The following is a 72,089-nucleotide window of genomic DNA, read 5'->3' on the forward strand; positions in this document are numbered from 1 at the left end:
GGGCAGGCGAAGCAGGGAGCAGAGCCGGGGCTATGCAGAGGGCAGACTCAATGGCCAAAAAATCCGCACGACCACCAAAAAAGCAAGCAACTGACAGTGGCCCGGTCGAAGAAGTGGCGAGCATGTGACGCCTGCGTCCTCTTCATACCGGACCGGAAGCGGTGTGTATGAAGTGTGTATGAAGTATGAAGATTGTGTATGAAGATTGTGAGTGTGTATGAAGATTTAAGCATTTTAAAATCGTCATTGAAATGATTTGGGTTGACAGAGTGAGAGGACAGGAGGAAGAAAAGGGGAGATGAGGAAATAAATCGTTTTTTGACTGAATGATTTAAGGAATAAACTTCGAATGAATCACTTAGTTGTGGTCATTTTGAGAAAAAAGAAGAAACAAAATAAGGGTTCAGAGATGGTGCATCAGTATGAATTTAAGGGAGGATACATTTTAGCAAGCAGTGGATAAGGAAGTAGGCCTCTCAAACAGCTGGGCAACAACGAATGAGCCTGATCATCAAAACATTCGGCGAGGATTTTTTGTTGCGTTTTATTTTTGATAAAACCTATAAAGGAAGGAGTTAGAACAACAGTGGATTTGGGGTGGTGAGAGACGATCGGAGGAAAGCACGACAAACGGGTGTGCGAGTCGGGATATGGGTAGGCCCAACGAGCTGAGGCAGACACACGACGCACAACATAAGCAAATGGGCATGCGAAATACATGGTAATGAGGGCACAATCTACACAAACAAAAGTGCACAACAATCAACAACAATAATAATATTGGAGCACCTTATAAAAACAGCACATTCCATGGGCGATTCGTAACGAGCATGTTACAGGCCTTGTACAACCGGCCCGTGCATGCAAGAACCAACCCAAACACGCCTTCTCAAAATTGCGATTCCGCGAACGGATGACATCTGCTGAGCGAGTCCGGAATTTGCGCAGGAGAACGATTGCACCGGTTGCTTTTAAATCGTCGGCCGCAGCACGCACACGCACACACACGCACACACACGCACAAATTGCGATTCCGCGAACGGATGACATCTGTTGAGCGATTCCGGAATTTGCGCAGGAGAACGATTGCACCGGTTGCTTTTAAATCTTCGTCCGCAGCACGCACACACACACACGTACACACACACGTACACACACACACAAATTGCGATTCCGCGAACGGATGACATCTGCTGAGCGATTCCGGAATTTGCGCAGAACGATTGCACCGGTTGCTTTTAAATCGTCGTCCGCAGCACGCACACACACACACACGCACACACACACACACACAAATTGCGATTCCGCGAATGGATGACATCTGTTGAGCGATTCCGGAATTTGCGCAGAACGATTGCACCGGTTGCTTTTAAATCGTCGTCCGCAGCACGCACACACACACACACACACAAATTGCGATTCCGCGAACGGATGACATCTGTTGAGCGATTCCGGAATTTTCGCAGAACGATTGCACCGGTTGCTTTTAAATCGTCGTCCGCAGCACGCACATGCACGCACACACACACGTACACACACACACAAATTGCGATTCCGCGAATGGATGACATCTGCTGAGCGATTCCGGAATTTGCGCAGAACGATTGCACCGGTTGCTTTTAAATCGTCGTCCGCAGCACGCACACGCACACACACACAAATTGCGATTCCGCGAACGGATGACATCTGTTGAGCGATTCCGGAATTTTCGCAGGAGAACGATTGCACCGGTTGCTTTTAAATCGTCGTCCGCAGCACGCACATGCACGCACACACACACGTACACACACACACAAATTGCGATTCCGCGAATGGATGACATCTGCCGAGCGATTCCGGAATTTGCGCAGAACGATTGCACCGGTTGCTTTTAAATCGTCGTCCACAGCACGCACACGCACACACACACACAAATTGCGATTCCGCGAATGGATGACATCTGCTGAGCGAGTCTGGAATTTGCGCAGAACGATTGCACCAGTTGCTTTTAAATCGTCGTCCGCAGCACGCACACACACAATGTTTTTTATCCAAGTGCAGCACTGTGGGGGCTTGGCTTATCCAATCCCTTCGCTCCTATGACAGTTATCCAATCCCCTCGCTGTGTCGCAGTATGACGTGCATGAACCTTAGCCAATCGATATCCATCACGTGAGCAAATCAGCAGCCATTTCTGACTTAATCCTATGCTTGCGATTGTCCTGAGGAGTGCAAGGCAAAAGGCTTAGCCAATGACTCCTTTTAAAACGATGTTTAAACAATATTATTGTCAAAGTTAAATAAATGGATGCTCGCAATAAAGGAGAAGCAGTTTAATCGAGGTAAACGGAATCCCATGGTGAGCACTACATACAAAACTGTCTTTACTTTAGTTTGGGGAAAACAATCCTATGGATTAATATAAACAGGAAAGACTCGATCGCATGTTACATTTTAACGAACGTTCCACGTATGACATCGTTCACACGTGTACCACACTATGTTAAACTTCAATGCATCCTTATTAAGTCGCTTGCATTCCTTTTACTGGGTGAGGTTACACAGGAACGACTGAATGTTTGAAACGTTTTATCGGTGGTGAGGGTTTGTCAGTTCAACATAACGGAAACACCTGATCTTGCCTTATGTCATTTGGTGTTCAATTTTAGGCGAGAAAAGCCAAACCCTTATAGAGGTGTGGTTTTGTAATGCAGGAAATCAAAATTGCAAGTCTCAAATTGCCAATTTTAGGACAGCAAGAGATGTCCATTTTTGCAAAAGAAACAAAAAGGGCTTTTAAAACGATGTGTTCTTGCATTCCGACTCAAATATGTTACGATGAAGTGTGGTATTCAGTTACTCGGTGACGCATCCGCTTCCCTCTCCTGAACCCTTTTACAATACAAAGCGAGCAAACCATCGGCATTCTGCTCTGCCTCCTTGACACCCTCGCAGTACTGTATCCACTGCGTTGGGCTGGACTCGACGCCATAGTAGGCCCCCGCGATCGCGCCCGCCATGCTCGCTATGGTGTCCGTGTCCCCTCCGAGCCATACGCTGTACACAATTGTCCGAGCCAATCCAGAAAATTCCGCGAGAATCTCGCTCTCTGGCTCGAGGCAATGGAGAAATGAGAAGATTGCAGTTGGCACAGAATCCAGAGCTCGAACACCGTGGCCTGGTTAAAAGAGCACACGATACCATTATTATGATATACTTGCAAGTGCACGGGATTGTAAACGGGGTACGAAGCTGGGAGCAACAATTCACATTTATTGCCACATCTGATGCAATTGAAATGCCCTAATGGCGGCGAGGTGCTCCATTTAAAACCGTTTGTTCCAGAAATGTAGCTTTTTGATGCCTCGGATCCATAATAAAAATTTGTATTGACGTCAAGGCCAGTGACCAACTGCAAATTAATAGGACGAGCAACAGTACCCGCCCCATGGGCGGGGCTTCAATTGTGAGGCCCAGATAAAAAGGTAAAATATCAGAAATTGAAGGCTTTTTTTATTTTAAACGATTCATATAAACATCCGTTAAATCATATCACACGCAAATCATCAAAATCTAAACAGTATCTTACTATAATTCACCAAATGTCCCACATTCCACACATCCACACAATCACGTGTATGGATGTTCCGTGTGTGTGCTGTGCACGTGCCGTGTGTGTGGATGCCAAGCACGGGTGGGAGGCCAGAAGCAAACAGGCAATGCAGATAACGGAGAATGCTAAAGCATGAAACCAATAAATTCCACATTCCTGTAGCACCTTCAGTCGCACGTCAGACATGGACAGCAAGTTCGTGAAGGACTTCCATGAAAAACGTACCCGTTCGCAAACAAACGGATACGTTCACGTATAGAAACATCGATCGTGGGACCGTGGCGAATCTGCATATGGCGATCCGCAAAGTTCACGTTCAGAAAGTAGAAACCATCACGGCATGTCGGCATTCACTTAAACTCGATATCTCTTTTTTAATTCCAAACAACATAACTCCAATTAATCACAAAATAAACTTTTAACAACATTGTTAATGTTTCCTTCATTGTAAAAACTACCAAATGAACAGTTAAAAGGATTTTGAGCCGATAGGTGTTACGGCTTTGGCAAGATCGATGGAGACAGCGATCTGTTAGCGTATACACCGCCCAAATAGCTATGTGGAATTCTCTCATGTAGAGATGAAATGTCTTTGAACTTTTCCCGAGGTCATTATTTACTTTTAATGATGTTTATATACGAATGATGTTTAATGATGTTTATATTGGTTTTGGGTCGTCCTTTCCGCATATCTCGTGGGATTATAAGTTGGATGGACGGCCGTGATGGCGAGGAGGGGGATGGAATTCTCTCAAGCAGAGATTCTACGCCCACAACGGTACCCGCCGCCGTGCGGGCGGGGCTTCAATTGGGAGGCCCAAATGAAAAGGTAAAATATCAGAAATTGAAGGCTTTTTTTATTTTAAACGATTTATATAAACATCCGTTAAATCATATCACACGCAAATCATCAAAATCTAAACAGTATCTTACTATAATTCACCAAATGTCCCACAGTGATCGATACACTATGATCGTGATGATCGTGAATCGTGATCGATAATCGTGTTCACAATCGCTATGTCGTATGTACTCCCAATACGTGTTTCCTTCAGTTGAAATGGGTTAGAATTCTCTCAAGCAGGGATTGAACCCGTGTCCTTATAAAAGGTCTTTGTCCGAGATCACCGAGTCCGATCGAGTCCGTGCAGCAATCGGTGCGCAGCCGTTTGTGCGCGCACCCGGGAAAACAACATCGTCACAATGAGAACAATGAACGTTATGCGAACGCGAATGTTATGCGGGAGTCCAAACCTGAGAATGCTGGAGACCAAAGCTGAAATTGGGAAAACTAAATAGCCTATTTTACTCCTGGAGATCCCAGGATTATCCACCCAAAATATCTTTGCGATCGGTTCAGCAGTTTTTACGGTACCTTCGAACAGACGGACCGACATTTGGTGAATTATAGCAAGATTATTTTGTATGCAGCCGTGGCTGCTGATTGCATCATTGGTGGGAGTGTGGCTGTGCCGCTGATGCAGTGCCCCAGTTTCCAGGAAGCTGGTACTCATTTTGCCGACCTCAAAAGGATAACAGGCTGAGTCAACCCACGTGGTGTTATTTACCGGCATGACAGGGGCTCAAATTCAAGACCCTAAGATCTTAGGACAACCACCTTAACCATTAAGCTAACACCACACTTGCACACCACCATGAACAAGAGCTAAAACAAAGTAGAACTGCGAGCAAAACTGCAAGCAGTGATAACGGCTTTCATGTCTGACATTGTCAGAATATCACAATTTTAGTCTGCAGTATGTATGAAATAATGAACTCGATCGTTAGATATGTCATTCAGAAAAACATTCTCATGGTGAGTTGATCATGTATATGAAATTTTGCATTGATCCTTTCAGCAGTTCTGGAGAAACAGGTGATTAAAGATTTTCCTTAAATCCAACATGCCTACCATAGCATGTGACTAATGACGTCATAGTTTGCAGGAAAAAAATCCTCATGCATAGTCAATCATACGTATGAAGTTTTGGATTGATCCGTTGAGCGGTTGTGAGTGCATACATTTTCAAATATGTTTTCCTTAAATCCAAGATGGCCCCACACCATGTGACCGATGACATTTTTTTTGCAAACTTATATCCTCATGGGTCATAGATCTTATGTGTAAAATTTCACATCGATCCGTTCAGCGGTTTTGGAGAAGAGGATTTTTGTATTTTTTCACAAAATCCAAGATGGTGCCAAAAATGGTCGATCAATCAAAAAGCTCAAACCTCAATGCACATCTTCTACACATGTCTGACAGGTGTGCAAAGTTTCAGCATCACCGGTCTTACCGTCTGAAACCTTAGTTACAAAATGTGGTGGGAAAAAAATAAAAATAAAAATAATTTTAAAAGCATATGTTATGATAAAGGAACAATCGCAATTAAGAGAGAAGACCAGAAATGGACAATCGTGGGTATATAACCATACAGTACAGAAAAGGAACTCGTTTTTTTGCATCCAATGTCGGGCTCGTGGATGTGTTCTAACGGAACAGAAGAAAACAAAGCACAGAGGAAAGCCTGGAAACACCAACAGCAGGCTAACAGCAAGATTTCATAAGAATTTACAGAAAATGGTAAATGATGCCATGGCTGCAAGCTTCCTTCTGGAATTGCAAACATTACCCAGCAGGCTTGCACACTTAAACAAGAAAGGTGGGTTCGCCTGGATAACCACAAGGATTATACTGTATTCACAAAGACAAAACACGTTTGTCACTGTGGAACGAGGACTCGTGCCCGGTGCCTACTCCAGCACAGGCAGCAGAATGGCCTGGGCTTCGTTTCCATAGAGATGGATATTCATAAACAACAATATCAAATGGATTAATTGTAAAGGGCGTAGAACATGTATGTGTGCGCTCAGCTCACCAAACTGCTTTACCACGTCTTCCTTTGAAAGATTCTTCTTATCGAGGTACTCCTTCATCTTCTCCAGTTTTTTGCAGTAAGGTTTATCTTCTGGATTTAAACTGAAAGACAAAAAAAGGTGAACGATTCACATGATGATGAGGAGGCATTGGGAATCCGTGCGTCAGGGAGCCGTTTGTCGGAGGGTGCCGCGACAACAGAGCTTGGGGGCGTCAGGGAGCCGCCCCCGAGATAACCCGGTTCTACCTGGTTGTTGTGAGGGGAAATTTTTTGATATACCGTATATATACATAGTTGAGGCTCGTGGAAGAATGTGGAATATAGAGTGTGAAATAGTTCCCAATAGGGTGTGGAATTTGCTCGGAATGTCCTCCGACAGCATAATAGCAGGGACCCACATCATGTAAAAATGTACACGTCATGTAAGATGCGACTTCAAGTCTTCAACCCCTTTCTTCAAGTCCACATCCCCAACCTCCCTCCCAGCACCAAGTCTTCAACCCCCATCCCTTCCCTGCCCCAAGTAAAATTTATGTTCACGAGTTCTCATAAAATCAGTGGCATGATTTATAGAACAAGAAAACCCTGAAATTGTGTTCCATTGTTGTAATTGTTTATTGTTACCCAGTTTTCATTCTTCTCTTTTACATGTGTTAGCCGGATCGGAATTACGAGATGCTTGTTTTTTTTCATTGTTTTTGTAGCATGACTAATCACTTCATGATTCTTCTCATGGTATCATGGTTTTAGGTCGTCATGGAGAAATGTCGGTGTCAACATTTACAATGTTTTAGGAGACGCTGAATAAATGTTCCTCAGGGATGCTGGAGGCAGGTGTACACAAGTACTTTTTAGCCATCGTCGCGAGTGTCGGACATTTTTCTTTCCCAGGAGGTCCTCCATGGCCATCCATACTTCCTAGTTTTGTTGCACAGAGAAAAAGCTAATGCCGTCATCTGTCTCTGACCCACCCGGAAACACGGAAATGCTACTGGGAAAGAAAATAAGAAGTAAAACCTACAGGAAAATTGTAAAAAAAATTCAATTAGATTTAAAAAATTGAACATGCTTTGGTTGGGCAGTGTATAAGGCAACAGACCACTCCTCGATTGCTCTGGACTGTTTTTTTTCATTTGCTGTTAAGAAATATGCCATGATATCTTTCCTGCTAAGAAATATGGCGATTTTGGAATTTCACAATACTCTATACAGATATAAAAGGCTAATGCTGTTTGGCGGATCCCGGAAGGAGAAGTCCGACGCACATGCACACACTTCCTGAGTATGTGTGTACTCAATTTTCTTCACGTGTTGAACAAACCAGATGCAGAAAAACGGACTTGTCTTTGTCTGTTTTGTAAAGAATGTCAGGAGAAGCTTTTAATACAATTTTCTGAACCAACAAATGGATTCTCGATGGACAAAGTGAGACAAGGCATCGTAGGAATCGACTCCGGAGACTTGGAACCGTTACAGGCAGATAATTATCGGTTCTGTCGAATTTAGTGTTCGAATTCCGGTTCCGATGGAGGGAAACCGATTTTAACCGGATAATCGATCATTTTGCCCAGGCCTAATACATGCACAAATATGAAAAATATAATATCTTCTCATCATGTCTTGCTTGATTATTCATCCCTTCTCTCCCATTATTATTTTCCTCTCACAAAAGCAGTTCCTCACGGAATTAAGATCCTGAAGAGATGTATTATAAAAGACTAACTAAATCCTTATGTAAATAAAATATGGTAAATTGGTTTCACTTTACCTTGCATTTGCAGTCGCCTCTAGAGGGTCCATCTCAGCAATGAGTTTGTTCACGAAGCTCATTTTATCAACGTTGTCGTCATGAAGAGCAAAATGTACGGCAAGAGCTTGGAGTATGGCACCATTGTAACCCAGAACGTGAGCGTGAGTCAATCTGGCAATCTGCCGTGCTACCTGTAAAATCAAAAATGACGCTTAAATGTGCGAGTGGCAGCACAATTCACCACATAGCACTTTGCTTACAGATTACAGTTTAAAATCAAATTTAAAAAATGCTGTTCTGGTGTAAGCATCTTAAACTTCCATACATCTGCTCTCCAAACTCTCCTCTTATGGTATCCATGGAAATCTCCATGCATGGCTTGCGGACTTACTCTCCTGTCACAGTCAACGTGTGGCCCTGAATGGAATTCTCTCATCTCCCCTTCCTGTTCAGACTGGAGTTCCCCAAGGCAGTGTTCTGGGCCCTGTGCTTTTTCTGGTCTTTATCAATGATCTTTCGGACTCTCTGGAAAATCCTCTCTATCTCTTTGCTAATGATTCCACTCTCTGCCGCTCCATTCCTCATCCCTCAGATCGGCAGTCTGCAGCCTCCTCACTCTCTGCAGACCTGGACAAAATCACAGACTGGTCAAACAAGTGCAACATGTCTTTCAATCCTGACTAATCTCACACTCTTACAGTCTCTCCGAAAAGACCGTCTGGACAACCCTCCCATCTACTTTCTCAACAATCCTCTCCAAGAAGTTCTGTCGCTCAAGCTTTTAGGTCTCAGTATCTGCCATGATCTTTCCTGGGAAAACCACATTTCCAAGCTGGTCTACAAAGCCAGTCGCTGACTTGGCATCATACGTCGTGCGAAGTCCTTCCTTGGCACACCTGAGCTCCTCACCACATACAAAGCTTTCATCCACAGCTCAATGGAATACTGCTCTCCCCTCTGGGTTGCTGCACCTGCCTCACACCTAGCTCGGCTTCACGCTGTAGAAACCAAACCTTTCAGAATCATTGGAATCTCCCGCGATGAAGCCGATTCTGAGGGCCTTTCTCGCTCTCACCGCAGGGAGGTTGGTGGTCTTTCTGTCTTCGACCGACTCCTCTCCAGCCTAGCTCCCCGTGCTCTGTCTGTGCGAGGACGCATAAGATCTGCCAGTAACCCTCTTCTGGTGAAACCACCAAAATCAAGACTCTCTGCTCACCTTCACTCTTTCATTCCTCTTTTCTCCCGTCCCTGGAACAAATTCCCACACTCTTCAATCCCACCCCTCCCTCCAGGTCTTGAAAACAGCTGTTCACCACCATCTCTTATGCATGACTTGTCTTTGCTTCACGCTGTTGCTCGGCTTCTCGCTGTTGAATCCAAAGCTTTTAGAATCATTGGAATCTCCCGCGATGAAGCCGATTCTTCAATTGTCCGAGCAATTTACAATACATTTTCAAAATCTAATCACAACCTTGATATTTTAAACCCCCGTTAATACACCCCAAATCTACCTCCTTCAAATTCCCTTTTTTCTTTCCTGAAATCCCCTGTGGTGTCCATCTTGTTTATCCTGTGCACTGGCGTCACCAGGGGGATGCGGGGGGTGCGGACCGCACCGGGTGACACTATCAGAGGGGGAGACACCAAATTTTTGCAGTGTCAAGGCTTTCCGATCTTGCGATATTATCGATTGAAAGCGAGTTGGCGAAAGGCATTGATTTCGATGAAGTGATTCACAAGTTCGCAGCTTTGAAGGCCACGAAAGGAAAGTTCTGAATTAGTCGAGATGTTCACTAAGTGCTGAAATGCTTGTGTATTTGTTCCTGTTTATTTTTATGGTATTATTTCATTTATGAGTATATTTCCATATGCATTTGTCTACAAGTTCGACATTATTTGGGCCGTTATTGATTATGCAAACCTAATCCATTAATGTATCTCATGTAACAATAAAGTTTAACGTTAAAATCAACATAATTTTGATGTAGCTCTTAAACGTTTTTACTTCGAATTCTGTTGTCTTCTGACCGAATTTTCACTTTAACCACATGAAACGATGTAAATGTAAATACATTTAGGCTGTGCGTATGATATTGTAATTTAAAGGTGTAATTTCAATTTTGCTAGTTGTTTATGTCACTACTATTGCCATTACATTCAGTGATATACGGGAATTACGATTTACGAGTAACATTAGTAAAAAAAACATTACTAAGGATTCTGAACGGTCTGGTACGGGAGGAGGTCCATGTAGTCAGGTTCACTGTTTTTTCATTCAAAATTTTTGGAGATTAGCAAAACTATACATTTTTTGGAATATTCAGAGCATGGAGAATCCAAAAATTAATGTTTACATTTGCGTAGACACCTTTGCGAAAATGACACTCAGGACAGTGATGAAGATCTGTAAAAGCATATTCCTGAACGGTATAGACCTCGTAGATCCTGTGTATAGGACTTATAGTTCAATCTGATACCAACAAGGCTGCTTTCTTGCTTTATAAACCCATACCTATAACTTCAAAGGACTTGCAATATCATGTATTATGTAATACAGTTATATCACAAATATAAAGACAATGGTTTTCAATTACCTTTGTTTGTTGCTTTTCTATAATCCTGAGCACTATTTTGAGGCCTTTATTGGATTCCTTGACCCAGAAAACATAGGATTAGCATATTTAATTAAGTTTCTAGGTTGACTAGAAGCCAAGATAGCGCAAAATATGTATTTTATGGCGGCCATTTTGAAAATCCAAAATGGCGGCCATGCAGGTGTCTGTGCAAATGCCAACATTGATTTTCGGATTCTCCATGCTCCGATGATTCCAAAAATGTACAGGTTTGCTAATCCCAAAATTTTGAACGAAATTATATTTGTTAACATAGTGAATGGGGGGGGGGGGGTGACACCATGAGTTACCGCACTGGGTGACACCAACCCTAGTGACGCCACTTCCTGTGTACTCCACCTCAGCCCTCTCCCTTCCACAGATCTCCCAATGTCCCTGTTCTCTTCTGTTGTGCTTCCCTCTCTCTCCCCGTCTCGTCTCCTGCTCCCTTTATTATATGCTCTCCCTTTATTTATATGTGTTCGTGGGTGTGGAAAGGTTTAGGAAAAGGTGGGTTAGGGGTCGAGAGGGAGGGGAGTCTAGAGGGTGGTGGGGTGGCAAGAGGCAGAGGAAATGGGTGAGTGAGGGAGTGGAGGAGGTGGGAGAGGAAGGGGTGGAAAGAGGGAGAGGTAGGGGTGGAGGGAGGGGAAGGTGTGATGTGGGAGTCCGGAGGGAGTGGGAGGAGGGGTGGTGTGAGAGGAGGAAGGGATGGGGTGGAAGAAAGGAGGGAAGGGGTGGGATAGGAGAAGGTGGGGAGGAGGTGTGAGGAGGAAGGGGTGGTGTGGGAGGAGGAAGGGATGTGGTGGGAGGGGGTGGGGTCGGAGGAGAAGGTGGGAGGGGAAAGGGTGGGTTGGGAATCCAGAGGGTGAGTAAAGGGTGGGAGTCCGGAGTGGAGGCGGGGGGGGGTTGAGAGGAGGCAACGGAGTGGGTGGGTTGAGAGAGAGAGAGGGGTGGAAGAAGGGAGGGGAAGGGGTGGTGTGGGAGTCCAGAGGGAGTGGGGTGGAGTGAGAGGAGCTGGGAGGAGGCGGGGGAATTGGTGGGATAGGGAAGGGAAGGGGTGGAATGAGGGAAGGGTAGCGGTGGGGCAGGAGGAGGGGCACGGCGCTACCACCTTTGATAGTGATAAATAATTATTCCAGTAATTCCAGTTAATTCCAAGAAATCACCAGGGAGACAACTTCGCCCTTCGCCCTCCCCTCCAACCCCCCCCTCCCCTCCCCCAATCACAATCAGCAATGCAGAGTAGCAAAAATAAAATAGAGTCTGATGGTGTATCTTGGACAGGGTCCTTGGATGACACATCAAACTAGAACGGCACTCGATAGAGCACATACCTTCCTCCACCAGGCTGAACAATTTACATTTTGTATCCTACTGATAGGCCAGTTCTGCATCCGGATCTCAACCAAAATCGAATCAATTTGTCCTTGTCACACACCCAACTCATCCACCAAGTTTTACCCGAATCCACAACGTTTTGAGAGACCGTGCTGTATATCGTTTTTGGCCCTATGTTTATTGATGGAGAATCACTTTAAGAATTTAAAAATTCTCGGATCGGGATCTTCACCAAAATCAAATCCATTAATCCTTGTCACACACCCAACATGTCCACCAAAATTGAATCCAAATCCATCCACAACCTTGAGATATCCTGCTCACAAACAGACAGACACACAGGGGTGAATACATAACCTCTGTCCACCTTTGGTGGCGGAAGTAAAATTGTTTAAAATACTGAGATCTGGATCTCACAGCATTGACAATTTTTCCAACCCACCTCTTTAATGTCATCAATGTCTGGATAGGCCAGGGCTACAGGAGCTATCCTCATGGCTGCTCCGTTCCCGTACGAGCCTTTTCCCTGGAACTGCTCCTCTGCAGGACGAAACACTTCACCACCTGCTAGGTTGCGTTGAAGCAATTTTTCAAACAAGTTGGAAATTCCTGGGCTGTAACCTCGGCCGGGATCCTTTTGAAACTCTTTAGCAAATCTAGAATAGAAAAAAAACAATGGCACAATAATGGGGAAACCAACAAAACGCTCAAGTTGTGCTTTCAAATCAAACTATGTGCACTACTCCGTCCCATGGCCAAGTACATGAAGTCAAGCCATCTCCTAAACAGTTGCGCAGAAATTCACCAACCCTGAGAGTTATGACCACCACATGGGCAAGAAGGTGTGAGAGCAGTATCATGTTTGGCCCTGCTCCCTGGGAGGGGCCAAAAGGCCAAACACCAAGAAATGCAATTACGGGCACATTATATAACATCAATTAATGAAACTTTGTAGATGCAATCAACATTAGGGGACACATGAAATATGTAATGATTTTTTTTTTTTTTTAGCCCCAGTTCATGCCCCAGGTGGTGGGGACTTGGGGTCACAGGGGTCAAAACAGAAGATTTTAAATAAACTCATTATTTGACATTGGGTCATCGCTGGTGGAACATTTTTCCATATTTCAACTCAGGTTGGGAAGCGTGGGGATGTGCGTCATCGACTTCGCTCTAGTTAATGCTTGCCAAAACTGAAATCTCACCTTAAAGCCATGTCTTCTGCAGCAAACTTTTCATGCACAATAAGTGATCCTGCAACTGATCTCGTCATGGCAGTGTCGTCCGTGTACCGCAGATCTGGCAGGAAACGTCAAGCAGAGCATGAAGCAATGCAAATAGAAACACATCGTTCACATCGTCAGCACCCATATGGCTGGCTTATCGCAGGCTCAGAGTGCGGTGAAAGGAAACCGTTTGTTTGAATTGTATTTGTACTTTAGGTTATTAAAATATAATTACAGTACATTATGAAGATGATGGGATCGTCAAAAAATGGTATTACAGAGCAAGCAGAGATCATACAGTGAGACAGGTCTATAGGTGCTATATAAGAGAAACGGGAACGGAGGTGAGAAGCAAACCGACATTTTGGAAGGTTAATTGGGTTGCTTAGGGTTTACTGGAGGATGGATAGGAGTGTGATCCCACAAAGGGGCTGATAAAGCAGGAGCGATAAGCCCAGAGGGGGCAATAGAAAAAAAGGTCCACCAAGTTAAGTGTCCCTGTTGGACCTCTGCTGCATTGTAGATGTTAATGAAATTGACAGCTTTTAATTCTATAGGATCCGGAAGAGGTGTGAAGCATTGTAACAAACCGATTAGGGAGATTAGTAGTCAGACCCCGCTATTAGCGGGTTCTGTGTATTCGTGGGTGATAAAATGCAAACTGTTTCTCTATTCGCGGAAAAGTGTCTCACAAATTTGCGGGTTTTTTTCTATCCGTGTTCCGCGAATTTGCGTTTTTTTTTTTTTTTCCTATTCGCGGCTGTGTTCTGAGAATTCACGGTTTTTCAGGGGCGCAAAAATAATTTTCACGACCCGTTTGCTTTACATACGGTATTTATAAAACCTTCGCAGATTATCGTCGACATTCATGGGATTTGCCTCACCATTCGTGGATTTTGCCTCGCCATTCACGGATTTTTCCTCTCCATTTGCGGTTTGGTCCTCTCTATTCGCGGATTTTCATGACTCGGGAACCTATCCCCCCCTTTTTCCATTGAAACAATGCCCCGCTATTCGCGGGTTTCGCTATTCGCGGATTTTCCAGGAAACTATCACCCGCGAATAGCGGGGTCCGAGGGTACTTCATCGAGCTATAGGGAAAGATCTTATAGGCCATGACAAGTTCACGAACATAGAAGGCTGGCTTGAGGCCAGATTTTTGATGTATGGTCTATCCAGGAAAGGTTGTCGCTGATGGTGAGGTCCAGACATTAAATGAACTGCTTCCAGTTGCTGATCAAAGAAATAAAAAGGTTGGTTCTCGAGATTATTTTTCCGGCAAGAAAAAGTGACAATGTGATACTCCATTGGATTGAATGATATGTTCCATGTGTTAGACAAGCATCTCCTCCTTTCACAAGTGTACTTCCTTACAATGCTACCATGCCTGATGGCATATGGAGCCTCTTGGGGAACTCGCACCACTCTGTTCGGTCTCGGGCCCACTGACTGATTGTCGTCCAGGTGTTTTCTAGCTCCCTCAACTCATTTTCCACCATATGCCACAAGGTCTCTGTAGGTTGACAATCCTCTTTTGACCTTCAGCCTTCCAACGTATCACTTTTTTGTGTGATTCCATTTTCCATATGCAGTACATTCCCAATCTATTTCCACATCCTAATTTGTATTTCCTCCATGATGTTTTTAGCCGCGTCGCAGACGCTGCTCATAGTGCCCTCTGCTGTTGTTGTTCTTGTTCTTCTTCTTCTTGTTCTTGCAGAGAAGACAAAACCTCAAAGCTCCACCCATTCTGGGAACCATAGCTCCACCCATTCTGGGAGAGCCTTCATATAAACAAATATCCACCATTTTATTAACTCGCATAGCTTTGAGGCCTGTTTTGTAGGCCCGTGGTGTCTTCCTCTCTCACACAGTTTTATTTCAAATCAAATTCGATATATCATTTCATTTTTCACAGTCGCTAACATAGTTTTAGACTCAGTTGAAAAAAAACGGGAAGAAAATCCGATGAAAGTTGCCCTTTATAGAACGAAATGAATTCTCAAAGGCCTGTAACTTCAAGTCCATTGAGATATATATTTTTTAAATCGCGGCATGGTCAGTCATACACCGCCCGAAATAAGAGACGGGAAAATGCCGAGATATATATATTTTGTTTAAATCGCGGCATGGTCAGTCATACACCGCCCGAAATAACAGACGGGAAAATGCCGAGATATATTAAAAATTCGTCCATTTGATGACAATCGTCACGATGAAATATTTAATTTATACGTCGTCACAATAATGTGGAGAGAGGAGCATAGCTTCGTTCACGTGTCGCCACACACAGGAAATTGCCGAGATATATATATTTTAAATCGCGGCATGGTCAGTCATACACCGCCTGAAATAACAGACGAGAAAATGCCGAGATATATTAAAAATTCGTCGCCACACACGGGAAATTGCCGAGATATATTTTCACTTTGCACAAAAATAACATCAAGTAATCGAATCAATAGGAATGTCCTGTGCCTATAACATCGACGTTATAGGCACAGCTGCATCTAGGCATTGTGTAACATCGACGCGGCTTTTGTTTTAATTAAAACTTTTTGTACTTGTTCTTTCTAGTTCTTCTTTCTTCCTCCTTCTTGTGCACCCTACTTAGCCAGGAGATGCACAAAATATTTTTGTGACAACTACAGTACCCCCCCATAAGTATTGGTATTTGTCAAATTTGTTATTATTCCTATATAATCAAGACATTTGCATTAGAGATCAAAAGATGAATGTGAGGTAAGAGTACAGAAGGTCAGCTTTTATATCTTGGTATTTACATGCATATATGTTTTACCATTGCAGAACAACATCCCTTTTTATGTTCGGTCCCCCCATTTTAGGTAAGCAACATTATTGGAACAAATTAACAAAGTAAATTGAAGTAGTATAATAAATAGTTAGTATTTGGTTGCATATCTCTTGCATGCAATAACTGCATCGAGCATGTGACCCATCAACATCACCAAACTCCTGGTATCTTCCATTGAGATGCTTTTCCAAGCATTTACTGCAGCCATTTTCAGTTGTTGTTTGTTTTGGGGGGTTTCTGACTTTAGTCTCCTCTTCAGGAAGTGAAATGCATGCTCCATTGGATTTAAATCAGGAGATTGACTTGGCCAGTCGAAAACCTTTCACTTTTTCTTCCTGATGAACTCCTTCATTCCATTGGTAGTGTTATGGGTCATTTCCTTGCTGTATGATGAAGTGACGACCAATGAGTTTGGAGGCATTTTATTTCACATAGGCAGACAAAATGTTTCTGTACACTTCCGAATTCATTCTGCTGCTGCCATCATTAGTTACATCATTAGTAATGATGAGTGAGCCAGTTCCAGAGGCAGCTATGCAAAAGCCCATGCCATGACACTACATGTTTCACAGATGAGGTAGTATGCTTATTCCAGTTCCTTCTTTTATTCACACATTCATCTTTCCATCGCTTTGGTAAAGGTTTATCTTGGTCTCATCTGTCCATAAAACTTTGTTCCAGAACCCACTGGCTCACCTCTGTACTTCTTGGCAAATTCTAATCTGGCCTTTCTATTTTTGATGCTGATGCGAGGTTTGGAGCTTGCAGTGTAGCCTTTGTAATTCTGCTGCCGAAGTCTTCTGTGAACGGTAGATTGTGATACTTTCACCCCTGCACTCTGGAGGTTGTTGATGATGTCACTGACCCTTGTTTTAGGGTTTTTCTTCACAGCTCTGATTATTTTTTTTGTCATCAACTGCAGTTGTTTTACTTGGCCGACATGGCCGTTGTCGATTGCCAAGTACATTAATGGTTTCTTTCTTTTTCAAGATATTCCAAATTATTGTATTTACTATGCCCAATTTTTGTGCTTTAGTTCTAATTTCATTCTTATGTTTTTCAGCTTCCAAATTGTTTGCTTTTCTTTCATAGACAGTTCTCTGGTCTTTATGTTGATTTATGCCAACTGACTCCAAAGGTAGACTCCCAAGGCAAAAGCAAAGGCCAAAACCAAAACTACACATTCACAGCTCTTTTATGTATGAACAATCAATGCAACAACAAACACCTGAGCAACAAGAACGACAAGGTAAGTCATTTGTTCCAATAATTATGCTTACCTAAAATGGGGGTGGGGAGGACTGACTATAAAAAGTGCTATTGTTCTACAATGGTAAAACATATGCAGTGGTGGATTATAACTGGGGCAAATGAGGCATTTGCCCCCAGCCCCGGATCTTGACCAGCCCCAAAAAATTGAGTGAATAAAATGTTTTTATGCAGTTTTTCTTTTTACAAAAGAAAATATCTGTCTCGACATGGTCCAAACTTGGTAATCTGTTCTGTTCTTACACAGAGAGAGAGAGACAGAGAGAGACAGAGAGACAGAGAGAGAGAGAGATATATATATATATATGAGCAGCGAGATGTTCCATGTGAGTGAACGGTGCAAGGAGGTCCGTGAGTTGTTCCGAGTGAGTGAACGGCATAAGGTGGTCCGTGAGTTGTTCCGAGTGAGTGAATGGTGCAAGGAGGGCCGTGAGTTGTTCCGAGTGAGTGAACGGTGCAAGGAGGGCCGTGAGTTGTTCCGAGCGAGTGAACGGTGCAAGGAGGGGTGTGAGTTCCGGGTTTATACGTGCGGATAATCAATTAAATGAGGAAAATATAAAAAAAATTATTTTATTAATATAACTCCTTCAACTCTAAATCTAACTTAGCCAGAGAGGCGAGAGATTCTTTAGGGAACTTAGCCAGAGAGGTGAGAGAACTCAGCCTCAGACAACCTGTGCTTCGGGGATGGCACTCGTGTGAGACCTGCGCAAAAATATTTTTTGCCCCCGACCCTGGCAAGACTTAATCCAACACTGCATATATACATAGAAATACCATGAAATAAAAGCTGACCTTCTGTACTCTTGACTCATATTTAGCTTTTGATCTCAAATCCAAATTTCTTGAGTGTATAGCAATAATAACAATTTTGACTTCACTGTACCAATACTTATGGAGGGCACTGTATAACTTGAACGGTACTCGGTAGAGTGCATACCCCCGCCAGGCTGAATAGTTTATGTTTTGGATCCCACCTATAGGCCGTTTTTTTTTTCTATAGGCCGGATCTGCATCCGGACCTGAACCAAAATCTAATCGGTTCGTCCTTGTCACCTCACCAACTCATCCACCAAGTTTTGTCCAAATCTGTAAAGGTGGGCGCGATTCGGAAAATTTTAAGTCCGCTTACCGCTTATCCGCTCCGCCAGCCCGTGTAGTCCGATTCGCTTATCCGCTTCAGCGGCAGAAAATCTTAGTCCGCTTACCGCTTATCCGCTTCGATTCGATTTTTTAAAAGCGCTTCGACGTTTTTAAAGCGATTTTTGACGTTTCTAAAGGGAATTTAATGCTTTTTAAGCCTAAATAGCCATTTCTAACTACTACAAAGACAAACAAAGCTTTTAAGATCAAAAATATACATTTGTAGCGGTTACCGCTGGATGCACACAATCGCCTTGCACCGGCCAGAACACGGCCAGACGCGCCTCTCCCGGGCATGCCCGGACTCACTGTTCCCGGGCACGCCCGAACCTCCCGGGCACGCCCAGTCTCGTCTTTCCCGGGCATGCCCGCTCTCGCCTTCCCAGGGCTCGCCCAGAGCGTCCGGGCATGCCCGCTATCGCCTTTTCAGGGCTCGCCCAGAGCGTCCGGGCATGCCCGCTATCGCCTTTCCAGGGCTCGCCCAGAGCGTCCGGGCATGCCCGCTATCGCCTTTCCAGTGCTTGTTCAGAGCGCCCGGGCACGCCCAGCCTCGACTTGCCAGGCCGCAGCCAAACACGCCCGGGCAGGTCCAGACTCGCCTTTCCAAGGCTCGCCCTTGACACCCGGGCATGCCCGGTATAGCTTTTGCCGGGCAAACTTCCCGACATAAATGTGTATATATATTGCTGCCCGATAAACGGGCTTTGGTCAGAATACCTGAGCTGTTTTGTTTCAATAAAGCAACTCGGACGAATTCCGTCTTTGGTCGCGTCACTTCTTTCGACTCGCGTTGGAGCACAGCTCCTTCACTGGTGACCTACCGACATGGACACGGCAGTGACTCTTAAACTGCCTACGTTCTGGGAGGCTCACGCGGCTGTTTGGTTCGCCCAGGCGGACTCCCAGTTCGCCCTGCGAGGCATCACCGCGGACGACACCCGCTTCCACCACGTCGTGGCAGCGCTCGGTTCCGCCACTGCGGCCCGCGCCCTGAGCCTCCTCGAGCACCCGCCGGCTGCCGACAAGTATGACGCGCTGAAGACGCTCCTCCTCGACGCTTTCGCCCTCTCACCGGCGGCACGCGCACGGCGCCTGCTCGACCTGCCCGAGCTCGGCGACACACGCCCGTCCGAGCGCATGGACTATATGCTCTCGTTGCTCGGTGAGCACTCTCCGGATTTTCTGTTCCGCGAGTTGTTCCTTCGCCAGCTGCCTCACCCGGTACGCCTCGCCCTGGCTGGCACGTCGATCACCGATCCCCGCGCCCTCGCCAGGGAAGCCGATAAGATCTCCTCGGCGGGCCAACACATCGGCGCGGCTACCTGGAGCCTGCCGCCGTCCGAGGCGACGCCCGAGCGCCCTGCGCGGTTGGAGGCCGAACTGCCGGTGAAACTGGCGGCCGCCACGCCGCACCGACCGCTTCCGACACGACGGCCGGGCCCTCCACCTGACCAGGCGTGGTGTTATTACCACGCCAGGTTCGGACACAAGGCTCGGACGTGCCGACCCCCGTTCACTTTCGGCAAGTCGGGAAACGGCCGGGCCAGCGTTCATTCCCAGCCATGAGCGCCGGCCACTCGGGCAACTTGCTTTTTATTCGGGACAAAGCGTCCGGGCGGCGTTTCCTTTGTGAAACCGGCGCCCAACTGAGCGTCATACCCGCCTCCGAGCAGGACAGGCGGGACGCCGTTTGCGGCCCCTCTTTGGTCGCTGCTAATGGCTCGGCCATACGCACTTTCGGCCCACGCAACGTCACCCGCTGCTTCGGCAGCCAGCGCTTTCAGTGGACCTTTGTGACCGCCTGCGTCCCCATGGCTTTGCTGGGTGCCGACGTCCTCTGCGCGCACGGGTTGCTGGTCGACGTCAAACGTCGTCGCCTTGTCAACGCCGAGACCTTCAGCTCCCTGGCGTGCACGATGAGCAGCTCCGCGCCGACCGAACTGGCGTGCGCCCTCCCGACGGCGAACGAGTTCGCTCGCCTGCTCGCGGAATTCCCGGCCCTCACACGGCCGACGTTTTCGGCCGTCGCAGTGCGGCATGGGATCGAGCACCACATACCCACTACGGGCCCGCCGGTCTACGCCAGGGCCCGCCGCATCGACCCGGCCAAGCTCGCCGTGGCAAAGGCCGAGTTCGACGCGTTGGAGCACCTCGGCATCGTGCGGCGCTCCAATAGCGCGTGGGCCTCACCACTGCACATCGTGCCAAAGCCGGGGGGCGGATGGCGCCCGTGTGGCGACTACCGCCGCCTCAACGACGCTACCACCCCCGACAGGTACCCGATCCCGCACATCCAGGACTTTTCCGCCCGTTTGGCGGGACGGGTCATATTTTCCAAAATTGACCTGATACGGGGATACCACCAGGTACCTGTCCGGGCGGCCGACGTCCCGAAGACGGCCGTCATCACGCCGTTCGGCCTGTTCGAATTTTTGAGGATGCCGTTTGGCCTCAAGAACGCGGCCCAGGCGTTCCAGCGCTTAATGGACGGCGTGCTGCGCGACCTGCCATTTCTTTTCGTCTATCTGGACGACATCCTCGTCGCCAGCACGTCCCGCACCGAGCACCTCCTCCACCTCCGAACACTGTTCGGTCGCCTCAGCGAGCACGGCTTAATTGTCAACCCGGCCAAATGCCACTTCGGCACGACGACCGTTGACTTTTTGGGCCACCGCATCACCAAGACCGGGGCCGTGCCGCTGCCGACCAAGGTCGAGGCCATCACCACGTTCCCGCGTCCCCGTTCCATCAAGGCCCTACAAGTTTTTTTTTTGTTTTTTTTGCATACAAGATCGAGGCTCGTGAAAGAGCGAACATTAATCACACAGAAAGACAAACAGACACATACAACAAATAACATCGGGAGCGGTAGACAAGATGGGGAGAGAGGGGGAAGGACACAAACAAAACATTTGAGAGCAGGGACCGAGAGACATGGAGACATCGAGAGATCTGTGGGAGGGAGAGGGTTTGGGGGGGAGGCATGTGAAGGGGGGGGGGGGAGGGGTGGGAGAGGTATAAACATATGTACACTGCCAGGACTTCCAGGAAGGAAGTTGGAATTTCAAACAAGGTGGATCTGAGGTGAATTAGTGGGGGTAGAAAAGATCAAGGTTTTGGATGGGGGAAGATAAGAGATGGTGGTGAACAGCTGTTTTAAAGACCTGGAGGGAGGAGTGGGATTGAAGGTAGTGTGGGAGTTTGTTCCAGAGGCGGGAGAAAAGAGGAATGAAAGAGTGAAGGTGAGCAGAGAGCCGAGATTTCGGCAGTTTAACCATCAGAGGGTTGCTGGCAGATCTTGTGCGACCTGTAGGAATATTTGGGGGACAGAGCACAGAGAGAGCTGGGGGAGCAAGGCCGGAGAGGAGTCGGTAGAAGACAGAAAGACCACCTACCTGCCTGCGGTGAGTGAGTGAAAGGCCCTCAGAGATAGCTTCATCGCGGGAGATTCCAATGATTTTGAAAGCTTTGGATTCAACAGCGTGAAGCCGAGCCAGGTGTGAGGCAGGAGCACCAGCCCATAGGGGAGAACAGTATTCCATTGAGCTGCGGATGAAAGCCTTGTATGTGGTGAGGAGCTCAGGTGTGCCGAGGAAGGACTTCGCACGACGGAGGATGCCCAGTCGGCGACTGGCTTTGGAGGCCAGCTTGGAAATGTGGTTTTCCCAAGAAAGATCATGGCAGATAGTGAGACCCAAAAGCTTGAGCGACAGAACTTCTTGGAGAGGATTGTTGAGAAAGTAGATGGGAGGGTTGTCCAGTCAATCTTTTCGGAGAGACATAGTAAGAGAGTGAGATTTGTCAGGATTGAAAGACATGTTCCACTTGTTTGACCAGTCTGTGATTTTGTCCAGGTCTTCAGAGAGAGAGGAGGCTGCAGACTGCCGATCTAAGGGAAGAGGAATGCAGCGGCAGAGAGTGGAGTCATCAGCAAAGAGATAGAGAGGATTTTCCAGAGAGTCGGAGAGATCATTGATAAAGACCAGAAAAAGCACAGGGCCCAGCACACTGCCTTGGGGAACTCCAGCCTGAACAGGAAGGGGAGATGAGAGAAATCCATTCAGGGCCACACGTTGACTACGACCAGAGAGGAAGTCCACAAGCCATGCATGGAGATTTCCATGGATACCATAGGAGGAGAGTTTGGTGAGCAGAGCTGGGTGCCAGACCGTATCGAAGGCACGTGATATGTCAAGGGAGACAGCTCTGATTTCCTGTTTGGCATTGAGGACCTCCATCCATTGTTGAGACAGCAGAAGCAGCATGTCCAGAGTAGAGTGACCTGGTCTGAAACCAAATTGATGATCAGAGATCAAGCCATTGGAGAAGAGGAAAGATTTCATATCCGAAGCAATGATGGATTCCATGACTTTGCTGATAATTGGGAGCAGGCTGATTGGTCTGTAGTTGCAAGGATCTGTTTTTGCACCTTTTTGTGTAAAGCGGTAATGTTAGCTGATTTCCAGGATGCTGGCAGATGACCTTGAGCAAAAGATAGGGTGAAAAGAACAGAGAGAGGGTGAGACAGAGCGGCAGAGCAGGATTTTAGGACCCGTGGGCTGATGCCGTCTGGTCCAGTTGCAGAATCAGAGTCGAGGTTTGACAAAAACTCCTCCACCTTGTCAGGAGAGAAGGACACAGATTCAAGGAGCAGTTGGGTTCGACTGGGAAAGGTGGGAACAGAGAGAGATGGGTTTGGGACGAAGGATTTTGAGGCAAACACAGAGTTGAGGCATTCGGCTTTGTCACGTGCGATGTCAACTGTGTGGCCATTTGAGGTAAGGGAGGGGATGGAGGGGGAACAAACACCAGAAACGGATTTGACCAGACGCCACCAGGATTTGGAGGAATGAGACAGGTTTGAGAGTTCATTCTTGAGTGAGGAGAGATAGTGCTTCCTGGCACTCCTGAGGGTAGACACACACTTGTTCCGAGCTTGGTGGAAGGAACTGAGATTGCCTTCAGTTGGATTAGCCTTCCAAGAGGCAAAGGCAAGTTGTTTCAGGGCAACTGCCTCACCACAAGATTCAGTGTACCGTGGACGGGAGGAAGGGTAAGACAACTGAAGGCGAGATGGGATAAATCTGTGCATGAGAGAGATCAGTTTGCTTTGGAAGAATTCCCAGGAAAAATTGATGTCAGAGGCAGTGGAGATGGGAGACCAATCCAGACGATTGATGGCTGCTTGAAGACCGTCCCAGTTGGCCTGAGTGAAATGCCAGACTCGTCGACGCTGAGGAGGCTCTCTGAGAATGGCCAGAGAAATGTCCACTTTGACAAGCACATGATCAGAAGAACCGATTGGAGCAGAAGAAGAGCAGCAGACATTAGCAGGGAAGTTTGTCATAACCAAGTCTAGAAGAGAAGATACTCCATTGGCTGAGATCCGGGTCGGGAAATTGACAGATTGTGTCAATCCCAGTGAGTCACAGAAGTCCTTTGCTGAGGTGCCATGACTGGTGAGAGAGGAACCCACACCCAACCAGGTGGCATGATGACAGTTGAAGTCACCACATATGAGGAAGAGAGAGTTGGGATGAGTGGATAGAAGTTGGTCCATGTTGTCAGACAGTGAAATGTAGATGGAGTCATCACTGTTTGGGGGACGGTACAGAACACATATGAACAAAAGGTGGGAGCGGAGAGGAAGCCGTAGCCAGAGGTACTCCTGGGGGTGAGGAGGAAAGAGGGCAGTGCAAGGAGAGTGAGGAAGAGAGTTTTTGATAAAGATAGCCACCCCACCACCAGGCCGAGGCTGAGGTCTATCATACCGGAGGAGGGAGTAACCAGGAAGAGATATTAAGGAATCAGAGACATCTTGAAGGAGGAAAGTCTCTGTTAAGCAGATCAAGTCTGGATTGTCAGAAGCAACCTGTGTGGAGAGATCAGTCAGGTTTGAGCGAAGGCCCCGGATGTTTGAGGTCCATACCGTTAATGACGGTCCATACCGTTAATTCCTCGGCATGGTGAATTTTTATCACCGATTCGTGCCCCGCGCTGCTCAGCTCATGTGGCCCCTTTACGAGGCCCTCCGGGGCAAGCCGGCCAAGCATGACATTGTTTGGTCCGCGGCCATGGACGCGGCCTTCGCGAGCGCAAAACGGGCCCTCGCCGACGCAACGCTGCTGGCTCACCCGGTGCTCAACGCGCCCATCGCCCTCACTACGGACGCCTCCAACTACGCGGTGGGCGCCGTCCATGAACAATGGGTGGACGGGGTTTGGCAGCCACTCGCTTTTTTCAGCCGGCAGCTCCGGCCGAACGAGTTAAAATACAGCACGTTCGACCGCGAGCTGCTCGGTCTATTCCTGGCCGTTCGCCATTTCCGACACCTCCTGGAGGGCCGCCCGTTCACGGCTTTCGTCGACCACAAGCCGTTGGTCTACGCAATGGCCAAAGTCACGGAGCCGTGGTCGGCCCGCCAGCAGCGCCACCTCTCCGCCGTGTCGGAATTCACCACGGACATCCGGCACGTCGCCGGCAAAGACAACGCTGTGGCCGACTGTCTTTCTCGGGCCAGCGCGAACGCGGTCCACCTCGGCGTGGACTTCGCGCTCATGGCGGCCGACCAGACCACCGACACCTCGGTGCAGGCCCTCCGGGCGGCGGACACGGGCCTCCGCCTGGCCGACATCCCCTTCGCGGGCACCGTCCTGCTCTGCGACGTCTCCCAGGGCCAGCCTCGCCCCATCGTGCCCGTTTCCTGGCAGCGCCGCATCTTCGCCTCCATCCACGGCCTTTCTCACCCGGGCCGGAAAGCTTCTCAGAAGCTGGTGTCGGCGCGTTTCGTCTGGCACGGCCTTCGACGGAACGTCCACGACTGGACCAACGCCTGCACGGCCTGCCAGCGGGCCAAGGTCCACCGCCACACCCAGGCCCCGCTGGCACCTTTCACCGTGCCTGCACGGCGTTTCGACCACGTCCACGTGGACCTGGTGGGTCCCCTGCCCCCATCGCGGGGGTTCACCCACCTGCTCACCATGGTGGACAGGACCACCAGGTGGCCGGAGGCCGTGCCCCTCACCTCCACCACCACCGCCGACGTGGCGCAGGCGTTCATCGCCACCTGGGTCGCGCGCTTCGGCGCACATCTCGTCCGACCGCGGCCCACAGTTCACGTCCGAACTTTGGGGCTCAGTCGCCCGCTCGTTGGGGGTCACGCTGCACCGCACCACGGCCTACCACCCCAAAGCCAACGGGTTGTGCGAGCGGTTTCACCGCTCCATGAAGGCCGCACTCATGGCCGGCCTTCAGGACGACGGTTGGACCGACCGGCTGCCGTGGGTCCTTTTGGGCCTCCGCACGGCCCCCAAGGAGGACCTCCGGGCGTCCGCCGCCGAGCTCGTCTACGGCCAGCCGCTCCGCGTCCCGGGCGAGTTCGTGCCCGACGCTACCAGTCCCTGGTCCGCCGCACACCAGCGCTCGGACCTCCAGGAGGCCGCCCGCCGATTTGCCCCCGTGCCGACGTCCCGCCACGGTGGCCCCCAGTCCTACGTCCCCCCGGCGCTTCGCAAAGCGGAGTACGTCTTTGTGCGTCATGACGCGCACCGGGGGCCACTCCGGCCGCCGTACGACGGGCCCTTCCGGGTCCTGCGACGGGGCGACAAGTCCTTTGTCGTCGACGTTGGCGGCCGGTCGGACCAGATCTCTGTGGACCGCCTCAAACCGGCGCACATGGACGTCGACCGACCACCACGGTTGGCCCTTCCTCCGCGGCGAGGCCGCCCCCCGTCCACAGTTCCCCCCGCTCGACCACCCACCACCACGTCGGACCCCTCCCCACGACCCTCCAGGGGTCGCTTCGGCCGGGTCATCCGGACCCCCCTTAAATTGACCCTGCCGGTGCAGGTCGATTCTGGAGGGGCGTGTGTAGCGGTTACCGCTGGATGCACACAATCGCCTTGCACCGGCCAGAACACGGCCAGACGCGCCTCTCCCGGGCATGCCCGGACTCACTGTTCCCGGGCACGCCCGAACCTCCCGGGCACGCCCGGTCTCGTCTTTCCCGGGCATGCCCGCTCTCGCCTTCCCAGGGCTCGCCCAGAGCGTCCGGGCATGCCCGCTATCGCCTTTTCAGGGCTCGCCCAGAGCGTCCGGGCATGCCCGCTATCGCCTTTCCAGGGCTCGCCCAGAGCGTCCGGGCATGCCCGCTATCGCCTTTCCAGTGCTCGTTCAGAGCGCCCGGGCACGCCCAGCCTCGACTTGCCAGGCCGCAGCCAAACACGCCCGGGCAGGTCCAGACTCGCCTTTCCAAGGCTCGCCCTTGACACCCGGGCATGCCCGGTATAGCTTTTGCCGGGCAAACTTCCCGACATAAATGTGTATATATATTGCTGCCCGATAAACGGGCTTTGGTCAGAATACCTGAGCTGTTTTGTTTCAATAAAGCAACTCAGACGAATTCCGTCTTTGGTCGCGTCACTTCTTTCGACTCGCGTTGGAGCACAGCTCCTTCACATTTTTATTTAAATAAAATTTATTCAAAATTTATTGAAATAAAGTTTTCCACTCGACTCTACTCTACAGTTAATTTAAATATAATTTTAATATATGCAAGTTACATTAAAGAAAAATCAATTTGCCCGTCCTTTCTTTGACAAGAGAGTCTACTAGTCAACAGACTAGCAGTCTGTTGACTAGTCCTCGTCTTCCTCCTCCACCTCGTGGGCCTTCTTGAGGATTTCGAGGTTGCCCTTCATGAAGACGAGGGCCTCGAAGTTCGGTGCAGCCAGGGCCGACCTCTTAGGCCTGAGGATGTCGACCGCCGGGTTGTGGATGTCGCTGTGCTGGGACTGCTGGTTTGCGTCGCTCGTGTGCCTGTCCCTGGCACTGCCGCTGGGCTGGAGAGTCAGAAATCTCTCCATCTTGACGTTATTGCCGCTCTAGCGTCCAATAAAATATTCAGTTTTCACTTATTATTCACTTAAATAAATATTCACAATTCTAGAGTAACGGCTCAGGCTAACAGCTGATTTGGCGAATCGCGATGCGCTTTAATTTTTCGGTAGTCCGCTTACGCTTATCCGCTTCGGTTTCCGAGGGTTGTTCCGATTCGCTTATCCGCTTCGAAAACGTTAGTCCGCTGCAGCGGATAAGCGGATAAGCGGACTTTCGAAGCGGACCGCCCACCTTTGCAAATCTGTCCACAACCTTTTGAGATATCGTGCTCACATACAAACAGACACACAGACAAACACGGGTGAAAACATAACCTCCATCCACCTTTGGTAGTGGAGGTAAATATACGACTCTAGTTTCTGTGTAAGGACTTTGCTAACAGGCCTGTAGTCAGAGATCCATTTTTGCACCATGTTTGTGTATTGCAGTGATGTTGGCTAACTTCCAAGCAGGCCGTGCCATTTGCAAATATGATGAAACGTGCGAACGACCCGATCAACTTGTTTTTGCTGCAGAACCTGCTGCCCGGAGAACAACCACACCCTGAGCTAGCAAGCGGTGTAACCCGGTGTCGAGGAACTCCCAAGAAGACCAGACCACGGGAATGGAGGGGATAATGGCTGCGTGCTTGCATCGATGGCAGACTGGGTTACATATACATATGCCGAGTTCTGCGACAGTTCTAGTGATGGTTTGTCACATGACGCTTTAACTGTTAAACACTGGAGGTGGGAGAGCACAACGGCGGGGCGCGGAAAGGTATCCTACCGATTGGTCATACTCCTGTAGGGAAATGGGAAGCAGGGATGGATGAGCAAATAGAATGTAACAAAAAGGGGAAATTGTGTAATACAGATGATGGCTGTGGTTAAATGGGGACATAAAATATCATGGCAGAGGAAGAAAGACATGAGATGGTGATGAGCTGCCACATTGATTGGACTGGGGAGAATGGAAGATTGCAGGAAGTTGATTTCACAACTTAGGGAAGATAAATGAGAGGAGGTAAGAGTGAAACATTTTTGAATGAAAAGGTTAACGGGGTTAACTTTGAGAGGTTAACGAGGATGGAGTGACGGAGCAGCGCGCGTATCCCGGTCGGGCCGATGGCCGAAAAGGGCAGGTGGTGCAACACCTGATAAGAGCTCATAGTAAAGGAAGAAATATTTTCAAGATAATAGATCCATGGAAAATTGACCATTCCAGCCTTGATTGATCCCTCGATGGTTTGAGCACTTGCCAAGCCTTATCAACGAGCCGTTCCTCATCAACGAGCCGTTCCTCGTCAACGAGCCGTTCCTCGTCAACGAGCCGTTCCTCGTCAACGAGCCGTTCCTCGTCAACGAGCCGTTCCTCAACAACGAGCCGTTCCTCGTCAACGAGCCGTTCCTCGTCAACGAGCCGTTCCTCGTCAACGAGCCCTTCCTCAACAACGAGCCCTTCCTCAACAACGAGCCCTTCCTCATCAACGAGCCCTTCCTCAACAACGAGCCCTTCCTTATCAACGAGCCCTTCCTCATCAACGAGCGCTTCCTCATCAACGAGCGCTTCATCAACGAGCCTTCCTTATCAACGAGCCGTTCCTTGTCAACGAGCACTTCCTTATCAACGAGCACTTCCTTATCAACGAGCCTTCCTTATCAACGAGCCCTTCGTTATAAACGAGCCCTTCCTTATCAACGAGCCGTTCCTTGTCAATGAGCCTTCCTTATAAACGAGCACTTCCTTATAAACGAGCTGTTCCTTGTCAATGAGCACTTCCTTATCAACGAGCCCTTCCTTGTCAACGAGCCCTTCCTTATCAACGAGCCGTTCCTTTTCAACGAGCCGTTCCTTATCAACGAGCCTTCCTTATAAACGAGCACTTCCTTATCAACGAGCTGTTCCTTGTCAATGAGCACTTCCTTATCAACCAGCCGTTCCTTGTCAACGAGCCCTTCCTTATCAACGAGCCTTCCTTATCAACGAGCCGTTCCTTTTCAACGAGCCGTTCCTTATCAACGAGCCTTCCTTATAAACGAGCACTTCCTTATCAACCAGCCGTTCCTCGTCAACAAGCCCTTCCTTGTCAACGAGCCTTCCTTATAAATGAGCACTTCCTTATCAACGAGCTGTTCCTTGTCAATGAGCACTTCCTTATCAACCAGCCGTTCCTTGTCAACGAGCCCTTCCTTATCAACGAGCCTTCCTTATCAACGAGCCGTTCCTTTTCAACGAGCCGTTCCTTATCAACGAGCCGTTCCTTATCAACGAGCCGTTCCTTATCAACGAGCCCTTCGTTATAAACGAGCCTTCCTTATCAACGAGCCGTTCCTTCTCAATGAGCACTTCCTTATCAACCAGCCGTTCCTTGTCAACGAGCCCTTCCTTATCAACGAGCCTTCCTTATCAACGAGCCGTTCCTTATCAATGAGCCGTTCCTTATCAACGAGCCCTTCGTTATAAACGAGCCTTCCTTATCAACGAGCTGTTCCTTGTCAATGAGCACTTCCTTATCAACCAGCCATTCCTTGTCAACGAGCCCTTCCTTATCAACGAGCCTTCCTTATCAACGAGCCGTTCCTTTTCAACGAGCCGTTCCGTATCAACGAGCCGTTCCTTATCAACGAGCCGTTCCTTGTCAACGAGCCGTTCCTTTTCAACGAGCCGCTCCTTATCAACGAGCCCTTCATTATCAACGAGCCGTTCCTTGTCAACGAGCCTTCCTTATAAACGAGCCGTTCCTTATCAACGAGCCCTTCATTATAAATGAGCCCTTCCTTATCAACGAGCTGTTCCTTGTCAATGAGCACTTCCTTATCAACCAGCCATTCCTTGTCAACGAGCCCTTCCTTATCAACCAGCCGTTCCTTGTCAATGAGCCCTTCCTTATCAACGAGCCTTCCTTATCAACGAACCATTCCTTTTCAACGAGCCGTTCCTTATCAACGAGCCGTTCCTTATCAACGAGCCGTTCCTTATCAACGAGCCTTCCTTATAAACGAGCACTTCGTTATAAATGAGCCCTTCCTTATCAACGAGCCGTTCCTTATCAACGAGCCCTTCATTATAAATGAGCCCTTCCTTATCAACGAGCCGTTCCTTGTCAACGAGCCTTCCTTATAAACGAGCACTTCCTTATCAACGAGCTGTTCCTTGTCAATGAGCACTTCCTTGTCAACGAGCCGTTCCTTGTCAACGAGCCTTCCTTATAAATGAGCACTTCGTTATAAATGAGCCCTTCCTTATCAACGAGCCGTTCCTTATCAAGAGGCGTTCCTTATCAATGAGCCCTTCGTTATAAATGAGCCCTTCCTTATCAACGAGCCGTTCCTGATCAACGAGTCCTTCGTTATAAATGAGCCCTTCCTTATCAACGAGCCGTTCCTTGTCAACGAGCCTTCCTTATAAACGAGCACTTCCTTATCAACGAGCTGTTCCTTGTCAATGAGCACTTCCTTGTCAACGAGCCGTTCCTTGTCAGCGAGCCTTCCTTATAAACGAGCACTTCCTTATCAACGAGCTGTTCCTTGTCAATGAGCACTTCCTTATCAACGAGCCGTTCCTTATCAACGAGCCCTTCCTTATAAACGAGCCCTTCCTTATCAACGAGCCTTCCTTGTCAACGAGCCGTTCCTTGTCAACGAGCCGTTCCTTGTCAACGAGCCGTTCCTTGTCAACGAGCCGTTCCTCGTCAACGACCCGTTCCTCGTCAACGAGCCGTTCCTTGTCAACGAGCCGTTCCTTGTCAACGAGCCCTTCCTTATAAACGAGCCCTTCCTTATAAACGAGCCCTTCCTTATAAACGAGCCCTTCCTTATAAACGAGCCCTTCCTTATAAACGAGCACTTCCTTATCAACGAGCCGTTCCTTATCAACGAGCCGTTCCTTATCAACGAGCCCTTCCTTATAAACGAGCCCTTCCTTATAAACGAGCCCTTCCTTATAAACGAGCCCTTCCTTATAAACGAGCCTTTCCTTATAAACGAGCCCTTCCTTATAAACGAGCACTTCCTTATCAACGAGCTGTTCCTTATCAACGAGCCCTTCCTTATAAACGAGCCCTTCCTTATAAACGAGCCCTTCCTTATAAACGAGCCCTTCCTTATAAACGAGCCCTTCCTTATCAACGAGCCTTCCTTATCAACGAGCCCTTCCTTATAAACGAGCCCTTCCTTATCAACGAGCCCTTCCTTATCAACGAGCCCTTCCTTATAAACGAGCCCTTCCTTATCAACGAGCCCTTCCTTATCAACGAGCCCTTCCTTATCAACGAGCCCTTCCTTATAAACGAGCCCTTCCTTATCAACGAGCCTTCCTTATCAACGAGCCCTTCCTTATCAACGAGCCCTTCCTTATAAACAAGCCCTTCCTTATAAACGAGCCCTTCCTTATCAACAAGCCTTCCTTATCAACGAGCCCTTCCTTATAAACGAGCCCTTCCTTATCAACGAGCCCTTCCTTATCAACGAGCCCTTCCTTATCAACGAGCCCTTCCTTATAAACGAGCCCTTATCAACGAGCCCTTCGTTATAAACGAGCCCTTCCTTATCAACGAGCCCTTCCTTATAAACGAGCCCTTCCTTATAAACGAGCCCTTCCTTATAAACGAGCCCTTCCTTAAAAACGAGCCCTTCCTTATCAGCGAGCCCTTCCGTATAAACGAGCCCTTCCATATAAACGAGCCCTTCCGTATAAACGAGCCCTTCCTTATAAACGAGCCCTTCCTTATAAACGAGCCCTTATCAACGAGCCCTTCCTTATCAACGAGCCCTTCCTTATAAACGAGCCCTTCCTTATAAACGAGCCGTTCCTTATCAACGAGCCGTTCCTTATCAACGAGCCCTTTGTTATAAACGAGCCCTTCCTTATCAACGAGCCGTTCCTCGTCAACGAGCCCTTCCTCGTCAACGAGCCGTTACTCGTCAAAGAGCCGTTCCTCGTCAAAGAGCCGTTCCTCGTCAACGAGCCGTTCCTCGTCAAAGAGCCGTTCCTCGTCAAACAGCCGTTCCTCGTCAACGAGCCGTTCCTCGTCAACGAGCCCTTCCTCGTCAACGAGCCCTTCCTCGTCAACGAGCCGTTCCTCGTCAACGAGCCGTTCCTCGTCAACGAGCCGTTCCTCGTCAACGAGCCGTTCCTCGTCAAAGAGCCGTTCCTCGTCAAAGAGCCGTTCCTCGTCAACGAGCCCTTCCTCGTCAACGAGCCCTTCCTCATCAACGAGCCCTTCCTCATCAACGAGCCCTTCCTCATCAACGAGCCCTTCCTCATCAACGAGCCCTTCCTCATCAACGAGCCCTTCCTTATCAACGAGCCGTTCCTTATCAACGAGCCGTTCCTTATCAACGAGCCCTTCCTTATCAACGAGCCCTTCCTTATCAACGAGCCCTTCCTTATCAACGAGCCTTCCTTATCAACGAGCCCTTCCTTATCAACGAGCCTTCCTTATCAACGAGCCGTTCCTTATCAACGAGCCGTTCCTTATCAACGAGCCCTTCCTTATCAACGAGCCCTTCCTTATCAATGAGCCCTTCCTTATCAACGAGCCCTTCCTTATCAACGAGCCTTCCTTATCAACGAGCCCTTCCTTATCAACGAGCCTTCCTTATCAACGAGCCGTTCCTTATCAACGAGCCGTTCCTTATCAAGAAGCCCTTCCTTATCAACGAGCCTTCCTTGTCAACGAGCCGTTCCTTATCAACGAGCCGTTCCTTATCAACGAGCCCTTCCTTATCAACGAGCCGTTCCTCATCAACGAGCCGTTCCTCATCAACGAGCCGTTCCTCATCAACGAGCCCTTCCTCATCAACGAGCCCTTCCTCATCAACGAGCCGTTCCTTATCAACGAGCCCTTCCTTATCAACGAGCCGTTCCTTATCAACGAGTCGTTCCTTATCAACGAGCCGTTCCTTATCAACGAGCCCTTCCTTATCAACGAGCCGTTCCTTATCAACGAGCCCTTCCTTATCAACGAGCCGTTCCTTATCAACGAGCCGTTCCTTATCAACGAGCCCTTCCTTATCAACGAGCCGATCCTTATCAACGAGCCCTTCCTTATCAACGGGCCGTTCCTTATCAACGAGCCCTTCCTTATCAACGAGCCGTTCCTTATCAACGAGCCGTTCCTCATCAACGAGCCCTTCCTCATCAACGAGCCGTTCCTCATCAACGAGCCGTTCCTTATCAACGAGCCGTTCCTTATCAACGAGCCCTTCCTTATCAACGAGCCGTTCCTTATCAACGAGCCCTTCCTTATCAACGAGCCGTTCCTTATCAACGAGCCCTTCCTTATCAACGAGCCGTTCCTTATCAACGAGCCCTTCCTTATCAACGAGCCGTTCCTTATCAACGAGCCGTTCCTCATCAACGAGCCGTTCCTTATCAACGAGCCCTTCCTTATCAACGAGCCGTTCCTTATCAACGAGCCCTTCCTTATGAACGAGCCGTTCCTTATCAACGAGCCCTTCCTTATCAACGAGCCGTTCCTTATCAACGAGCCCTTCCTTATCAACGAGCCCTTCCTTATCAACGAGCCCTTCCTCATCAACGAGCCCTTCCTCATCAACGGTTTTGAATGGAGTGCTTACTGGAGTGTTTAAGCCACTTGGTGAGCACTCTACAAGACATTTGATAACTGAACACACCCCAGGTAATTGTAATGTTAACAGAACAGGTAAGGGTGATGTTAACAGAGCAGGTAAGGGTGATGTTAGGTAAGGGTGATGTTACCAGAGCAGGTAATTGTGATGTTAACAGAGCAGGTAACGGTGATGTTAGGAAAGGGTGATGTTAATAGAGTAGGTAAGCATGATGTTAACAGAGAAGGTAAGCATGATGTTAACAGAGCAGGTAAGTGTGATGTTAACACAGCAAGTAAGCATGATGTTAACAGAGCAGGTAATCGTGATGTTAACAGAGCAAGTAAGCATGTTAACAGAGCAGGTAAGTGTGAGGTTAACAGAGCAGGTAAGTGTGATGTTAACACAGCAGGTAAGTGTGATGTTAACACAGCAGGGGTGTGTTCAGTAATTCAGTTACCAAGCAGCTCGCTAGCGCTTGCCAAGCCAGCCGTTCCGTATTTACGGTTATGAAGTGCTTGCTTACCTGAGTGTTTAAGTAACTTGGCGGCGTCTGGAGGTATCTAAAGTAAATACTCCTGCGAGACATTGTGGTTTGTGTCGTTTACAAGATTATAAATGGGGTTACCAGCATAGGGGCCTCAAAGTCAAACCTTAAACTCAAAGTACAATTTTATTATTCATGTTTAACTTTGTTTACAGTGAAGGAATATTATAATAATAATATAAACAGTCAATTCTGTTTTGTAACAATTCATCGTTATCATCAATCCAAGGAGCAGACCGTGATCACGTGTTCATGAATGAAGCTTCCTCGGTCAGTGACGTTTTTTATTTCTATTGTGGACATGTACAAGTCCCAAGCGTTTGTCGTCCGTGTCGACAAACTAGTCTTTGTTAACGCATGAACTGAGGGACAAAGCCGAGCGAACAGTTGTACAAATGCCGCGCACGTTACGTCAGTACGTACCGCGCGTGTCCCGTTCGTGCAGAGCCCGCACGTCCGCGATCAGGTTCTGCATCCGTACCCGCGACATGCCCTCGTACTTGCTCCCGATACAATCACCCAGCACGGCACCCACGAGGCTCGCACGGAACCTGAAGCGACACCGCACGGCGTCCATCACGTCCACACCTCACAAGTCACAACACACCACACCACACCACACCACAATAATCATATTTCACCACCGTTTTGGATTTACCTACAAATAATCGGTTTAATATGTATACAAGAATTTGTCATCACTTACCAGTTAACTTAGAAACGTAATTTATACTGTTTATGCCAGATGAAAAAGGGATGAAAGTACCACCCGAGCTGAATGCAAACAACTATATACACCTGTGGAGTCGTCACTTGGAATGCCAAACACCCCACAATGAAATCCACAACCACTCACCCACCACCATCAGTACCACACCACCTGCCTCCCACCCACCACCTATCCACCATCATCAGAACCACCCTAACCCTACCCAATTATAACCCCACATACTCCCCATGTACCTCCCACCGAATCCACCAACTTCCAACCCACTCCCATCCACAGCACACATACCACCAACCACCATCACCCAATTTAATTACATTACAATGTACTATTTTGCTGCCATTTTTCCATTATATTACAATGTGGCGGGCACAAGGGACAATAATTCCGCGCACCAGTGGGTGGGGCGAGCGTCCAGGCGAGGAACTGAAATGCATGCCCCGCCTTTCGGCCGATCGGCCACGCCCGGGGGCAAGGCGTGGCCTTGGGACATATATGCGGGCTCTAAGCTCGAACCCGCCCAGTGCTGAAGTGCGAGCTCTTAATAAAGACTCTTGTTGTATCCACGCGTTGTGGCCTACCTCTCTGGCAATCGAGTCGTGTGTGCACAGCACCACACTGGTGACCCCGATTGGTTCAGCCGTTGCTGACCCCCGAACGCGCCATGGCTACCAACACCGTCGCAATCAAACTCCCGGAGTTTTGGGAAGCGCAAGCCGACGTTTGGTTTGTGCAAGCCGAAGCTCAATTCCAACTCCGGGGCATCACGGCGGACGAGACCCGGTACTACCACGTGGTCGCCGCCCTCGGGCCCGGCACTGCCGCCCTCGGGCCCGGCACTGCCGCCCGCGTCGTGTCCATCCTTCGGCGCCCGCCGGGCGACCACAAGTACAAGGCACTCAAACGTATCCTCCTCACCACGTTCGGGCTCACGGAGGTCGAACGTGCCGACCGCCTCCTGGACCTTCCCGCCCTCGGCGACACACGACCATCTGTCTGGATGGATTTCATGCTGTCCCTGCTTGGAGACCAGCGCCCGGATTTCTTATTCCGAGCACTTTTCCTACGCCAGCTACCTGCACAGGTGCACCTCACGCTGGCCGGTTCCAAAATAACGAAACCCTGCGCCCTGGCTGGAGAGGCCGACAAGTATTTCGCGGCCTGCGACACGCGGTCGGTGTACGGTGCTGCCGTAGTGGATCCCGGCGCGGAGGCTCCAGCGCCCCCGGTTTCCCTCATGGCCGCTGCTACGCCCCGCCCACTACCGCCACCACCACCGCCGCCGGCACGGCCGCCGCGGGGGCCACCGCCGCAAACCTGGTGCTAATACCATGCCAGGTTCGGCCGCCAGGCTAAAACGTGCCGCCCGCCGTGTTCTTTTGACGGGTCGGGAAACAACCGGCACTCACTTGCGGCCCTGAGCGTCGGCCATTCCGGCAGCCTCCTGTTCATCACGGACACCTTGTCCTGGCGCCGTTTTCTTTGCGACATGGGAGCGCAGGTAAGCATCCTCCCTGCCTCCGCGTCCGACAAGCAAGCCGTGGGCCGGGGCCCCGCTTTGCTTGCCGCCAACGGTACACCCATCCGCACATTCGGGAAGCGTTGCCTCTCACTGCGGTTCGGAGGGCAGTGCTTTCAATGGTCGTTCGTCACCGCCAGCGTGCCAATGGCCCTGCTCGGCGCGGACTTCCTATGTGCGCATGGGCTGTTGGTCGACGTTAAGCGCAGATGTCTCGTCCAGGCCGAAACCTTCAGCTCGCTCGCTTGTTCGCTGAGCGGCTCGTTGAGCAGCTCGCTGAGCGGCTCGTTGAGCAGCTCGCTGAGCGGCTCACCGAGCGGCTTGCCAAGCGGCTTGCTGAAAGATTCCGTCCCGGCGAGGCTAGTCTGCACGCTTCCGGCAGCGGACGAGTTTACCCGCCTCCTCGCCAGTTTCCCGGCCCTCACGCGGCCCACCTTCTCAGCGGTGGCCCTCAAACACGGGGTGGAGCACCATATCCCCACGGTCGGGCCGCCGGTCTATGCCCGGGCACGCTGACTCGACCCCACGAAGCTCGCCGTGGCGAAAGCGGAGTTCGCCACGCTGGAACGGCTGGGTATCGTACGGCGCTCCAACAGCGCTTGGGCCTCTCCTCTGCACATTGTGCCGAAGCCCGGCGGAGGATGGCGGCCGTGCGGGCAGCTCAATGGAATACTGCTCTCCCCTCTGGGCTGGTGCTCCTGCCTCACACCTAGCTCGTCTTCACGCTGTTGAAACCAAAGCGTTCAGAATCATTGGAATCTCCTGCGATGACGCTATCTCCGAGGGCCTTTCACTTAATCACCACAGGCAGGTTGGTGGTCTTTCCGTCTTCTACCGACTCCTCTTCGGCCTTGCTCCCCCAGCTCTTTCTGGGCTCTGTCCCCCAAATATTCCTGCAGGTCGCACAAGATCTGCCTGCAACCCTCTTATGGTTAAACTGCCAAAATCAAGACTCTCTGCTCACCTTCACTCCTTCATTCCTCTTTTCTCCCGCCTCTGGAACAAACCCCCTCACTCTCTTCAATCCCACTCCTCCCTCCAGGTCTTTAAAACGGCTGTTCACCACCATCTCTTATCTTCCCCAATCCAAAACCTTGATCTTTTCTACCCCCACTAATTTCACCCCAAATCCACTTTTTTGAGGTGACTTTTGACTTCTTTCCTGGAAGTCCTTGGTGTCCTTGCGTTTTATACCTATCCTGCCTCCCCCCAGGCCCTCTCCCTCCAAAAACATCTCCCGATGTCCCTGCTCTCAAATGTTGTGTTTGTGTGCTACCTCCCCTTCTCTCCCCATCTTGTCGACCGCTCCCCTTTTTATATACTTTGTTTGCTTGTTTGTTTGATTTGTTTGTTTGATAAATGTTAGGTCTTTCACGAGCCTCGACTCTGTACACAAAAAAAAAAAAAAAATCTGGGGGGGGGGGGCGCGTGTGGCGGGCACAAGGGACAATAATTCCGCGCACCAGTGGATGGCGCGAGCGTCCAGGCGGGGAACTGAAATGCATGCCCCGCCTTTCGGCCGATCGGCCACGAAGGCGTGGCCTCGGGACATATATGCGGGCTCTAAGCTCGAGCCCGCCCAGTGCTGAAGTGCGAGCTCTTAATAAAGACTTGTTGTATCCACGCGTTGTGGCCTACCTCTCTGGCAATCGAGTCGTGTGTGCACAGCACCACAACAATGTACTATTATCACAATGTCCCAGAACCTCTCAAAACCAGAACCTCTCAAAAACCAGAACCTCTCAAAAAACTAGAAGCTCTCAAAAACCAGAACCTCTCAAAAACCAGAACCTCTAAAAAAACCAGGACCTCTCAAAACAAGAACCTCTCAAAAACCAGAATCTCTCAAAAACCAGAGCCTCTCAAAAACCAGAACCTCTCAAAAACCAGAACCTCTCAAAAACCAAAACCTTTCAAAAATCAGAACCTCTCAAAAACCAGAACCTCTCAAAAACCAGAACCTCTCAAAAACCAGAACCTCTCAAAAACCAGAACCTCTCAAAAACCAAAACCTTTCAAAAATCAGAACCTCTCAAAAACCAGAACCTCTCAAAAACCAGAACCTCTCAAAAAACCAGAACCTCTCAAAAAACCAAAACCTTTCAAAAACCAGAACCTCTTAAAAACCAGAACCTCTCAAAAACCAGAACCTCTCAAAAACCAAAACCTTTCAAAAACCAGAACCACTCAAAAACCAGAACCTCTCAAAAACCAAAACCTTTCAAAAACCAGAATCTCTCCAAAACCAGAGCCTCTCAAAAACCAGAACCTCTCAAAAACCAAAACCTTTCAAAAACCAGAACCTCTCAAAAAACAAAACCTTTCAAAAATCAGAACCTCTCAAAAACCAGAACCTCTCAAAAACCAGAACCTCTCAAAAACCAGAACCTCTTAAAAAACCAGAACCTCTCAAAACCAGAACCTCTCAAAAACCAGAACCTCTCAAAAACCAAAACCTTTAAAAACCAGAACCTCTCAAAAACCAGAACCTCTCAAAAACCAAAACCTTTCAAAAACCAGAATCTCTCCAAAACCAGAGACCTCTCAAAAACCAGAACCTCTCAAAAACCAAAACCTTTCAAAAACCAGAATCTCTCCAAAACCAGAACCTCTCAAAAAACCAGAACCTCTAAAAACCAGAACCTCTCAAAAACCAGAATCTCTCCAAAACCAGAACCTCTCAAAAAACCAGAACCCCTAAAAACCAGAACCTCTCAAAAACCAAAATCTCTCCAAAACCAGAACCTCTCAAAAAACCAAAACATTTCAAAAACCAGAGCCTCTCAAAAACCAAAATCTCTCCAAAACCAGAACCTCTCAAAAAACCAAAACATTTCAAAAACCAAAACCTCTCAAAAACCAGAGCCTCTCAAAAAACCAAAACCTTTCAAAAACCAGAACCTCTCAAAAAACCAAAACCTTTCAAAAACCAGAGCCTCTCAAAAACCAAAACCTCTCAAAAACCAGAACCTCTCAAAAACCAGAACCTTTCAAAAACCAGAACCTCTCAAAAACCAGAAATTCTCAAAAACCAAAACCTCTCAAAAACCAGAACCTTTCAAAAACCAGAACCTCTCAAAAACCAGAGCCTCTCAAAAAACCAAAACCTTTCAAAAACCAGAGCCTCTCAAAAACCAAAACCTCTCAAAAACCAGAACCTCTCAAAAACCAGAGCCTCTCAAAAAACCAAAACCTTTCAAAAACCAGAACCTCTCAAAAACCAGAGCCTCTCAAAAAACCAAAACCTTTCAAAAACCAGAGCCTCTCAAAAACCAAAACCTCTCAAAAACCAAACCTTTCAAAAACCAAACCTTTCAAAAACCAGAGCCTCTCAAACACCAGATCCTCTCAAAAACCAAACCTTTCAAAAACCAGAGCCTCTCAAAAACCAGAACTTCTCAAAAACCAAAACCTCTCAAAAAACCAAAACCTTTCAAAAACCAGAACCTCTCAAAAACCAGAACCTCTCAAAAACCAGAACCTCTCAAAAACCAGAACCTCTCAAAAACCAAAACCTCTCAAAAACCAAAACCTTTCAAAACCCAGAGCCTCTCAAAAACCAAAACCTTTCAAAAACCAGAATCTCTCAAAAACCAGAACCTCTCAAAAACCAGAACCTTTCAAAACCAGAACCTATCAAAAACCAGAACCTCTAAAAAAAACAGAACCTCTCAAAACCAGAACCTCTCAAAAACCAGAATCTCTCAAAAACCAGAGCCTCTCAAAAACCAGAACCTTTCAAAAACCAGAATCTCTCAAAAACCAGAACCTCTCAAAAACCAAAACCTTTCAAAAACCAGAATCTCTCAAAAACCAGAACCTCTCAAAAACCAGAACCTTTCAAAACCAGAACCTATCAAAAACCAGAACCTCTAAAAAAACCAGAACCTCTCAAAACCAGAACCTCTCAAAAACCAGAACCTCTCAAAAACCAGAGCCTCTCAAAAACCAGAACCTCTCAAAAACCAGAACCTCTCAAAAACCAGAACCTCTCAAAAACCAGAACCTCTCAAAAACCAGAACCTCTCAAACCCCAGATCCTCTCAAAACCAGAACCTCTCAAAAACCAGAGCCTCTCAAAAACCAGAACCTCTCAAAAACCAGAACCTCTCAAAACCCAGATCCTCTCAAAAACCAGAACCTCTCAAAAACCAGAGCCTCTCAAAAACCAGTACCTCTCAAAAACCAGAACCTCTCAAAAACCAGTACCTCTCAAAACCCAGATCCTCTCAAAACCAGAACCTCTCAAAAACCAGAACCTCTCAAAAACCAGAACCTCTCAAAACCCAGATCCTCTCACAAACCAGAACCTCTCAAAAACCAGAGCCTCTCAAAAACCAGAACCTCTCAAAAACCAGAACCTCTCAAAACCCAGATCCTCTCAAAACCAGAACCTCTCAAAAACCAGAACCTCTCAAAAACCAGAATCTCTCAAAAACCAGAACCTATCAAAAACCAGCACCTCTCAAAAACCAGAACCTTTCAAAAACCAGAACCTCTCCAAAACTAGAACCTATCCAAAACCAAAACCTCTCCAAAACCAGAACCTTTCAAAAACCAGAACCTCTCCAAAACCAGAACCTCTCCAAAACCAGAACCTCGACAAAACAAGAACCTCTCAAAAACCAGAATGTCTCCAAAACCAGAACCTTTCCAAAACCAGAACCTCTCCAAAAAACCAAAACCTCTCAAAAACCAGAACCTCTCCAAAATTGATTCCACAACACAGTCTTGGTTCTACATCAGTTGATCCAAAACCAGAACCTCTCCAAAAGTTGTTCCACAACACAGCCTTGGGTCTACATCAGTTGATCCAAAACCAGACCCTCTCCAAAACCAGAACCTCCCAAAAACCAGAACCTCTCAAAAACCAGAACCTCTCAAAAACCCGAACCTCTCAAAATCCAGAACGTCTCAAAACTCGAACCTCTCAAAAACCAGAACATCTCAAAAATCAAAACCTCTCAAAAAACAAAAATCTCTCAAAAACCAGAACCTCTCAAAAAAGCAGAACCTCTAAAAACCCAGAACCTCTCAAAAACCAAAACCTCTAAAAGACCAGAACATCTCAAAAACCAGAACCTCTCAAAAACCAGAACCTCTCAAAAACCAGAACCTCTCAAAAACCAGAACCTCTCAAAAAGCAGAACCTCTCAAAACCCAGAACCTCTCAAAAACCAAAACCTCTCAAAAACCAGAACCTCTCAAAAACCAGAACCTCTCAAAAACCAGAACCTCTCAAAAACCAGAACCTCTCAAAACCTGAACCTCTCAAAACCCAGAGTCTCTCAAAAACCAGAACCTCTCAAAAACCAGAATCACTCAGAAACCAGAACCTCTCAAAAACCAGAACCTCTCAAAAACCAGAACCTCTCAAAAACCAGAACTTCTCAAAACCCAGAACCTCTCAAAAACCAGAACCTCTCAAAACCAGAACCTCTCAAAAACCAGAACCTCTCAAAAACCAGAAACTCTCAAAAACCAGAACCTCTCAAAAACCAGAACCTCTCAAAAACCAGAACCTCTCAAAAACCATAACCTCTCAAAAACCCAAACCTCTCAAACACCGGAATCTCTCAAAAACCAGAACCTTTCAAAAACCAGAACCTCTCCAAAACTAGAACCTCTCCAAAACCAAAACCTCTCCAAAACCAGAACCTTTCAAAAACCAGAACCTCTCCAAAACCAGAACCTCTCCAAATCCAGAACCTCGACAAAACAAGAACCTCGACAAAACAAGAACCTCTCATAAACCAGAACGTCTCCAAAACCAGAACCTTTCCAAAATCAGAACCTCTCCAAAACCAAAACCTCTAAAAAACCAGAACCTCTCCAAAATTGATTCCACAACACAGTCTTGGTTCTACATCAGTTGATCCAAAACCAGAACCTCTCAAAAATCAGAACCTCCCAAAAACCAGAACCTCTCAAAAACCAGAACCTCTCAAAAAACAGAACCTCTCAAAAAACAGAACCTCTCAAAAAACAGAACTTCTCAAAAAACAGAACCTCTCAAAAAACAGAACCTCTCAAAAAACAGAACCTCTCAAAAAACAGAACCTCTCAAAAAACAGAACTTCTCAAAAACCAGAACCTCTCAAAAAACAGAACCTCTCAAAAAACAGAACCTCTCAAAAAACAGAACTTCTCAAAAAACAGAACCTCTCAAAAAACAGAACTTCTCAAAAAACAGAACCTCTCAAAAAACAGAACCTCTCAAAAAACCCCAACCTCTCACACACCAGAATCTCTCAAAAACCAGAACCTCTCAAAAACCATAACCTCTCATGAACCAAAACCTTTCAAAACCCAGAACCTCTAAAAACCCAGAACCTCTCAAAAACCAGAACCTCTCAAAAACCAGAACCTCTCCAAAACCAGAACCTTTCAAAAACCACAACCTCTCCAAAACTAGAACCTCTCCATACCAGAACCTCTCGAAAACTCGAACCTTTCCAAAACCAGAACCTCTCCAAAACCAGAACCTCTCCAAAACCAGAACCTCTCCAAAACCAGAACCTCTACAAAACAATAACCTCTCAAAACCCAGAACCTCTCAAAACCCAGAACCTCTACAAAACCAGAACGTCTCCAAAACCAGAACGTCTCCAAAACCAGAACCTCTCCAAAACCAGAAGCTCTCAAAAATGGTTCCACAACACAGCCTTGGTTCTACGTCAGTTGATCCACAACCAGAACCTCTCCAAAAGGTGTTCCACAACACAGCCTTGGTTCTACATCAGTTGATCCACAACCAGAACTTCTCCAAAAGTTGTTCCACAACACAGCCTTGGTTCTACGTCAGTTGAACCAAAACCAAAACCTCTCCAGAAATGGTTCCACAACACAGCCTTGGTTCTACATCAGTTGAACCAAAACCAAAACCTCTCCAGAAATGGTTCCACAACACAGCCTTTGGTCTACATCAGTTGATCCAAAACCAGAACCTCTCCAAAAGTTGTTCCACAACACAGCCTTGGTTCTACATCAGTTGAACCAAAATCAAAACCTCTCCAGAAATGGTTCCACAACACAGCCTTTGGTCTACATCAGTTGATCCAAAACCAGAACCTCTCCAAAAGTTGTTCCACAACACAGCCTTGGTTCTACATCAGTTGATCCACAACCAGAACCTTTCCAAAAGTTGTTCCACAACACAGCCTTGGTTCTATATCAGTTAATCCACAACCAGAATCTTTCCAGAAATGGTTCCACATCACAGCATTTGGTCAACATCAGTTGATCCAAAACCAGAACGTCTCCAAATGTTGTTCCACAACACAGCCGTAGCTCTACATCAGTGGATCCAAAACCTCAGCTGTGCCTAGACAAACAGTCAATCCACAATGCAACCTCACCATTAAAACTTACACCTGGCCTTTGGATTAATGTACCACCATGTAATAGCAGGGACACGCAGAAATTCCACGAAATGAAAAATGTGACAAATTACTCACCACCCCCCACCTCATCCTCACCCTCACGCACCGCAAGTCCTCAACCACGCCACGACCTCATAAAGCCTTCAACTCCCAAACCTGTCTCGCTCCTCCAAATCCTGTTGGCGTTTGGTCAAATATGTTACTGGTGTTTGTTCCCCTTTCATCCCCCCCCTTACCTCAAACGGCTACACAGCTGACATGGGCCATGAAAAAGCTGAATGTCTCAACTCTGTGTTTGCCTCTAAATCTTGTGTCCCAAACCCATCCCTCTCTGTTCCCACCGTACCCAGTCGTACCCAGCTGCTCCTGGACTATGTGTGCTTCTCTCCCGACAAGGTGGAGACGTTTCTGTCAAACCTTGACTCTGATTCTGCACTGGACATGATAGCATCAGCCCATGGGTCCTAAAATCCTGCTCTGTCGTTCTATCACATACTCTTTCTGTTCTCTTCACCCTCTCTTTTGCTCAAGGTCATCTGCCATCTGCTTGGAAATCAGCCAACATCACCGCTTTACACAAAAAGGTGCAAAAACAAATCCTTGCAACTGCAGAATAATCTGCCTGCTCCCAATAATCAGCAAGGTCATGGAATCCATCATTGCTTCTGATATTGAATCTTCCTCTTCTCCAATGGCTTGATCTCTGATCATCAATTTGGGTTCAGACCATGTCACTCTACTCTGGGCATGCTGCTTCTGTTGTCTCAACAATAGATGGAGGTCCTCAATGTCAAACAGGAAATCAAAGCCGTCTCCCTTGACATATCTCACGCCTTCCATACGGTCTGGCACCTCGCTCTTCTCACCAAACTGTCCTCTAATGGTATCCATGGAAATCTGCATGCATGGCTCGGCAGCTCGCGGACTTCCTCTCCTGTCCTAGTCTACGTGTGGCCCTGAATGGAATTCTGTCATCTGCTTTTCCTGTCCAGGCTGGAGTTCCTCAAGGCAGTGTTCTGGACCCTGTGCTTATCTGGTCTTCATTAATGATCTCTCCGACTCCCTGGAAAATCCTCTTTATCTTTTTGCTGATGCCTCCACCCTCTGCTGCTCCATACCTCATCCCTCAAATCGGCAGGCATCAATGTAATACATCAACGTAATATCAACGTAATACATCTACGTAATATATCAACCGTCTCACACCTAGCTCGGCTTCACGCTGTTGAAACCAAAGCTTTCAGAATCATTGGAATCTCCCGCGATGAAGCTATCTCTGAGGGCCTTTCACTCACTCACCGCAGGCAGGTAGGTGGTCTTTCTGTCTTCTACCGACTCCTCTCCGGCCTTGCTCCCCCAGCTCTCTCTGTGCTCTGTCCCCCAAATATTCCTACAGGTCGCACAAGATCTGCCAGCAAGCCTCTGATGGTTAAACTGCCGAAATCTCGGCTCTCTGCTCACCTTCACTCCTTCATGCCTCTTTTCTCCCGCCTCTGGAACAAACTCCCACACTCCCTTCAATCCCACTCCTCCCTCCAGGTCTTTAAAACAGCTGTTCACCACCATCTCTTATCTTCCCCCATCCAAAACCTTGATCTTTTCTACCCCCACTAATTCACCCCAGATCCACCTTGTTTGTAATTCCAACTTCTTTCCTGGTAGTCCTGGCAGTGTCCATATGTTTCATGCCTCTCCCACCCCCTTTCCCATGCCTCCCCCCAAAGCCCTCTCCCTCCCACAGATCTCTCGATGTCTCCATGTCTCTCGGTTCCTGCTCTCAAATGTTGTGTTTGTGTCCTTCCCCCTCTCTCCCCATCTTGTCTCCTGCTCCCGATGTTATTTGTTTTATGTGTCGGTTTGTCGGTTATGTGTCGGTTTGTCGGTTTGTCTTTCTGTGTGATAAATGTTCACTCTTTCACGAGCCTCGATCTTGTATACAAAAAAAAACAAAAAAAAACAAAAAAAAACAAAAAACATAATATATCAACGTAATATATCAATGTAATATATTGCTACGGTTTTGAGATGTGTAAAGTGCGCTTAATAAAGGTTAAAGGTTTGCCCCCCATAGATAGTCACACGTGCAACATGTAGCCTCATTTGTAGTATAGTTATGTCTTAGTATATGTGAGAGTAGGCCCCTTCCAGTGTTAATCCTGCGTTGTGTAAAGACAGGAGGATAGGCCCTACTTCTTCAAACCATTCCACGTCCATAGGCTCGATCCATTGCGGCTAAAAAGCCCTGGTTGTGTTGGGCGCGAGTTAACACGAGGTGGGCCTCGGAAGGTGGAGGAGGGTTGAGGTCGGCGCAGCAGCAGTGGGGACGGTAAGCATGAGCTACCAATCAGGTCTCACAGCGTGTGGCTGCAGCACTGCGTCACAGGGCGTGGTTGGAACATCGATCGGGCTAAGAGGGTTGGCAATAAAACCGATTGCGTGAAGCCCCCCACGTCAGTTCTCAGTTCTGAGAAGGGAGAGGTGCTTGAACAGGACTTGCAGAGGATAAGCGCGTTGTGAAGGACTTGCCGAGGACTGGTAGAGGAGAGAGAGGACGCGGTTGAAGAGGATCATTCGCACTGTATGAACTTGGTTATGAGGGATACGTGGGCGCAGCCAGGGCGTTTATAACTTGCGCGGTTCAGCCAAAGTGAGTGAACGTGGCTGAATAACCGCCATCCGCGCTAAGTCCGCCCTCTACCGTTCGCCCCGAGATTACCCGTTTGTTCGAGCGACACGATACGAGTTCCTGTCTTCGCCTACCTCCATCATCGCGGGACGTGCTGTGACCGAGGAGAGCCGGACGGGGCCGTTCCTGGACGACCAAGCCGGCGCGTTTGGCCTCAACATCATCCTGCCCATCTGCAATCCCCGTGTGAGTGTGTCAGTCGGGCCCGTTGTCCTTGGGTATTAAGAATAAGACAGTCTAAGCTGCTCTGTGTCTCTTCATCCTGTACTGTATATACGTGCCATAATAATTAAATCTATATGTTCTTTCTTTCTTCCTTATTCAATCTCTTTGTGATTTCTCCATTGACTAAGCGTGGCACGAGTAAAACCGCTTGAATCGGGGTCCATTAATTATAACTGCGAGGACCACGTGTACGCAAACCGCTCGGCGTATTACCATCACACGTGGTTCATGCGAGGCTTATTTCCTCGCTTCCAGGGCAGCGCTAGTACTTAGATACGAGCGAATTTGGTCTCGAAACCCTATTTGGTGCTGTCCGGAAGGGACGTAATAGGTCTCGGGTCGCGCCAGGTCAGTAAAGACAAGGGGATTAATCCCCCCTTGATAAGGGGAGAAGGCCGGCGGCAGATCCGCAGCAATATCAATGTAATATATATCAATATCAATGCAATATCATTTCCGCTTCCGGTCCGGTCTGGAGAGGACGCTGGCGTTACTTGTTCGCCGCTTCTCCGACTGGGCCATTGTACATAGTTTGCTTTTCTGGTGGTCGTGGCGGATTTTTGACCGTTGGGTCTGCCCTCTGCTCGGTCCCGGCTCTGCTCCTGGCTTCGCCTGCCCGGCTCCTCCACTGTTTCCTCAGGCCCGCTCCCGTTGTTTGCGGCGGTGGCTGTTTGCCGCTGTGGTCTTGATTAGCGGCTGCAGTCGTTTGCCGCTGCGTTTGCCGCTTTGCCTCCTCGACCTTGGCCTCGTACTCGTCCCTTCGCTCCTGCCTGGCATGGCTCTGAGGTACTCCGCCGCAAGGCTTCTTCTGCTCAATACCCGCTCCACCCCATCATGCATCTCTGCCATCAAATCAAATGGACTCCTCCGACGACCCAGGTACATTCACCGTGGCTCCGGTCGTAAGTTTGTTTATTTGCAATCAGGTCACTCCATCCCCGTCCTCTGGTCGGCTCAGCGCACTCTCACTCTTCGTCCCAGCGCACCTGGTCACAGCAACGCACACGATCGCACCTCCTGCCTATGAACCCTGGCTAAATCACCTGAATTCATCCCTGCTGTTCAAAACAACATCAAGCTCACCCTGTTCAACACCCGGTCCCTCAACAACAAATGCCTCATCCTGAACGAATACATCCTGGATAACAAACTGGACTTTCTCTGTCTCACCGAAACCTGGCAACAACCTCTGGACTACTACACACTTAACCTCACCACACCCAATGGATATTCCTACGTCAATAAACCACGCTCGGAGGGCCGAGGTGGTGGAATTGCCGTTATCCACCGTCAAGACATCAAGACCAACCTCATCTCCATCTCATCTGCTCCATCATTTGAACACCTGGCTTTAAAACTCTCTGGTCGCACGCAGTCAGTCATGGCTGTCGTCTACCGCCCTCCCAAACCACACCCATCATTCCTGTCTGACTTCTCCTACTTTCTGACCCAGCTATGTTCCCTCTCCCCCTCAATCCTCCTCCTTGGTGATTTCAATATCCACATGGACTCCACTGACTCCACAATAACCACTGACTTCACTGATTTACTCACCTGCTTTAACCTCACTCAACATGTCGACTTTCCTACCCATATCCGTGGTCACATTTTGAATCTTGTCTGCTCCACTGGATTAAATTTGCACCATCTCTATGGCTCCGACCTCACCCTCTCTGACCACTTAGCCATCACTCTGACCATCAACATCCCCGCCCCAACACCAAGGCATTATCGCACAATCAACTTCCGTAAGCTAAACGCTCTTTCACCTACCTCATTCTCATCCACCCTCTCTGAAAAAATGTCCACTTCTCCCTTCATTGACCTCCACACCCCTTCCGACCTCACTGACTACTACAACCACACTCTCTCCTCCTGCCTTGACCAGCTTGCGCCTGTAAAAACCAAAACAGTTTCTTTCACCCATTCTGCTCCCTGGTTTACCCCTGAACTCCACCTGATGAAAACTCGTGCTCGCCAACTTGAAAGACTCCGCAATAAAACGGGTCTCACAGTTCACTCCCAAGCCTACAAGGACCACCTACAACACTACAAAGATGCCCTCTCCCGCGCCCGCTCTGCCTACTACTCTCAAATTATCCACTCTGGCTCCGGAAACCCAAAAGCACTCTTCTCGACAATAAACAAACTCCTCCGCCCCCTGAACACCACCACCCAGTCATTCACAGTAGACAACTGCATCTCCTTCCTCTCTTTCTTCCAACGCAAAATTGACAACATCTACAACAGCTTGACCACCGCCGCACCCGCTCCCCCTCCAACCACCTGCCCCCCCTTGTCCTGCCATCCCCTGTCTCGGTTCTCCCCAATCTCCCCTACTGACCTCTCTGAACTCCTCATAGGAATGAAAACTGCCACCTGCACTCTTGACCCCATCCCCTCCAGCTTTGTCAAAGCCTCCCTCCCTGCTCTCTCTCCACTTATCATTGCAACAATAAACTCCTCCCTGTCTACAGGCATCGTCCCACCTTCCCTCAAAATTGCTGCTGTTACCCCCATTCTAAAAAAACCTGGTCTAAACCCTGACACCCTAAACAACTTCAGACCCATCTCCAACCTACCCTTTCTGTCAAAAGTTTTGGAACGCGCTGTAGCCACTCAACTCAAACATCATCTCTCTGCCAATAACCTGTATGAAACATTCCAATCTGGATTCCGGTCCAACCACAGTACTGAAACTGCTCTCCTCAAAATCACCAACGACCTTCTCCTCTCCTCTGACGCTGGCAACCTCAACATTCTCGTCCTCCTCGACCTCAGCGCTGCCTTTGACACCATCGATCACACTATCCTCCTCACCCGACTTGAATCCACCTTTAACGTTACCGGCACTGCCCTCTCTTGGATTAAATCATACCTCTCTGACAGATGCCAGTTCATCTCCATCAATAACTGCAAATCCCCCACTGCTCCCCTCCCCCAAGGTGTCCCCCAAGGTTCAGTTCTTGGCCCCCTCCTCTTCATCCTTTACCTGTCCCCGCTCGGTCACTTAATCCGCCGTCATGGTCTCCAATTCCACTGCTTCGCCGATGACATCCAGCTTTTCATCTCCACCAAGTCCGTCTCCACCGACACCCACTCTATCCTGACAAACTGCATCACTGAAATAAAATCCTGGCTTCAAATGAACTTCCTCAAGCTTAACTGTGATAAATCTGAAATAATCATCATTGGCCCAAAAACGCTCACAAAATCCACCCATAACTTTGCCCTCAACATCGACGGTATCCCAGTATCCACCTCCCCTCACATCCGGAATCTTGGCGTCATCTTTGACCAAACCCTTTCCTTCGACAAATACACTAAACAGATCACAAAGTCAGCCTTCTTTCACCTGAAAAACATTGCCCGTCTCCGCTCATCCCTCTCCTCCACGGCTGCAGAAACCCTCATCCACGCCTTCATCACCTCCCGTCTGGACTACTGCAATAGCCTCCTCTATGGTTCACCCTCAAAAATCACCAATAAACTCCAATACATTCAGAACTCCGCTGCCCGTCTACTCACCCATTCCCGGACCCGTGACCACATCACCCCCGTCCTTTACAAGCTTCACTGGCTCCCCATCCCCCAGAGAATCCAGTACAAAATCCTCCTCTTGACATACAAAGCCCTCCATAACCTAGCCCCATCCTACCTGGCTGACCTCCTCTCCAGACACACTCCCACCCGCAACCTCCGCTCTGCTGGTACCAACCTCCTGACCCCCTCCATCCGGACCAAATTCAGATCCTGGGGGGACAGGGCCTTCTCCATCGCTGCTCCCACCCTCTGGAACTCACTACCTCACACCATCAGAGACTCCTCCTCACTCACCACATTCAAAACATCACTAAAGACCCACCTGTTCAACACTGCATTCAACATTCAACCCACAGCATTTAACCCCTGACTATCTCTTCTCCTTCTCCCTCCTTTTGCTTTAAATATTTCCCTATTGATTCTTGTCTTTTTGCAATTGTTGTTTTCATGTATTGTTATGCATTATGTTTGCCACTCTGTCAAAGCGCCTTTGGGCTTCTGGAAAAGCGCTATACAAAATAAATGAATTATTATTATTATTAATATATCAATGTAACATATCAATGTAATATATCAACGTCATATATCAATGTAATATATCAATGTAATATATCAATGTAATATATCAACATAATACATCAACGTAATATCAACGTAATACATCAACGTAATACATCAACGTAATATATCAACGTAATATATCAACGTAATATATCAACGTAATATATCAACGTTATATATCAATGTAATATATCAATGTAATATATCAATGTAGTATATCAATGTAATATATCAACGTAATATATCAATGTAATATATCAATGTAATATATCAATGTAATATATCAACGTAATACATCAATGTAATACATCAATGTAGTATATCAATGTAATATATCAATGTAATATATCAACGTAATTCATCAATGTAATATATCAATGTAATATATCAATGTAATATATCAATGTAATATATCAATGTAATATATTGTTGTGGTTTTGAGTTTGTAAAGTGAGTCTAATAAAGGTTAAAATTTGCCCCCCATAGTTAGTCACACAAGCAACATGTAGCCTCGCGATAGTATAGTTATGTCTTAGTATTTGTGAGCTTACGTCCTTTCCATTGTTAGTTCTGCGTTGAGTAAGAGCCAGGAGAAAATAGGCCCTACTGCCACCAATCATCCAACGTCCGTAGCCTCATGCCCTTTTGCGCCAATGTTAGTTCATTTTGGTCGAGTTAACACGAGGCAGGCTAGGAACGTCAGGAGGACCGAGGTGGAGCGGCAGAAGCGCTGACGGTAAGCACGAGCCGCCAATCAGAGCTCAGATGTGGTGGCGGTGGCGTGGCGTCACAGGGCGTGGTGAGAAGGATCGAGAGTGTTCCAGAAGGTTCGGGGGGCGTAGCTATAATACCCGCTGCGCAAAAGCCCTCGACAGGACTCGCGTTGAAAATGGTTGGTAAAAGGACTCGCAGATGCACGGGAGGACTTGAAGCAGAGGACTCGCGAAAGAAGGACTTGAAGCGGAGGACTTGCACGGGGGGACTTGAAGCAGAGGACTTGCATGGGGGGACTTGAAGCAGAGGACTTGCACGGGGGGACTTGCATGAGGACTAGCGTGGAAGAGGATCGTTATAAAGAACTTGCACGAGAACTCGCGTGCACTAAACCAGCTCAGAGGATCGAGAAAGAGGAGTTGGCCGCGTGTGAGAACTGTACAGATACGCAGGCGCAGCCAGACCTGCATAAGCCGATATACAGTGCATTTGAGACGCGCGAGTGAGAACGGCTGAGTAATCGCCAGCCGCGCTAAAAGTCCCGCCCTTTGCCGTTCCGCCCCATCATCTGCCTTGTTCGGGAGACGCGCTACGAGTCCCTGCCTTCACCTGCCACCATCTTCGCGGGACGTGCGGGGACCGTGGAGAGCCGGACGCGGACCATCTCTGGACGACCACGGCGACGCGTTGGGGAACATCTACCCATCTGCAATTCCCTGTGTGAGTGTGAGACGGGCCCGTTGTCTGGAGTAAGTTAAGACTGTCTAAGGCTACTCTGTGTCTCTGCGTCCCTGAACATTGTACATACATGTGGGAATAATTAAAACCCGTGTTCTACCTTTTCCTGATTCGATCGTTCCTGTGATTTCCATATTGACTAAGCATGGCATGAATAGGACCGCTCTAATCGGGTTCCAACATCTAGGTAACTGCGCGGACCACGTGTGCGCAATCCGCTCGGCGTACTCACATCACACGTGGTTCGTGCGAGGCTTGTTTCCTCGCTCCCAGGGCAGCGCGGGGAATTAGGTACGAGCGAGAAGTGGTCCCGAGACCCTACTCCGCATTTGTCCGGAAGGGACGTTGCAAGTCTCGGTTCCGCCAAGCCCAGTAAAGACAAGGGGATTAATCCCTCCTTGGTAAGGGGAAGAAGGGCGGCGTAGAGAACCGTAACAATTGGTGTCAGGAGTGGGATTTGGAACCCTAACTAAAAATTTTTTTGGACGAGTTGGCTCCAAATTACGAGTGACCAAAATTTAGTTTTTTTAATTCAAATTTTTAAATTCGTGCCATGGCTAGCCAAAGCAGTCGAATGCCGGTGGGGGTAGAAAATGAGGTAGATGAGGAGGAATTAATGACCCAGGACCCACGGGAAGAATTGGGAGAAGAGGAGGACATTGATGAGGGGCCGGCAGCAGGGGTAGAAAATGGCGGCGCCTCGCACGTGGCGGCGAGAGCCGAGCCCGCGGTGGCAGCCGGGGCCGCTGTGCAAATCGGGTTTGACTTTAGACTCTTCCTGACCCAACTGGATGCAAAAATGGACGCCCAAAGGAATGACATGAAAGAAATGAAGGGCGAACTGAATGCGAAATTGGACGCCCAAGGTGACAAATCCACACGAGAAATGAGAGAAATGAAAGACGGGTTAACTGGGTTGGAAAACAAAATGGGTGGCCAATTGAAAGAATTGGGGGACAAATCCACCCGGGAATTGGAAGAGGTAAAAAGGGGCTGGAAAGCAAAATGGACACCCAAAGGAACGACTTGGAAAAAACTGAGGGTGGCGTCAAGGAAAGAGATAAAAGAAGCAGGGAAGGACGTAAGGGGCAAACTGAGCGAGGAGGTCGCAAAGGGACGCAACGGGGTAACGCGTTGCGAGGAACGCGGAGAGCGAGCTTGGGCAGAACGCAGCCAAGTTGACCGAGGGAATAGAAATCGCGACTCGGGGTGTAAAAGAGCCGATGGCCGCCAAATTGGAAAATAAAATTTTATGCGCACCGGCGGTCGTCGATCTAGAAAAAGAAATAATTCAAATTGAAGAAGAAATGATTGGGGCCGAAGAGACGGCAGAAATAGAGGATATAGCACAGAGGGTAGAAATGGAACCTGAACAAAGTTTGCATTTGCACCCTGATGTCGGGCTTGCTAACCACAATAAAGGTTTGCAGGTGTTGCCGGAGAAGAAGGTCCCCAAGGTGAGTAGGGGTATGTATGGCGCGAAAGTGTTTGGCGGGAAAAGGTTTTTGGCGCGCTTGGGATCAAGACGAAACTCGGGCGGTCGTTTAAGGTCCAGTGTACGAGAGCGAATGGCACGCGTGTGAGAAGGAAGTGTGCACTGGAGTGCAATTGTGTAACAGGAGAGTGTGTTGCAGAGTGTGTGATGGCCGAGGAGAGTGAGAGAGAATGCACACCAGAGCGTGTTGTAGAGAGTGTGCAGGAGTGCACACCAGAGCGTGTGATTGGGTGTGTACCAGGAGAGTGCACAGTGCACACCCGTGGATGTTACGGAGTATGTAATGGAAGAGTGTGCGCGAGGGTGTACGATGGCCGATTGTGTAATTGAGTGTGTGAGTGGTATGAGTGCGCCAGGGTGTGCGTGAGGGTGTGTGATAAAGGAGTGTGCGAACAGCGTGAGTGTGCCTAGGTGTGCAGGTGCGAGTACGGTGCATGAGAAAGAATGCACACCGGACCGTGTGCGGAAAGAGTGTGCAGTAACGGAATGCATGGGAGGTGCTGGAGCGCCGTGGTGTGCGAGTATGGAGTGGGTCACGTGTGGTAAGAACGCGGCTCGAGCATCGACACAGACCGGGGTAGCGTTTAGCTCGACGGATAGCCGACGTGAGCCCTCGGTGAGTTGTGTGCCTGCTTTGCGGCAGGGACCGGCAGGGATCGACGCCACGGCGGTTTCACAAGGACCGCCGTGCACGATTCGTGCCAGGCCCCGCCCTGTATGGTTGGTGCCGTGTCGTGGCGGGAAAGGCGATCGGCGAGGTTCAAGGGGAGGTAGGAGAGTTCGGAGCCGTGCCCCCTGGCGGGTGCGGTGCTCCGACTGTGGGCGGTTGGGCCATCGTGCGTGGGACCACGAGGCTCCACGCAGAGATGGGCCTCTGAACCTCGGCCCTTCCATGCCTCCTCCCCTGGATCAAAAATGCCGGACGGACCCAACCAACAGTAGACCAACCACCCGTATGGATCGCTTGGCTTTTCAAAGCTGAGCTGTGACAATGTATTCCCGCACGAAGAGGCTCGAGTGGAGTGGACGAATAGCGATAGTGTTGGGAAATGGTACCCTGTGTGTAGGAATGGTAGTTTTACCATTCCTCACCCGGGCTCATGAGCATTAGATTAGGGGGATGGCAGTGACATGCACATGGAGGTGCCAGCAATGGTTACCTCCATGGGGCACCGAAGCTATCTGAGGGCGGGCTAGGATAATTGTTAGGGAATTAGTTGACTTGAGAAGACAAGATTTAAGTAGCGACATTTGTACTGTCGAGGGGACGTAGAGAGTTTAGATGGTTGATAATGACGAGGTAGTGCATAGTTTAATGGGATGACGGGGAAGCACGAGTATTAGGGGAAAAGCAGTTAGTTAGATGATGCTGTGTGTGTGAGAATTGTATTAAGACAAAAGGAATTGTGTTTGGAGTGTATGGGAAGGTGGAGTGTGAATACACTTGCATGGTGTGCGAGACAAAAGGTGTGAGAGCACAAATGGTGTGCGAGATGAAAGGTGTGTGAATAAATGGTGTGGAATGCTTGGTGTGAGATAGAAGGTGTGGAATGCATGGTGCGAAGGAGTGAATGGGGTGAGATGGACCCATTCACGAATACCCGGGGTGGGTAGTTTAAAGCCAGGTAGAGGGCTTAGGTAAATTGTTTGGATATTGACACCTGTGGTGCGGCAAGTGGCAAGTAGTGCTTTGGTTGGGTGCATGAGTCAGTGACATGGCTGGGCGTGTGGGCTTAATTGGTAAGTAGGGTTATTGGAGCACTCCGCCACTGGTAGTTTGTCAGCCAGGTGAGGCCGCTGGTAGGCTCTGGGAGCCAGTCAGAGTAGTCGTGAGTTGTTCAGTGGGGCCCGAGGATCCAAGGGAAGGACCCGGGTAGCCCAATGCCGAGGAGGGCATCAGAGGGGTAAATAGCCAGAGAGGGCCTTCCCCAGTTTAGGTAGTCGCAGTAGTAGGTAAGCTTGGGTGGCGACTTCAGTGGCGGAGGTGCGCAGGTAGGTAGACATGCTAGTGGAGGCACACGACCCAGCCCCGAAATTGTGCAAGGGCACAGTGTGAAAAATTGGGGAGTGAGACCCAAATTCAGGGGCACCGCAGAGTGGTCAATGGGGAATTTGGTTTTTAGAACCACATAGTTTAAAGATGGCCAATTGGCAGGGTATGACCCTGGGTAGTGTAAGTGAGTTAATGTCATTAGAGTAGTTAGGAAGAGTATTCCCTTCGCGCCATCCACATCTATTCACCGAGGATGACAAAGCTCCGCACCAGCACCAAGTGACTGATTTGAGTAAGTGAGACGCTTCTCAACGTAATGGGACATTGTGTTTGTTCCATTCCTTCCATCCTGGGAGGGATTGGGAAACGAATTTGGTATTAGAGGGGGATATGGGAGACAGGACGTAGAGACAGATTTGAATTTGTAAATACCAGGAAGCGCTGGGGTAGTGTAAGCTGACATTGGGGGGGTACGAATGGTTAGGGACGAGCTTGCTCTGCTCGCTCTTCCGCGTCCCTGCGCTGCATTACCTTGTGTTGCTGTGTACCTCTGTGCCCTTTCCACTTTGCCGGTTGTGCTTTGTCTCTCCCCCACCCCAGGACCATTTTGGATGTGGAACTGTGCAGCTGCACCTTGCTACACCTGTGCAGCACCCTGCTGCACTTTGCTACATCTGTGCGGCTGAACTGTGTGGCACTTTGCTGCCGTATCCTTTTTGGTTGTTATAACTTTGCTGCACATGTGCAGCACCCTGCTGCCACAAACACTTTGCTGCACATTATCACATTACACTTATGGACCACAAGTTTTGTGGCCTTACACTTCTGCTGTGCAGCACTTTGCTGCAAACTCACCTTGCATCTTCGGACCACTTGTTTTGAGTGGCATCAATGTCACGCAGTTGGACCACATAGGGTTGGCCCTGCTGGCAAATACAATAAACACTTGTTGTGCATTTTTGTTAATTTTGTGTGCTAAGGCCAAGAAGATGGTAAGCTTATTAAGCCCCAAAGAGCAGGAATGGCCTGTATGCCGGTCCGGGGGCTTGCCGGTTCGATATGTGCACACTGAAGATAGAAGATGTGAGACACCACCAGCAAATGTGAATTGTGAAATGTGAACTTTTGAATGTGTTTTGTGCTTTGCTGTGCTTTTCTTTCCCCTCCAATCTTCTTTCCAAAAAGGACAGGTCCTGGGTCATAGAACTGTAAATAAGGTTAGATTTTGTGCTTGTATATAAAATGCTGCCCACCGGCTTTATGTTTAGTTTGAAAACAATTCCGCAATTCGGTTAATTGTGGCGTTGCGGATCTCGTTGCGGACCAATTGTTGCGGATCTCGGATTACGGCACTCTCCTTACTGAGGGGGGTTTAATCCCCTCATCTATTAAGCTGGCTGTCCGAGTCCTGGAGCTATGACGTCACTTCCGGTCAGCGCTGAATAGGGTGGTGGGCCAATTGCTCCTATTACCTAATTACCAGCGCCTCCCGGTAAGCGAGGATATGAGCCCCGCCCGAGCCACGGCTGTAATGGACACGCCGAGCGAAGCGAGCCACGACTCAGGCCGTTAACAAAGACTAGACCCGATTATAAGCGGTTCCTATATCGTGCCACCGATATTCAATCGGGGACAGGACGAAAGCGATCGGATGAGAAGAAATCAGATAAAGGAAGAACACAGAATTTATTGTACAATAATGAAGAGGAAACGAAAGAGGAAGAACATACAAAAGAAGGAAATAAAAGGACACAGGGCAACCTTAAACACTCTTAATGAATACGCCCAGGACAGAACAAACACACTTACATGAAAAGGTGGTGGTGGTGGTGGGAAGGAAGAGAAGGGTCCGGGCAGGTGGTAGGTAGGCGTCGATGGTAGGCGGTGAGGTCCGGCTCCGACCTCACGCTCCGGTCCACGCTCCGAGTGTTCACTTGTACCGCGGCACGAGTGACAGGCAGCTTCGCGTGGCGTTTAACGTGGGCAGACAATTATATCGCGGGGGGTGGGGGGAAGACTGGGCTGCGGCATACGTAATAAATTGGCCCTTAGCCTTCGGCCATTTGCGCACGCCTCCAACAGTTTGTAAACGGCAAGCAACGACTCCTTTCTCATCTGTTTGAGTCGTTCTCCTGGGCACCTCTCATCTCATCTCTTGAAGTAGTCCCACGCACCCGCTTATATTGCCCACTCGCGTATAAAGCCGCCTGCCTTTTGGATCCGCCTACCGGTGAGCTGGCCTCGACCCTGACTGGTTGATGAGGGCTCCTTGGCTCCACCTTTGACAGCCAGTTGACGGGGGGCCACGCCTCCTCCCGGCGCTCCGCCCTTCTTCTCCAAGATGAGCACATGTCTAATGGCGTTTTGTGCAGCAAACGCTGCTAATAAAATCACGTGAGAGCATTGGGAGGGACAAACCCCGACTGTATGTGCTACTGGCACTTTGGAGAGAGAGAGATTGGGGGTAATTGAAGGGGCCTGGGTTATTTGATTAATACAACGCAGATTCAACTATTGGAAACAGATCCTTAACTAGAACACATACTCATGAAATAACTAAAGAAGAGCCTATGGTGTCCTACGTGTTGCAATATGACCTAACTAGGGTGCGACCTTTGACCTTACACAAAAATGGGAATATTTACAGGGGATTATTTATAAGGGATATTACAATATTTACAAAGTGGAGGGTTCTAAAAACCACAACAGACAAATGATGAATTGCGAAAAATGATGGGAATAGAGCCTGTGATTGATGTTGTGAAGAGGAACAGGTTGAGATGGTTTGGTAATGTGTTGAGGAAGGATGAAAGCGACTGGTTGAGAAGAGTGATGGAAATGAATGTAGAAGGAAGTAGAGGACGGGGAAGACCGAGAAAGACTTGGCTAAAGATGGTGGAAGAAGAAATGCGGGCAAGGGGGTTAACAAGGAGAGATGCAGAAAATAGGGCAAGATGGAGAAGATTGTCATGGGGACCACAAGGCTAACCCCCGCTCTAGCAGGGAAAATGGCCTTAAAATGCATGTTGTTGTTGTTGGTTAATTGTGGGCGTGATTCTGTTAGTTAGCTACTCAACGCAGTAGGTGGGACATATTTAGTGTTTTAAAACTGTCGCACACACGGGTTAGAGTAAATGTTAGGGGGAACCACATCTAAGTGTCACACGTAATTAAAAGTTAGTCCCAGATCTTTCTCAAAACCGGTCGTTCCAGTTTTTGTAGGTTCGACTCGGGAACGAGTCTGACGAGGGAGGGGGGCAGTGTTGCGGTTTTGAGTTTGTAAAGTGAGTCTAATAAAGGTTAAAATTTGCCCCCCATAGTTAGTCACACAAGCAACATGTAGCCTCGCGATAGTATAGTTATGTCTTAGTATTTGTGAGCTTAGTTCCTTTCCATTGTTAGTTCTGCGTTGAGTAAGAGCCAGGAGAAAATTGGGCCTACTACCACCGATCATCCAACGTCTGTAGCCTCATGCCCTTTTGTGCCAACGTTAGTTCATTTTGGGCGAGTTAACACGAGGCAGGCTAGAAAAGTCAGGAGGACCGAGGCAGAGCGGCAGAAGCGCTGACGGTAAGCGCGAGCCGCCAATCAGAGCTCAGAGGTGGTGGCGGCGGCGTGGCATCACAGGGCGTGGTGAGAAGGATCGAGAGTGTTCCAGAAGGTTCAGGGGGCGTAGCTATAAAACCCACTGCACAAAAGCCCTCGACAGGACTCGCGTTGAAAAGGGTTGGTAAAAGGACTCGCAGATGCATGGGAGGACCTGAAGCAGAGGACTCGCGAGAGAAGGACTTGAAGCAGAGGACTTGCACGGAGGGACTTGAAGGAGAGGACTTGCATGGGGGGACTTGCATGAGGACTAGTGCGGAAGAGGATCGTTATAAAGAACTTGCACGAGAACTCGCGTGCACTAAACCAGCTCAGAGGATCGAGAAAGAGGAGTTGGCCGCGTGTGAGAACTGTACAGATACGCGGGCGCAGCCAGTCGCGCATAAGCCGATATACAGTGCATTTGAGACGCGCGAGTGAGAACGGCTGAGTAATCGCCAGCCACGCTAAATGTCCCGCCCTTTGCCGTTCCACCCCATCATCTGCCTTGTTCGGGAGACGCGCTACGATTCCCTGCCTTCGCCTGCCACCATCTTCGCGGGACGTGTGGGGACCGTGGAGAGCCGGACAGGGACCATCTCTGGACGACCACGGCGACGCGTTGGGGAACATCTAACCATGTGCAATTCCCTGTATGAGTGTGAGCTGGGCCCGTTGTCTGGGAATAAGTTAAGACTGTCTAAGGCTACTCTGTGTCTCTGTGTCCATGAACATTGTACATACGTGTGGGAATAATTAAAACCCGTGTTCTTCCTTTTCCAGATTCGATCGTTCCTGTGATTTCCTCATTGACTAAGCGTGGCACGAAGAGGACTGCTCTAATCGGGTTCCAACATCTAGGTAACTGTGCGGACCACGTGTACGCAATCCGCTCGGCGTACTCACATCACACGTGGTTCGTGCGAGGCTTGTTTCCTCACTCCCAGGGCAGCGCGGGGAATTAGGTACGAGCGAGAATTGGTCCCGAGACCCTACCCCACTTTTGTCCGGAAGGGACTTTGCAAGTCTTGGTTCCGCCAAGCCCAGTAAAGACAAGGGGATTAACCCCCCCTGGTTAAGGGGAAGAACGGTGGCATAGAGAACCGTAACAATATCAATGTAATACATCAATGTAGTATATCAATGTAATATATTGTAACGAATTTGAGAAGTGTAACGAATTTGAGAAAATGTAAAGAATGTGAGAATTATGGTTTTTTTGTGTGAAAATGGCACCCTCCGTAATGTAAAGAAAGGTCGAAGCTCGTCCTCTTAGTTAATTCCATAAACCTACACACAGGACACCATATATCCTTTTAAATAGTTAGTCCCTTATTCTATGTAGGTTAAGGATGTGTTTCCCAATAGTTTGACTCTTCATTGCACCGAATTAAATAAGAGTAGGTCCCTCCGACGCCCCATGGCATCTTCCAAGTGCCAGGTTTGCCAGGTTTGCTGCATTTGACTCCATTACGCACGAGGTAACCACGAAGAAGAAAGGCGGGTCTCCACCTCGTCATAGAGGGGAGGAGTGAGTCGGCCCCGCTCAACCAACCCAGAGCGAGGGGTTTGGCTTGAGACGGCGGAGAGAGAACACTTGGGGGAGGTTCACAAAGGTTGAAGGGCGGGTCCTATATAACCCGCGGCGGGACGCTCCCCAGTCCCCACAGAAGATGAGATGAGTTCTGAGTCCAGCAGATGAGCTGAGAGGAGAGATGAGTTCTGAGTCCAGGAGATGAGCAGGTGTGACCAAGCCGCCGTGACACGTGCCACGCACCAGGAGAAAGGAACTTCGCCCGCGCAGTTTGGGAGCACGGGAGTTCGCACGGCCGCGGCTCAGCTTCTTGACGGCGGTGCCTTCTGGCCCGACCGTGCCCAAGCCCCGCTGAATCTTCCTTGCCTCTCAAAGCCATCCATCTCCAAGCCATTCATTCCTGCCTGCATTTCCCGTGTAAGTGTGAATGTTCGTCCGTCTTCCACGTTGTCCTGGGGTTTATTAATTAAGCTTGTATAGGTAAGCTAATGATTTCACTGTGTCTCCTGCTCCTTCCATTTCCTGTATATAACCTTGACTGCTCTCTTTGCTTTGGCTTGTGTAAATAATTAATAAATCCTGTTATTCCTCTGTACTTCTTCTTCTTCATTCTCGTTCGGTCGCTTTAGTGGTTTCAATATTGAGTGTACGTGGCGCGATTCGGCCAACGTTCAGGATCGGGTTAGTCTTGGTAACAGTTCGTGCTGCGGTTGCTAAACACCGCTCGGCAATCAAGTAACATCTTATCCGCGGTACGAACGGGGCTGTGCACCGGCCTTTCCGGAGGCCGCGGTGCAGCTTCAGGGACCACATCGGTCAGCAATAATCGAGGGGACTAATCCCCCCTCAAGGGGGAACCATAGGCCGACGTTGGGTTCCGTAACAATATCAATGTAATATATCAATGTAATATATCAACGCAATATATCAATGTAATATATCAATGTAATACATCAATGTAATCTATCAATGTAATATATTGTTGCTGGTTTTGTAAATAAAGGCAACACCCCCCCCCCCCCCCCCATACTTAGTTACACTACAACATGCAGCCTCGCTTAGTTAGTTATTTCTTCTTAAATGTGAAGTATAGTCTCCTTCCCAGTGTTAGTATGCGTTGAGGCAGGTAGAGTAATGGTAGGCCTCATTGAAGCCTGAAGTGCCGTGTCATGGGCCTAGGACAAGTCTAGCAGGCCCGAGGGAGGAGGTGTAGGGCGTGGCCGATAAGCAGCGAACAGCCAATTGGAACTAGAGGGAGTGGCCAATAAGTTACAGCCAATGGAGCCTGAAGGGAGTGGCCGGAGGCCCGTGGAACATTCGAGGGGGGTTCCGGGGGGCTAAAAATCCCAGCCCGGACCCCCGCTCGCTCTCTCTCTGGCCTGGGACTCTGAATGCTCTCTCTCTGCTCCGACGATCTCTCTGCCTGGACTCCCTGCATACGCACTTTTGTCTCGCTGACCTTGAGATACGCTCCTCAGATTCCTGCTACGTGCACATCCGCGATCAACGCCCCTGCCGCGAACATCCCCGGCTGTGGTGTCCCGGGTTGGAGCGATCCTTGGGGGTATCTGCCAAATGAGCCCGCCCGGGCAAACTGCACGAGCGGCCGCGCTTTGGGAGCATTCCCCTCTTCCTCCCCTTCCCCGAACGAGTCTGAGGGCCCTTGTCTGGGAACGTAAGTAAGGCCGTTAAGATTCTACGCTTTGTCCCTTTTCTATGAATACTGTACATTTGTGAATAAATCCTGTGGTTTGTTTCCAACCTGGCCGTCTTCGTCCTTTCACCATTGGCCTAGCATTGCACGAATTAAAACCGCTCGATCGAGTTCAATAGTGATTAACGGCGTGAGTTACGCAATGCACAAACCGCTCGGGCGTTCAATACCAGCGTGACTCGTGCGAGGTTCAGTCCCCGTTCTCATGGCTGCATGTGTCGAAGGTACTCGGGCCGTGACCGTTAACTCTTCCACGCTTAGCTTTGGGCTCGGTGGCTGGAATTGCTTAGCAATCCGTCCCCCACGAGTGTAGTGTGGGTGGCGGCCTCGTGGACTCGAAGCTTGATGGGGAGCATGGCTTAACCCCCCCCCCCCCCCCCTCAGTACGTCGACGAGCTCGAGATCCGCAACAATATCAATGTAATGTATCAATGTAATATATTGTTATGTCTGTGGGGTAGACAGTGATTTGTAGAGTCAGGTAGATTTGTGTAGGTATCATGCTCTGGATGTCGGGTAAGAACCATCACCATGTAATTAGTTCTGTTTAGCCAAATGTCGGAGTAAGGTGTATCTCCGTCTCCATTATGAGGAATGGGGGATGTTAACTAGTATAGGGGTTATGTTAATTTCCCTGTTCGTCAAACCTCAGTAATTTATCCTTTATCTCTTTTGGCACCGCACCATAGACACTAGTGAGGAAATGCCCATTAATTAAACAATAAATAATAATAAAACCAACCGGAGGCCAGTTCTGAGCACGGTCATTTGGACGCACCAGCTACATCGCCACGGAAGACAGGCAGGCCGAAGACATGCCCCGAGGAGTCGTGATTGGCCAGGCAGGAGCAAGAAACTACCGGCTGATTGGTGGAGGGAAGGCCGAGGAGCAAGCAGAGCGCCGATTGGCAAGGACCACCGATGACGTCAGAGGCGGACTGCGCGCTGACTGGTGGAGAGCTGATAGGCAGAAGGTGGCCTGCACTGAGTGGTGGAGAAGCACTGATGACGTCACAACCCGACATTAAAAGAACTTTAGGACCGACATTTTCTCTCTTGCCCTCCTCTCTTGCCCTGCTCTTGCCCTCCTCTTGCCCTCCTCTGGTTCCCTTGTTCTTCTTCCTCGCGCTCTTGTACCTGTTTTCGTTCTGGACCTCGGGACGATTGTGCTTGGACCGGCTGTGTTCAGAGACGCCACCGGGAGACGTGCAGAGTTTCGCAGGCGGAAACGATGTGCGGCTTGCCGCTGCAGTGTGACGAGACCTAGTATGAGCGCTGCAGCGCGAACAGACACAATGAGGGCTAGTTCCCGCCAACGCGCACGCTGCACGCGCAACGCAGGCCGGACCCATTCGCAGACCCTGACGAGACCTCACCAGTGATCAGAGCTAAGCACACACACACACACATAATTTATTTTCCAGTTCTTTTTTTTATATTCCCCTGTGTCAGTGTTTCTAAGTCTGGTGAGGGAGCGCTCCATTTAGGAATTCAGTTTATCGTCGTGCTTTTTCTTGTTACTGGCATTCTGTTTTAATCAACCTGTTTATTTTTGTACATTTTAAATCCGGTCTTTGTTTGAGTTTATTTTCCGCAGGTTTGAGGACTGCGGTGGGACCACAGGTAAGCTATTCAGCTTCCTCTTCTTCTTTCTTCCTCCCCCGCATATATAAAATCCCCATTTGGGCATCGCCTCCAAGTTAAAGCTTGCCAATAGCCATTCGTGATCCCTGTGGTGTTCACCTGGGGAATCACACGACAACATCAATGTAATATATCAATAGCCTGTAATATATCAATGGATGTAATATATTGTTGCGGATATGAGGATTGCATTTTTTTGATTGTGTGTATTGTAGTGGTAAATTGTTGTGTAACATTGGTTGGATATGGCCCCTCCTGCCTCCGGAGTTGTGTAAAGATAAAAAGGGCGTCTCGGTAGTTAATTCCATAAACACCACATTGCAGGACACGATAAAACCCTTGTTTAGTAGCTTATATCTTATTATGTGTTTTAGAGTAAGGCCTTGTCTTCCATTAAAATAATACTCCATTGCACCGAATCAATTAAGAATAGCTCCCCTTCAATAATTCCATTTCCCAGCCAAACTCTCCATCTGCAGGTAAAGCAGTTCACAAGCGTGGGGTGCACGCCCTCTCATTTCGCTGCTATAGTGAATATGTGCTCCGTACTCTGTTTGAACAGGAGGGGCGGGGTCGCCCGGGAGAGGCAAGCCCAGGGCGCGCCACGAAGGGCGGGGCTGTTCAGCCCCATGCCCAAATAAGGAAACAAGCCCGTGGGATTACCATACAAGGTCACGAAACAGAGCACGGGGGAGGAGGGCGGTACCGAAACCGAGGAGGGCGTGACACACCCGCGCTGAAGGTTTGAGGAGAAGGGTGCGACGATCGCTGGGACAAGCTAGACGAGAGATACGGCAGATGAGTCCAGGTGCGTAAGAGGGCGTGGCAGTCCCGTGCTGGAGAGAAGTGAGAGGAAGGGAATACGAGCTGAGCTGCGTGGAGAGGTACACGACAAAGAAAGGGTCCAAGAGAAAGCAGAGGAACTTTTACGAACGAGTTGCAAAGAGATACGGCAGATGAGTCCAGCCCCGTTTCAACCAGCCACGTGAAGCCCTGACGGGGCAGCGAGTGACCCTGCCAGCGTGCGCTGTAAAGCCGAATACCAGGAGCTGCCGGCGTGCGCTGTAAAGTGGAATACAAGGAGCTGCCGGCTCCCCACTTCCCGCCCGGAGTGGACCTGCTCGCTGTGCCCTGTGATCCCACCTGCTCATCCTTTCCAGCCATTCCTGCCTGCAAGTTCCCCATTTGCGTACGTGAGTTTGTTTTGTTCGGGCTGTCCTGGGTAGTAACTAAGTCTGTATAAGCTAGTAATTTTCACTGTGTCACCTGCGTTTTCATGTCCGCTGTAAATACCCGTGACTGCTCTTTTTGCTTATGTGTGTAAATAATAATAAACCCCGTTACTCTTCTGTACGTCTTCTTCTTCCTCTTTGCATTCGTCGTCTTAGTCTTTTCCCCATTGAATATCTGTGGCGCGATACGGCCAACGTTTGGGTGAATCGGGTTTAGTCGGGGAACAACTGTTCGGTCGCAGAGCCTCCGCTCGGCAAACATACCATCCTTAACCGCGTACCGTAACAATTGGTGTCAGGAGTGGGATTCGAACCTGGGACTAAATTTATTTAGCCCAAATTTTGGAACACCAATTGTACTATTGGCGTAACAATTGGTGTCTGGGAGTGAGATTCGGGGCCCGAACCAAATTTTTAAAACAGCTAGAAAAAAAAAAATTTGGTCAAAATTTGGAGTAGCCGAAATTTGCTTTTGTTTTACAAAAACCCGAATTTTGAAATCGCGCCATGGCTGGTCAAGGCGACGGGATGCCGGTGGAAGAGATACAGATAGACGGGGTGGAATCGACCCAGGACCTCGGGGAAATGTATATGGAGGATGTGGTTGAGGGGGTATCAGGCGCACAAAATGGCGCTCTCGCGCACGTGGTTGAGGGGGCCACGGCCGCGGAACCAATGAGCGCGGCCCAAATGCAAGCCTTCATGGCCCAATTCATGGTGGAAATGCAGAAAGAAAACGACAGTATGGAACGAATGGAAAACAGAATGAGGGCTGATAGTGAGCGAATGAGGGATGAATTGGATGCTCAGAGTGAGCAATTGGGGGTAATGAGGGGCGAAGCGAGGGCTCAGAATGAGCAATTGGGGGTAATGAGGGGTGAAGCGAGGGCTCAGAGTGAGCAATTGGGGGTAATGAGGGACGAAGCGAGGGGTACCGGTGAGGGGTTAGACAACGGGATAAAAGAGGTAAAGAATGGGTTAACGGGGGTGGAAAATAGAATGGCTGCCCAGGAGAATCAGATAGAGGGGGTGAAAAATGGGTTAGAGGGGCTAGAAAATAGGATGGAAGACAAATTGCGGGCAATAGGGGAGCAATCCGCCCGAAAAATTAAACAAATGGGAGAGCAGATAGAGGAGGTAAAAATCGGGGTAGAAACCAAATTGGATGCTCAGAGGGATGAATTGGGACAGATGAGGGCAGCACCTACAAAAGAGAGGGAGGAGATGAAAGAGGAGATACGACGAGGTGTAAGTGAGGAGGTCTCGGGGGTACGCGAGCAGGTAAAGCGAGGTGAAAAGCGTATGGAGAAAGAGGTGAGGAATAATACGGCGAGGTTACAAGGGGGAATAGAGGGTCTGACAAGGGGAGTAGAACAGCTGACGGTGGGACAAAAAGAACTAGTGGATCAAGTAGAAAAGAATACTGCAGTACTAGGCGGGTTGAAAGCGACACAAAAAGAAATCAAAAATGACTTGATAGCGACACAGAGGCAATGTCAGATGGTACGTGAGGGACTGACAACGAGGTTGGACGAGGTGACAGAAGTAATGGAGACGAAGGACCGAGAGGTGAGGACGCACATAGAGACGGTCAAAATAGCCTTAGAGGACGAACTTGAGGAGACGCACCGGGAAATAAAAGAGGTGAAGCAAAAGTTAAAGGAGGTGTTAGAGGGGGTGAGTGAAATTAAGAAGAGACGGACAGAAACTAAGAGAGAAATACAGGAGGAGGTGATGGAATATGTACAAGGTCGGTGCCCAACTCATAATGTTGTGCTCACTAACCAAATAAAGAGTTTGCAGGTGGCGAAAGAGGTGCGGAGACGAGGTGCCAAGGTGAGTGGCGATATACGAGGAAATGTACATGATGTGAGGGGAGCTTCAGTCGGCTTGGGGATTGATTTGGATCCGGGTGTTCGTGAAAGGCCGTTGGTGAAGTGTGCGACAGGTATGGTGTGCGAAAGAGGAGGTGTGTGAGAATGTCCGACTCTGGGGTGTGTGAGGAAAAAGTGCGCGCCAAGGAGTGAGTGTGCTGTCGAGAGTGAGTCGGTCGTAGCGCGTGTGCGAGGGAGCACATGGAAGCGCGTAGTGAGGAGTGTTACAGAGGATGTAACGAAAGAGTGGACACCTGTGGTGAGTGTTACAGAGGATGTAACGGGAGAGTGTGCGCAAGAGGATGCGTGAGAAAGGTGTGTAACAGACGGGTGCATGAGGAAAGAGTGCGCTGTCAAAAGTAAGGAAGAATGCACACCTGTGGTGAGTGTTACAGAGGGTGTAACGGGAGAGTGTGCGCAAGAGTGTGCGCGAGAAAGGTGTGTAATGGACAGGTGCATGAGGAAAGAGTGCGCTGTCGAGAGTAAGGGTGAGTGCGCTGTCAAGAGTGGTGGTGAAAGTAGTGAGAGTGACACGGAGCGTGAGTTGGTTGTGACAGGTGAGAGAGGATGTACACCTGGAATGGAAGGAAGCACACCTGGAATGGTAGAGCGTGTGTGGGAATGCACACTTGAGTTGGTCGTGAGGCACGTGGTTGGGTGTGCGAGTGAGAGCACACCTGTGATTGTCACAGAGGAGGTGACCGAGGAGGGGGCACGAAGAGGTGTGTTGGTGAGGTGTGCGAACGACGAGTGTGTGCAAAGGTGTTCGGTGGTCAGGTGTGTGACCAAGTCTGTGAGCGGAATGAGTGTACCTGGCTGTGTAAGAGAAGGTGCAATGACGAGGAGCATGGGAACAGCTGGATGTATGAGCAAGGAACGGGCTGCGGTGTGTAAGCATGCAGGTGAGGCATCGACGGTAACCGGGTTAGCGGTTAGAGCGACTTATAGCCGAATCGGGCCCTCGGTGCGTGCCGGGTTTCGCGTGCCACGAGGACCAGCGGGGATCCGAACCACGGCGGGTTCGAAAGGACCGCCGTACGTGATCCACGCTGGGCCGCGCTTGGAACGGCCGCGTCCATGCTCCGCTAGGCGGAACGGGCAGCCCGATAGGAAGGGTCGTCATGGCGACCCCTTTTTGTTGAGGCGTTCCGGCAGGTCGAGATCGGGCAATGGGATGGCTCCGTGCCGAGGTGGTGCGTGGGATCTCGGCCCGGGTAAGCGTCCTTCCCTGCACCGAGTGCCGGACGCATCCAGCCGCCGGCACCAAAGAACCCGCATTCATTGCTCGGCTGTATGAAGCCGAGCTTTAGAAGTGAATTGGCGCACCGAGAGGATCTAGTAAGTAGACGGGTGATGAGGTTCGTGTTTTGGACCCAAAATTAGAAAAAGGCAAAATTTGATGATTGGCAAAGGATTGGCAGTAATGATTGGCAGAGGATTGGTAGTGATTGGCAAATTTTTGATTGGTTGAAATTTGGTGTGCAAAATTGGTAGTGGAAATGCCCCGATGTGGTGGGATGGCAACCTTGCCATCTCTCACAATACGGGGGGCAAAGGAGCACTAGATTATGGGGTTGATGGCAGTGAAAACTAGCCCGGGAGGGTTAGGATATATAATGTGTAGGGCTCTAGAGATTGACCTTAGGTAACGTTAAGATTAGTTAGTGACAATGACACCTGTAGTGGGGACGCAGGTAGATTAGTGTGGATGATAATGACGTGGGAGCGCAATAGTTTAAAGGGGCGACTGGGAAGCGCAAGTTTCAGAGGGGAGTAGTAGATGAGATGATGCCGTGTGTTTGAGGATTGGAAGTGTATGGTGAACAGGTGTGATTGAACAGGTGTGATTGCACAGGTGTGCAACTGAACAGGTGAATGGAGCAGTGTTTGAGTGATGGTGATGGTGAGGTGTGTTGTGTTGACCAACTGGTCCAGGAAGAGGAGGAGGGTGCAGGTGGCACCAGGTATGATTGCACAGGTGTGCAACAACAGGTATGAGGAACAGGTGTATGGAATAAATGGTAGTGTGGAATATCTGGAGTATTGGAATGGATGGTAGTGGAGTGAGTATGGTGGAAACTATGGAGTGGAGTGGATGGTGCGAAGGTGTGAATGGGGGAAGAGTGGACCCCCATCACGAAAACCCAGGGTGGATAGTGTAAGTGTTAGGTAGAGGGTATAGGTAAATTGTGGTTGGATATTGGCATCTGTGGTGCGGGTGGAAGAATGATGTTTGGATGGGTGCATTAGTGTTGTGGAAATGGCTGGGCGTGTAGCCTGTTAGTGTGTGTAGTTGGTTTGGGCACTCCACCACTGTGAGGATGTCGGCCAGGTGAGGCCGCAGGTGGGTTCTGGGAGCCGGTAGAGTTGTTGTGGATGGGGCCCGAGGATCCGGAGGACGGACCCGGGTAGCCCAGTGCCAGAGGGCACCAAGGGGTGACAGAGCCAGGAGGGGCCTTCCCCAGTTAGTTAGGTTAGGGTAAGGAGCAGGTAAGCTCGGGTGGCAACTACAGTGGTGGAGGTGTGCAGGTGGGTAGACCTGCTGGGATAGCTACACGTCTCAGCCCAGAAATTGTGCAAGGGCACCGGGAGATGAATCGGGGGAGTGAGACCCCAAATTGAGAAGCACCACAGTTTGGTCAATGGGGATTGGTTTTTAGAACCCATAGTGTAAGTTGGCCAATGGATTGGCAGGGAAAGACCCCGGGTAGTGTAACGTGTGTTAAAGTCATTTAGAGGATAGTTAGGATTGGAGTCTCCTCGCACCATCTACATCCACTCACCTGAGATGACGTACCTCCACACCATGCCATGTTTTGATTATTTTTTATGTGCAAATGTTTTGGATTGTGAGACGCATCATGACGTGGGTGTGACATTGTGCTTGATGTTCCATCTCTTCCTCCTTATGAGGGTTGATGATGAATTGGGTGATGGCAAATTTTGGCTAGAGGGATTGTGGTGACGAATTTGGTATTGAAGAAATATGGGGAAGACGTGACAGTAGCGACGAATTTGTAAATGTGTAGATTTTGTACATATGGGGTAAGGGCAAGGGTAGTGTAGGTGACAGGGGGGTGACGTATGGTAGGGACGAGCTTTCTCACTTCGCCCTCCGTACGCATTTCACCTTGCATTGCCTTATTGATGTGTACCCTTGTGACCTTACCCCACGCTCATCTGTCTTGTCCCCCTTTTGTCTCCCACATGACCTGTGCGCCATTGGGCGCCGAGGGGAGCGTGTGTGAGTCCGCCATTGTGCGCCCGGAACTCCCAGAACCAGCTGTCTGCATCGATGCACCACATTATGGACCACATGTCTGTGGCCGAGCACCACTTATGGACCCCATGGGTTGGGGCATGGCCCCTCTGCTGGAACCGGCCATGAGGGCCCGAAATCTTGCTGGCGGACCTTGGCCACAGGGCACCGATGCCCCGCAGGTGAACCACACGTAGTCGGCCCTGTGGGCCATAAATAAAGAAAATAACATGGACACGTTGGGTGCATTTTATTGTAATACAAATAGGCCGCCAGCACAGAAAATGACAACAACTGGAAGAAATAATAATAGCCAGCAGAGGGAGCCGAAGAGCAAGAGACCACCTGCAGGGTTAGGGGTTGTCGATTTATTTTATTCATGAACAATGGTGACTGCACCGATTGGTGCTTGAGGGTGTGTTGGTGCGTTTTGGGTGCTTTCATGGTGCATTGATGCAGAGCAGACTGTCTCCCCCCCAGAAAGAACAATTACAGGTCCTGGGTTAGTCTTGTAAATAAAAGTAGTGTCAATTGTAAATAATGCTCCCCACCGTCAGTGTGTAGTTTGAAGACCAATTCCGCAATTCGGTTAGCTGTGGGCGTGAATCTGTTAGGCAGGGTGCAATGGAGCAGCGGGACATATTTATCTATGTTTTAAAACTGTCGCACTCAGGGTCAGGTTAAAAGTAGAGGGGACTACACCTACGTGTCACACTAAATAAAAGTTATAGGCCCGGGATGTGCCTAAGAGGAGGAGGGTGCAGTGTTGCGGATATGAGGATTGCATTTTTTTGATTGTGTGTATTGTAGTGGTAAATTGTTGTGTAACATTGGTTGGATATGGCCCCTCCTGCCTCCGGAGTTGTGTAAAGATAAAAAGGGCGTCTCGGTAGTTAATTCCATAAACACCACATTGCAGGACACGATAAAACCCTTGTTCAGTAGCTTATATCTTATTATGTGTTTTAGAGTAAGGCCTTGTCTTCCATTAAAATAATACTCCATTGCACCGAATCAATTAAGAATAGCTCCCCTTCAATA

General features: G+C 48.9%; 1 protein-coding gene across 2 annotated transcripts; it reads right to left on the reverse strand.

Annotated features, from left to right (window-relative positions):
- Window positions 1-525: 525 nt before the first annotated feature.
- Window positions 526-35,265, reverse strand: ADPRS (ADP-ribosylserine hydrolase). Of its 2 annotated transcripts, none has more exons than XM_068109590.2 (6): window positions 35,047-35,265; window positions 13,377-13,470; window positions 12,614-12,827; window positions 8,240-8,412; window positions 6,472-6,572; window positions 526-3,157 (listed from the first exon to the last, which is right to left on the reverse strand). In XM_068109590.2, the coding sequence occupies exons 1-6, from the start codon at window positions 35,198-35,200 to the stop codon at window positions 2,832-2,834; spliced, it is 1,062 nt and encodes a 353-aa protein (XP_067965691.1). In that variant the 5' UTR covers window positions 35,201-35,265; the 3' UTR covers window positions 526-2,831. The 2 variants fall into 2 exon arrangements, with proteins under 2 accessions (XP_067965691.1, XP_067965692.1); XM_068109591.2 differs by lacking the exon at window positions 35,047-35,265 and adding an exon at window positions 34,603-34,655.
- Window positions 35,266-72,089: the final 36,824 nt, after the last annotated feature.

Source organism: Myxine glutinosa, chromosome 3 (genome assembly GCF_964187855.1).
Source record: "Myxine glutinosa chromosome 3, kmMyxGlut1.1, whole genome shotgun sequence".
Lineage (NCBI taxonomy): Eukaryota > Metazoa > Chordata > Myxini > Myxiniformes > Myxinidae > Myxine > Myxine glutinosa.

What these genes read in the sequence shown, in the direction of transcription:
- ADPRS (XM_068109590.2), bottom strand. Translation starts at nt 35,200, where the DNA reads ATGGACGCCGTGCGGTGTCGCTTCAGGTTCCGTGCGAGCCTCGTGGGT. An exon ending in GCAGAAGACATGGCTTTAAG is followed by an intron (nt 12,828 to 13,376) that starts GTGAGATTTCAG and finishes TTTCTATTCTAG; the next exon opens with ATTTGCTAAAGAGTTTCAAA. An exon ending in GAGGCGACTGCAAATGCAAG is followed by an intron (nt 6,573 to 8,239) that starts GTAAAGTGAAAC and finishes TTTGTCTTTCAG; the next exon opens with TTTAAATCCAGAAGATAAAC.